Source organism: Zea mays, chromosome 1 (assembly GCF_902167145.1).
Source record: "Zea mays cultivar B73 chromosome 1, Zm-B73-REFERENCE-NAM-5.0, whole genome shotgun sequence".
Taxonomy (NCBI): domain Eukaryota; kingdom Viridiplantae; phylum Streptophyta; class Magnoliopsida; order Poales; family Poaceae; genus Zea; species Zea mays.
In genome coordinates this window covers 64,786,889-64,858,977 of record NC_050096.1, presented here as the reverse complement: position 1 = coordinate 64,858,977, position 72,089 = coordinate 64,786,889, and the positions used below count along the sequence as shown (strand labels likewise).

The 72,089-nt window shown below is 42.4% G+C and overlaps 1 protein-coding gene, 1 long non-coding RNA gene, 1 other non-coding gene and 2 pseudogenes across 4 annotated transcripts; 4 read left to right on the top strand and 1 right to left on the bottom strand.

The window, feature by feature from the left end:
• Positions 1–25,501: 25,501 nt before the first annotated feature.
• Positions 25,502–25,833, top strand: LOC109943635 (uncharacterized). The gene is made up of 2 exons (XR_002266681.1): positions 25,502–25,577; positions 25,670–25,833. It is a non-coding gene; the product is annotated as an uncharacterized lncRNA (long non-coding RNA).
• A 10-nt stretch (positions 25,834–25,843) lies between these two features.
• Positions 25,844–28,094, top strand: LOC109941205 (cellulose synthase-like protein E2; annotated as a pseudogene).
• A 10,002-nt stretch (positions 28,095–38,096) lies between these two features.
• LOC103635589 (uncharacterized) lies at positions 38,097–38,992 on the top strand (annotated as a pseudogene). Its single transcript, XR_002266680.2, has one exon. The product of XR_002266680.2 is annotated as an uncharacterized protein (transcript).
• A 3,513-nt stretch (positions 38,993–42,505) lies between these two features.
• Positions 42,506–51,803, top strand: LOC103635562 (serine/arginine-rich SC35-like splicing factor SCL33). The gene is made up of 5 exons (XM_020547137.3): positions 42,506–42,771; positions 50,396–50,473; positions 50,933–51,103; positions 51,209–51,328; positions 51,428–51,803. The coding sequence occupies exons 1-5, from the start codon at positions 42,626–42,628 to the stop codon at positions 51,543–51,545; spliced, it is 633 nt and encodes a 210-aa protein (XP_020402726.1). The 5' UTR covers positions 42,506–42,625; the 3' UTR covers positions 51,546–51,803.
• A 3,142-nt stretch (positions 51,804–54,945) lies between these two features.
• LOC111590674 (U5 spliceosomal RNA) lies at positions 54,946–55,064 on the bottom strand. Its single transcript, XR_004855716.1, has one exon. It is a non-coding gene; the product is annotated as a U5 spliceosomal RNA (small nuclear RNA).
• Between the last annotated feature and the right edge of the window lie 17,025 nt (positions 55,065–72,089).

Here is a 72,089-nt window from a genome sequence, read left to right as displayed (position 1 = left end):
TTGCGGGTGTCTTCATCTAAATCCTTCCATTTTTGAAGTGTGATTGGCACTATATCTCTAACAGTAGCCCCGCAGGAATTTCGAAACTTTGTAACCACGTCAAGTGGTTCTTCAGGAAACCCCTCTGCATTTAGTTTTGTTACATACATAACTGCACCTTCTTTCATCTGATTTGGACCTCGTCGCCCTCGTTTCCGCTTATGTGACATGGATGATTCAGGCATCGGAGCATCCTCCGTGTTTCGTGTAGAAGATGCATCCTCTTTCTTCTCTTCATTTGAAATCTATATAGTGAAAAAATTAATGGCCTTTCATATATGAACATTATTTTACAATATAGTCAGCATATTTCTATTTACCTCTTCATCGTTGGGAATATAGTCGGCATCAAGCTCATCTGATGTTTTTTTCTTCCTTGGAGGTATAGGAGTACAAGGATTGTCGTCACTAGAACTATCCTCCCCGCTCCCTTCACCGAAGCTGCTCGTTGTCTGCCATTCAAGTTTGGTCGCGTCTTCATCAACTTTGTTAGACGCACCAGTGCAGACCACATCCATACTAGGCTGCTCGTTGTCTGCCATTCAAGCTGGTTCCATCGATAAAGGGATATACTGTTAGTCTGATATACTGGTTCCATCAATAAGGGAACTTGGAGAAAAGGTGATTCAAAAGAAATCGAGCCCAAACCCCCCTACGGGGCAGGATCGGGTCGGGAAGCAAGCTCGCAGATAGAAGGGCACTTTCCAATGCAGTTAGATAGAGAAGGCATGGCTGTGATGTTATAATGCTGAAGGACCCCAAGAAGAGATTATGCCCTATAGTCTACCACCTCTCGTTATTTGTGGGCTTCACCGAGGGCGGGAAACATTTGGTGACATCAAACGACCTTCGGGCTGGGGACGTCTGCGAGCTTGTTAAGGGGCCAGACGATGGTGAGCCGGTGTACTCTGTCCGGATGTGTGGTCACAAAATTTAAAGCCGCCCCGGCTTCATCTGTGCGCTTCTCTTCTCTTATGTCGGCTACTAAGATCACTTAGCACCCCACCTAAGAGAAGAGAAGCACACACATGCAGCCGGGGCAGCTTTTAATTTTGTGACCACACATCCGGACATAGTACACCGGCTCAACATCGTCTGGCCTCTTAACAAGCTCGCAGACGTCTTCAACCCGAAGGTCGTTTGCTATCACCAAATGTTTCCAGCCATTGGTGAAGCCCACAAATAACGGGAGGTGGTAGACTACAGGGCTTAATCTCTTCTTGGGGTCCTTCAGCATTATAACATCACAGCCATGCTGAAGGACCCCAAGAAGAGAATAAGCCCTGTAGGACCCCAAGAAGAGATTAAGCCCTGTAGTCTACCACCTCCCGTTATTTGTGGGCTTCACCGAGGGCGAGAAACATTTGGTGACATCAAACAACCTTCGGGCTGGGGACGTCTGCGAGCTTGTTAAGGGGCCAGACGATGGTGAGCCGGTGTACTCTGTCCGGATGTGTGGTCACAAAATTTAAAGCCGCCCCGGCTTCATCTGTGCGCTTCTCTTCTCTTATGTCGGCTACTAAGATCACTTAGCACCCCACCTAAGAGAAGAGAAGCACACACATGCAGCCGGGGCAGCTTTAAATTTTGTGACCACAAATCCGGACATAGTACACCGGCTCACCATCGTCTGGCCCCTTAACAAGCTCGCAGACGTCTTCAACCCGAAGGTCGTTTGCTATCACCAAATGTTTCCAGCCATCGGTGAAGCCCACAAATAACGGGAGGTGGTAGACTACAGGACTTAATCTCTTCTTGGGGTCCGCCGATTCAGGCATTCCGCCGATGCCATTCTCCATATAAGTCCCAAACAGAGAATAGGGATGAGGTAGTCAAGATTGTAGGCGCTAGTGCTCAACTACTAGCATCTATAGATATGGACACAAGTCCAAATTTGGTGCTACTCGGCACCATCGATATCACTAGAAAAAAATACATCAAAGAGATCCACTTCCCAATAGTACTCGAAGATAGTTCATTGACTTGACACTCTCTAAGAGGTTCATACAAAATACATTCTCTCTAAGAGTGAAACCTACGATACTCATATCGTGTTGTTTAGGACTAAACATCAACAACCCCTTGACTGGTCGCTATCATACTCAATTCCAAAATATTTTTCCAATATGTCGGCTTGAGTAAGGAGATCTGGGCTTGGGAGTTCCTCCAAATCATCTGTAGCTTCATCATCTTCAGCATATTGCAGGGCTTCATCTTGAATAATTTTAGCCCTCTTGGAGTCAGCATACTTTTTGATGGACAGAGCACACTTCTCAAGCATGTCGCATACATCTCCAATTTGAAACAAAGTGGTCTTAAGTGTGTACACTGATTCCGGTTCACTAGTATCCACAACCCCATCAGTCACTAGACTGCGAATGATGTCAACATGTGTCTCGATGACTCGAACTGAGCTCTCAACCATGTCAAGTGGCTCTTTTTCCATCTCTAAAACTGAAAATGGCCAAGTATCACAATCAAAATTGAGATCGCAACAAAGGAAGGGATCAGAGGGAAAACAAGGATGTGGCTTATAGGGCAAAAAGAGGGGTCCAAATAACATTGTCATGGCTATGAACAAGTCAAAGATGGGAGATAAGAACAAGTCTTATAACATAGGGTTGGGAAGCAAAGATAGGTAGTCAAAAAACTAAGAAGGGAGATAAGAACAAGTCTTATAACATAGGGAGATAATAACATTGCCATGGCTATGTACTTCCATGATGTATGTGGCCATAAGCACTAAAAATAGACTTGTTGCCCCAATCACTATGGAGATTTTCTACCAAGAAGGGGTCCTAGTAGTGCACCATGATCAAGGAGTGCACTGATAATTAACAATATAAGCATGAATTTGTAGTGCACCAACAATATAAGCATAAAGACCACTGATGATCAAGGGGTACTAAAAATATGTAAGTGAAAACACCAACAATATAAGCATAATGACCAACATTAACAATATAAGATTAACAATAATTAATCTAAGCACTGATAATTAATCTAATGTACACTATCTGCAATGTAGTGCACCATGATCAAGGAGTGCACTGAGGAATCAAGGCATGACTAGCAGAAACAAGTAATCAAGTAATCAAGGCATGACTAGCAGAAACAAGTAATCAAGGCATGAATTTGTAACAAGTAATTAAGGCATGGTCAAGGAGTGCACCGAGGGCTCGGAGATGGGCACGGCGGCGCACTCGGCGCTCGGGCTCGGGGACGGGGACGGCGACGCTCGGAGATGGAGACGGCGACGCTCGGAGATGGAGACGGCGACGCTCGGGCTCGGAGATGGGGACGGGGAAGGCGGAGTTGGGCTCGGGGACGGCGGAGTTGGGCTCGGGGACGGCGCGGCCTGGCGGGCGCCCAGCTCGGAGACGGTGGCGCTTGGGCTCGGGCTCGGGCTCGGCGACGGCGTGGCGGGCGCTCACCGCTCGGAGACGGGGACGGGAACAGCGGCGCAGCAGCCTGGCGGCGTAGTATCAGCTCCGGGCGAAACCTAAACCCTAAGCCACCGTACCGAGGCTTTTATATAGTAAACACATCACAGGTGGATTTTTAGAACAACCGCTTGTGATGTATAACATCACAAGCGCTTTTCTATTTCGACCGCCTGTGATATGTAAACTTCACAGGCGGTCCAAATAGAAAACCGCTTGTGATGTTATACATCACAAGCGGTTTTTCTAAAAATCCGCCTGTGATGTGTATGTAGTATAAAAGGCTCGGTGGTTCCAGCGCAGGAACCCTAACTTCCGGAGCCCGACACGCCGCTAGGCTGCGCACTACTGTAGCGACGGCGGATTTTTTTGATCTACGGGGAGAAGGTTTTGTTTTTGATTTTCGGGCTTGATTTCAAGAGTTTATGCATATATATGATCTCCGTTTGTTTTCTTATTTTGATACGATTTTTTGCCTCAATTTTGTAATATAGACCGGAATTGAAGAAAAACTCAGGAATTCCAAGATTTGGACTTGTAGTTGATCTAATTTAAAGATTTTTTTTGAAGAGTTGTCTCACCTCAAGGTACCTATATTGCTGCAATCTTGTTTCATTTTCATGCACATTAATTCGTTCATGATTTAGGGATTAAATTCAATTAATTAGGGATATTTTAAAAATTTTTTGTCTCATGTGCTAGGTACATCTCGATATGATCTTGTTTCACTTCATGAACATTTATTTTTTCATGTTACATCTCGATATTGACGTTAATCCATCTCGATATGATCTTGTTTCACTTTCATGAACATTTATTTTTTCATGTTACATCTCGATATTGACGTTAATCAATATAGGGATAGGTAATGGACCGAGGTTGGATGTACAATGTGCCAAGACCACATCCGTCGTACATTCGAAATTTGAGAAGCTTTATTGAAGCGGCCAACAAGCACGCGAATTTGCGAAAGAGCAAGGAGATATTATGTCCGTGCATCGATTGTGATAATAAGATAGCTTGGAGAGATATAGGAGTAATCCAATCACATCTGCTAAAAAGAGGGTTTAAAAACAATTACACGATATGGTCAGAACATGGTGAGTTGGATCCGTGTGAAGTGCCTGGTAATGACGAGAGAGTTGTCGGAATTTTAGATCTTAAAGTTGATGGTAAAGTGGATAATGTGGATGCTAATCAAGATTTTGAAGAATTTGATTGTGAAGAGATGTTGCGCCATATGGAACCAGAAATGTTAAGTTCTGTGGGATCGCAGAAAGGGCTATCTAAAATGGAGGGACTGGAAAGTGCCTCAAAAGAACCTTTATATGATGAATCAAAGGGTTGTGAGAAAGAGTTTACTACACTGTGTACAGTTCTAGAACTTCTGAAGTTAAAGGCTAGCGCCGGATGGTCTGATACTAGCTTCACAGATCTTTTGAATTTTCTGTCTCAATTACTACCAAAACCCAACAAACTACCAACAAGCACTTATAAAGCGAAGAAGCTTATATCTCCCATAGCTCTGGGTGTGCAAAAAATTCATGCATGTCCGAACCATTGTATTCTGTATCGTGGCGATTTTGAGAACGCATCAAGATGCCCAGTTTGCAATGTCAGTCGATACAAGAAGAGCTACAATCAAGACTGTGTAAAAAAATTCCCGAAGAAAAATAAAAACAAGAAATCCACTATTGGACCTGAAAGTGACGATGACACTTTTGATGACATGGATGGGAAAAAGAAGTCAAAGAACCCAGCTTTGGTGATGTGGTATCTTCCAGTAATTGATCGCTTAAAACGTTTGTCCTCAAACCCTAGGGAGGCTGAGCTTATGCGTTGGCATGCTGAAAATCGCAAGCAGAATAACAAACAGATTCGACACCCTGCTGATGCATCACAATGGAAAAATTTCGATCGTATGTATCCTGAGTTTGCCAAAGAAACCAGAAATGTAAGATTTGCTTTGGGTACAGACGGAATGAATCCATTTGGTGAAAAAAGAAGTGTACATAGCACCTGGCCCGTGACTTTAACGATGTACAACCTTCCATCATGGCTGTGTCACAAAAGAAAGTATATTATGTTGACTATTCTTATTCAAGGTCCGAAATCAGCTGGTGTTGATATTGATGTGTTCCTAGAACCTCTTATGGAAGATATGACAAAGCTCTGGAATGAAGGAGTTAGAGTATGGGATGAGTATTGCCGTGAGTATTTCAACTTAAGAGCAATTATATTTGTTACCATCCATGATTCTCCCGGTGGCGCCACACTATCAGGGCAAAAGACTAAAGGAAAGAATGGTTGTGTAGTGTGCGTCGATGGAACTGCTTCCATGTACCTTAAATCATCCAAGAAGTTGGTGTTCATGGGACATAGACGGTTCTTGATGAAGCAGCATAAGTACCGAAAGATGAAAGAGGAATTTAACAATCAACTGGAAAGTGAAGGTGCACCAAAGCCTTATAGTGGGAAACTTGTTTTTGAAATTGTAAAGAACATTCATGTTGTATTCGGAAAGGGAAAAAACAAAGGAGAAAAGAGAAAGAGAACTGACCCTTCAACTTACACAACTTTCAAGAAGCAATCAATATTTTTCAAGTACCTCCCATACTGGAAGGATATGGAAATTTGCCACAGCATTGATTTGATGCATGTAACAAAAAATGTTTTTGACAGCATCATTGGAACCTTGCTGGGCATGCCGAGTAAGACAAAAGATGGACTTAAATCACGCAATGATCTAGTAGATCTTCAAATCAGACCGGAACTTCATCCAGTGGATAGTGGCAAAGGGAAGCCTTACCTCCCCCCAGCTAGCTACAACTTGTCAGTTGAGGAGAGAACAAAGATTTGCAAATGTTTGCGTGGGGTCAAAGTGCCCACAGGTTTCTCATCCAATATCAGCAGACTAGTCAGGATGAAGGACTTGTCTCTATTTGGCTACAACTCTCATGACTGCCATGTGATGATGACGGTGTTCCTCCCAATTGCGGTAAGAGCCCTCGAAACAGGGCATGTCAAAGTTGTCATCACACGCTTGTGTTACTTTTTCAATGCGGTTTCACAAAAAGTAATAGCTTTAGAAGACTTGGACTATCTAAAGGCATACATCATCGAGACTATGTGCAAGCTTGAAATGTGTTTTCCTCCATCATTTTTTGATATGCAAGTACACCTAATCATACATCTCGTGGATCAGATAAAAATATTAGGGCCACTATATTTACATCATATGTTTCAGTTGGAGCGATACCTGGGAGTATTAAAAGGTTATGTGCGAAATCGCGCTCACCCAGAGGGTTCAATCATGGAGGGATACACTACAGAAGAAGTGATTGAGAGCTGTATAGATTACATCAGTGACGGAACAATGATAGGTGTGCCTGTACCTAAACATGAGGGTAAACTATGTGGGAGAGAGAGAATGGGCAAGAAAACTTTTCGCGTTGAGGATTACAAGCTAGTACATTGTGCTCATGGTAGTGTACTACAACATCTCACGATAGCCGAGCCTTACATAGAGGAACACCTGAATGAGCTTCGTAAAGAAAATCAGAACCGCATAGAGGACTGGATCATGAGGGAGCACAAACATCGTTTCAGCGAATGGTTAATGGACAAAAACATCCCATTCGGAGACTCTTCGGATGAGAAAACAATGAAGAATTTGGCTTCTGGGCCATCGTGTTTTGTGACATCATGGCAAGCATATGACATCAATGGGTACACATTCTACACTAAATCAAAAGACATGAAAAGTGTTGCACAAAATAGCGGTGTTCGTATCGATGCTTTTGACCTACATGGACAGAAGACCACATATTTTGGATTCATAGAGGAAATATGGGAACTTGATTATGGCCCAAGCATGAAAATACCCTTATTTAAGTGCCAATGGGTACAACATCCCGTGGGGGTGATAGTGAATAACTACGGACTCACACTGGTAGACTTAAAGAAAGTAGGATATAAAGATGACCCGTGGGTTCTCGCCGAATGTGTTGCACAAGTGTTCTATGTACTCGATCCAGCAGATGAGAAGATGCATGTAGTTATTTCTGGAAAGCAAAAAATTGTTGGAGTTGAGAATGTGGGAGACCAAGATGAGGAATACAATAAGTATGAAGAGATGTTCGTCTTTAACGGTCCAGAGAGAATCAAGCATGTGGAAAAGAAAATTGATAAGAACTTAAAGCCATACATGCGGAAAAATGGTAGTTCATGAAAAATTGTATGAATCAAATTGTATTTGTTATCATGTATGATCGACTATGAATTGTGGTTGCCAATTAATTTAAAATCTCTCTAGTTATCTATGTGTGCTATTATAATTCATTTAAATTGTATTTGCATATTATTGTTAAAAATTAAATATTAATTCATTTAAATTGTATTTGCATATTTCTGTTAAAAATTAAAATTATTTTCATATTTAAATTGTATTTTCATATTTTTACAATCACAGGCGGTTTTTGTCTTAGGGTCCGCTTGTGAAAATGATAGAGCACCACAGGCGGTCCTAAACAAAAACCGTTTGTGATACTATTACATCACAGGCGTACTGAACCGCCAGGGACATCACAGGCGGTTTTCTAACCGAACCGCCTGTGATGTAAAAATCCTACCGCTTGTATAGAGCCAAATTGTACTAGTGCCCGCTCCTCCTCTCCAGTCTCCAGTGTCGCATCACAGCGCGCTCGCGGCCAGCCGCCAGGCCGCCACCGCGGCACCGCCAGGCGCCCAGCCAGGCGCGCTCGACCGCCGAGCAGCCGAGCAGGGGCGGGCGCGGATGGCGGATCGCTGGATCGGAGCACCGAGCACCTCGTGCTCGTGGGCGCTACGCGCCACTGCGCCAGGGGCGGATCTCCGAAGAGGTGAAGACGGCAGTCGCCGAGACGCCAGCCGCGTGCCTCTCGCGGTCTCGCCTCGCGTCGTCTCGCGCGCCCGGAGGCCAGAGCACCGCCTCGGCGCTCCCTCCTGGGCTCCTGGCCTCCTTCGCCTAACCGCCGTGACGCCCGGAGACCGAAGCAGGCGAGCAGGGGCGGGTGCGGACGGCGGATCGGAGCACCGAGCACCTCGTGCTCGTGGGCGCTACGCGCCACTGCGCCAGGGACGAATCTCCGAAGAGGTGAAGATCGAAGTCCCAAAGTGAATTGCTTTGATTTGATTATTTATTTGCTTAATTGCTTTGATTTGAAGTTTTGATTTGATTATTTGTTTGGTAGTAGTCCCATGTTTATAGTAGCCTCCCTCTTGGATCGATCCTGGATCCGCCACTGACGATAGGTGAGCTGCTGGTTACCGTCTAAGAATATTAATCAGCATGTTCGCTTAGCTACTGGTTGTACGGGTACATTTTTCTATTAAGGAAAAAAAATAAAGATATCTAGCATCTCGCGGAAAATCGACCGACCGAACTTTTGCAAAGTATTCTTAAGAGGCTAAACACTACATACGTGGTACGCATCCCCAGTCGCCCTCGATGGTATGGCGAAGACGCAAGAACATGGTCGTGCCAACTGCCAAACAGATCGAAAGGGCGCGCGGGTCCGGGACGCCGTCCGTCGTCGCTGCTGCAACGCATGTTCACCCCTGCCAGAGCCTTTTCGGATCGCGAGATGCTCGCTTGGTTGCTTGCCATCAAAGGAAACTTTGCGCATCCGAGTCCGAGAGGGGACGAGAGAACAATAAATAAATAAATTAATTAATTAATTAATAAATAGACCACGCATATGTACGAGTACCTGGACCGAATGGCGCGGAGAGGTGCTTCGCCGCCAATGGCCGGTGACAAATGGCAAACCTGACCATGGGTCTCTCTTTTGTCAGCAGGCTTCCTCTGGATTCTGGAAGGCTGCGCTTCTCTTTTGTCCAACACTCGAAACCCATTTATTACGAGTGAACATGTGTAAGCGACCTCGAGTTTTGTCTTCTTGCCAGGCAGACTGCTTTTCTTTCACCTTTTCACACAAAGACGGACTCGGCGATATATTCAACTTTACCGATATATATACCAAACTTAATAAGGGTTAGTTTGTCAACTTTATTTTTGTCAAGGGATTGTCAAACTAGTTCTAAAAGGAAAAAAAAGAAGCATAAAAAAGGAGAGAGAGGATCCGAAGTCCGGACCATGCCACGCTTCTTTTGTGGGGAAACTCTACTACTTATTAAGGCTCTAAGGGTAGCCTGCCGTTCTACCTTCGTTCAATCTGGATCGTCCATCGCTGTTGTTCAATCTGGATCGTCCATCCGCATCGCTGTTGTTCAATCTGGATCGTCCATCCGTGCGCACAAAAATTCAATACATGTTCACAATATACCACTAACTGATTACAAGAGCTGATTGCTTTCTCTATAGCAGCCACGTTTATAAGTTGCTACTGCACTCTTTTGCTAGTTGATATGGTACTATTTATTTGCGCCGCGGTAGAGAACATGGAATTTATTTGGCTGGCTGATATGAGGCCCATCTATCAATTCAATCGTAAACGGCCCATCTAGGAAAAACCCTAGAGATGCTCGCGCCCGCAGCCTCTCCGTCGGTCGCGCGGCCCTCGCGCGGTGGCTCCTCACCCGCCGTCGGTCGCTCCTCACCCGCCGTCGGTCGCTCCTCATCCCGCAGGCAGTCGCGCACCTCCTCTCCTCTACCACTGTCGCCTCCTCCTCGCCGCCATTACTGCTCGCCGCGTCCTTGCTGTGCGAGCTCCTCACTCGCTCGCCGGTGGGTTACTCCTCAGTGGACAGCCTCGCCTGGCCACACCAGTCGCGCGGCCTCCCTGTGCTGCACATCGCGCGACGCCCGCTGCTCTGCTCAGCGTGTGTCAGTAACCGCTCTCCCCACGACCTATTCCATCCCGAGTTAGCGGACTCCCCCCTACCCTACTCAGGCCCACGACCTCGACTCCCACACGCTTCCTTCTCTGCACGACCTCCACTTCACCTGGGTCAGCATGTATCCGACGAAGATAAATGGGGAGCCTGCGCGTACTCTGTTTTGTTCAAGCACGTGTGTGAGCTCTGTGTGCGAGCTCGAGCACGCATCCCCTCCTCGACGCATTGCCAGGTCCAGTAAGTCCTCCGATGTCCCTTTCTACCACCTGCGTTCATGTATCATCTATTTTGTTGAATTAGTAGTGCAACAGACCACTGGAGTGTTTAATTTCATTGTCACATGTTGTTTGTAAACAAACTTTGAGTGAAGCATGAGTCGAATTGGTGCATGCTCTGTTAGTTTGACATGAATTTTTGTTACTTATGGATGAGTGTCGGTTTGTGTGCCACTCATCCATAAGTTTTTGAAATCTGTATAGAGCCCAGAGTTTTTGAAATCTGTTACTAAGAGCTTGTTGAGCCAAAGTCAGAAGATGAATATACATATTGCTAATGATGAAGCAGAAGCGTGGGGGTTGATGTAGTAATAGTAGTTACAAATAACTTGAGAATGCAACTATTTTCCAAGCATATTTGTCAACATCTGAACCTTTGCACAGGCATTTAACAACGCACAGTTCAGTTACTTCCAGGGGAACATGGCTACATGAGATGTCCCTCCAGTGCTAAGTAATTCCAAAGCCACCATGTGGATTATACTGTTATATGCTACGAGTAGATGTTCATAACCTTGATTTCTGTGCTTGTGGTAGCATTTTATGGTGATTGGTACTTGGTACATCCTTTTCGGTAATTCAGTCCTACAAACACTATCATCTATCTGAAAAATGGCTATTCGTGTTAGACAACTTCAGGTGCTGACTAATCTGACATTTTCAGTGCCAGAGCCAAACAGATTACAAATATATTTTGCACATGCATTCATAGATTAGTCAAGTTCTAATCTGACATTTTCAATGCCATTGAAAAGGTAATTTTATGAATTTACTTATATGTGGTGTCCAATACCTTCACAAATATTCTACTAATGTTCAAACATCATTATGTGAGTCTAAGTTGACAATCTGCAATGTAAGGTACATGTTGCTGTGATTTCCTATATGGCTGGTTGATAAAATGTGTTGCTATCAAATTTATTTCCTGGTTGATCTATATTTCAGAGGGTACACTGTCAAGTATATTATTTTTAAGAACAATTCAAGTGGCGATATATCATGTATGACACATTCATACATGATTTGTTCTAAATGATTAACACTGCTACAAATGGGTAAAATCAGATTTGTGCTTTAAAACTCTCCAATAGTAAAATCCCTCTCTTTCTTTAATCTTATTCTCATACCTGTAAATAGTGTTCTGCTTCCTATCACTAACTGCAGCAGATATATAGATTAGAATGTGCCAATTCACAAGCAACTAAAAAGGATTTGTTTTTCAAGTATCTCTATTCAGTAGATTTGTTTTTCCACATAGGTCTACTGCAATGTTGTAACAATTGTGGCGTGTTTCTAGGAGGGGCTTACCATTGTGTTTTCTTAGAGTTAACCTTTGCTTCTCTACTTGCCATTTTATTTTCTCAGGGTTAACCCCAAGCAGTGCAGACTCTCAAGCATCAGGGTTGCCTTTGCTTCTTGTGCCCACAAGTATGGAGTATTTGTCTTTTACAACCTCGTGTTGCTTACAGTTTACTGTCTTTCCATGAATTATGTCTAGCTTTGAACTTGGGAAAATTACAGAGTAATATTTTATTGCTGATCCCAGACAAGTGTCATCATTGTATTTCAGTTCTGTCATTGTAGTTTGGCATTCCTATGAAACTTCTGGTAGCGAATACCAGTTTATTTTTACTGTGCAAAATCTTTTGCTATTTTATATCTTCGAATGTGAATACTTATGTTTTCTATAATAAACATGGGTTGTTTTGACTACCCAGGGAAATTTGGAGTTGTGTTCGCCTCAATTTCTGCACCCATCTTTGCAGCTCTGTATTGTCCAACACAACTTTGGTTAGTGCCCTGACTATTTCTTCTATATTGAATATTTGAATGACTTGTTCTACTATTACAGTTTGAACAGTTTCGGTTACATGACCAGTATTCATAATCTGTTTAGTTGTTCTGATTTATTCCTTTGCATATATAAGCCAAACTGTGTGAACTTAGTTTTTCATAAAGACCATGTTTATAGCGATTAATGGACATGACATACTTGTGTGTATTGGGGGTATTTATTGGGGGTATACAGTTTATATACACGCATGCTTCCGGTATATAGAGGTTGATGCTAAAATGATAGTTGAAAGGATTAGCTGGTAGTATGCTTTCTGTACGGTGCACTTGCACCTGCCCAAACTTTTCTCTCTCATCTGCTTTTCTTCATTCTTCTTCGCTTCTCTTCATTCTTCTTTCTCGGTCTACAGTTCAACACAAAGCGAAACACCCTTAAGTGAGAGTCCTTGTTCGTTCGGTAGCTTTTTCCTACGTTCCTTTTAGTGATTTCCTTTGAGTTTGATTCCTGCTTGTTCAATCACACAAGATGAGTAAATCGTGGAACATCTCATTTTCATGACAATGATCTCTACTAATACTTTCTGTATGCTTTTAAGTCACCATCTAGAATTGTAATATTTCAATCATTGCTTCATTTGCTTGTTACATCCAGCCATGATCTTGAATACAACTCCTTGACTTCACACAAAACAAATTAACATGGCAAATCAGCAAACTGATCGTTATTAAGCTAAAAGGAATCAGTACCTGTACTCTGTGGCAAGAACCATAAACCAAAGTTAAATACAATTGGACAAATTATGTTACATTTTATGATTTAACTTTAAATATTGTTATATGAAACATCTTCCATTTGCTGCTAGGTTTCTTAAAGAATAAAGACGTAGATAGCGTCTAAACTTTCTACAAAATAAACTCTTGTAATTTCATTATGATGTAAAATAAATCTATTTGTTTGACAGAGGGACTTTGTCATTTAATCCTTTTAATGATGTTTTCTTTGAAATATTGCCATGATTGGTCCTACAAGATCAATGGCGCGATCAGATAGACTAAACCAACATAGGATAGTTCCAGCCATTCGTCCCTTTCCTCCGTAAGTATATAGTTCACTTGTCACACTTATATATGAATGCAGAACTTAAGCTAAAGTTTGTGTTTTATATAGTTTCGTGTTATTTGATGATATTCAAGATGTCAATAACTTACCACAAGTAAAGAGTATCTTTGCGAGGGTAGTTGTTAAGTTCCCTAGGCGTCATGATAGTCAACACTTCATCCTACAGGATATCACAGTGAGTTACTTCAAGCTTTAACATAGAGTCAATATAGTCATGTTGTTATAATAAAATTCTTTGCCTCATACGACCTGTATTCACATATATCTAGGGATCCAAAATGGAAGCAATTTCAAGCCGCAATAATGTTCCACGGTTCGATGCCTTACTCACACAAGGATGCACATATACATTGTATAGAGTGGGGTTCTGTCTAAATAGGGAGGCGTTTCAATTTCGGAATATTGGACATGGGCTAGAGATCGGACTGATAACACATACTATTGTGGAGCCATTCATCAAGCCAATCCAATTTCCTCCATTTCCAAAGTTTCTTATGCCATTCCATGAGGTTTATGAACAACCGCATAAGTCGTTCGTAGGTAATGATCCTTGCTTCCATATGGTTTATATATATAATACTAATGGCTGATGTATAAGTTATTCAAAGATAACTAATCACATGTGAATTGCTCAGACATTATTGGCATAGTTCTTCATTTAGAGCCATTAAAGCATATCGGTGGAAGGCCGTATAGAGAGGCTGTACTAATGGATTCTAGGTGACACTCATTTATAGCTACATTATTGTTTTAAAGCATTAAGTAATTGTTAGGTCTTATTTAAACACAATTCATGTTTTTATAGGTGGGATCTAATCGTCGTGGGGATATGGACTGACCTCTTGCAAAGAAATGCTCTACGATGGTCGTTAGCTAGAGTTGACAATAACATAATTATTGGAACTATGCTGCGTCTTAACCATACACACGGTAATTTCTCTTGTACCTAAAATCTTTCAACATGAACTCAATTCTTATGCTTATTAATTATTGTAACAATAGGATGCTTGGAAACCTCGGATTATAGTACCGTTCATTTCAACCCAGATCATCACACTACATACCATTTGAAGAGTGAGTGGTTCTTATAATATAGTTATAACTATAGCTAAAATTAAAATGATAATAATTTAAAATAATCATGTTCTTACAAATTATGTTCTAAATTGCAGCTATTCGACGTTCGTTGATTCAAAATCCAAGGAGTCGTATCGTCGACAGATTACTTGAGAACAGACGGGCACATCTCCCAACTGTGATATCTGATTGAGACGTGTTCTAGCTTGTTATAGTAGATACTTTGTTAGTTATGTTTTAGATGAACCTTAGTAGTAATGATTTGTGCTCTATTTGTATTAGTCGCGTGTTCGGTCTCAATGGTGATCACTTTGTATAAACCTATGTGACCTTTCTATGAGCTAATAAATTAGTTCCCATCATCAGTCTTCATTCATCTTTCTTCATCACTGTTAGCATGGTTATTGATCTATACAAGCCTATGTCATTTGCATAATGATGATCGTGCCGTCGAGGAAATTGCGGTAGGAACGACATAATGATGCTCGTGTTGCTCAAGCAATGTATAATATATCAGTTTAAAAAGTAATAATGTTTCCAAATAATTGAATTTGGTTCTCTATATCTTCTTAGTCTCCAGCAACATCCTTTAAATTTGGTTCTCTATAGCTACAGTATTTTGGTAGTACTCACTGACTTCTTCCAAGTCATCACCATAAACAAAAATACAAAAGCAGATATGAGAAAACAAATAGATTAGTGATAGAAGCTCTGCTATAAAGCAGATACTACAAAAACTTATCAAGTATGTGCTCCTACTTGTATACCTGAATAATAATATTGAGACCACAAATTTGTGCAAAATAGAATTTCTCAATAAACAGGGTACTACAGAAAACATGTGAATTGTTAAATTTAACCTGGTAGATTCCCAAATTGAAATGATCTAGCCCAAAGTGTTTTTGCCTATTAAACACTTCAATGATAAGTAAATAAAAAAATGAAGTCACAAGATGAAGTACCTTGCCTGTAAACTGCACGGTTGTGTATTTGTTGTCTATTCCAGAAGTTCCTTCAAAGACCTGATGAATAACGCAGTTAATTAACAAACTACGTTTTCTGGTAATGGAACTAACATGACCATACTGTAGAATCAAAATCAAATTGGAACTACTGCTAAAACATAATCAGGGTAGGTGGAATCACTACTGGAGTACAATCTACTCTCTTACCCTCCATCACTGCATCGACTATTTTCTTGGGTTATACTACATCCAACAAAGTAGCCTTGGGTAGGTGGAATAACCGTGTTGTTGTTCGGTCTCTATAACAGTTGCATAGTGAAACGTCTTACAAGCTAACTTGCACATCTCGTTGTCAATTGGAAGCTGAAATCCACACTTGTCCATTATATACAGTACAAGCCATCCACATTGAGTGACTATGTAAAGGCAATGCATCGCCTTTGCAGGCTGTAGCGTTGGTTCTGGTAGGAACCTTCCAGCAATCAGGTACTAATGGGGTCCTTTCCCTTTCCTTCCTTAGAACACATTTGTTGCAAAGAAGTGTCTACCATAGACTTGTGGGATCTGATTGTTGATTCATTGAAAATAGAGGTGGACTCTGTGGGTTAAAACTTTGGGCAACTGAAGAAAAAATAGATGGTGCATTGGATGTTTGAAAACCGTTATTTGCACCAAACTAAAAAGGATTACTGCTGTCACCACTTGTCGTCTTCTTATCACCAAATATGCCCTTGTTTGCACCAAAATGGAAAGGTCTGTTGCTGTCACTGGGAGTATCCTTCTTGTCTCCAAATATGCCATTATTCGGACCAAACTGGAAAGGTTTACTACTGTCAACAGGTGCATCCTTCTTGCCACCGAATATGACATTATTTCCACCAAACTAGAAAGCTGGTTTACTGCTATCACTGGACGTGTTCTTCTTGTCAGCAAACATACCTGGATGTCATTGACATAATAGATATGAATATATAGTACATAAGTCTGCGAGACGACTCTGCAATAAATGTAAACAAAGTATATTATACAAACCAGTGAGTAGCCGTACCATTGTAATCTGGTGTTTTTTTGCTGAGAAGGCGATGAAAAAAGGTTCGGTAAGCTTGAGTTATGAAAAGATGAAGAACTAGAAGCCATAATTGGAGCCTTCTGTTTGTTATCTGAACTTGGTTGTACTAAGAGTTTGCTATCCTCTGCTGCTAGCAGATTGAACTTATCATCCTTCAGTGAGCTTGGGGATGAAACAACTATTGAACCTGCTTGATTTTGCCTTAGCCAGTTGACAACATCCTTGCATTTTACCTATAATGAACAACAAGTGTATATGCATACGCAATGAGTAATCTGACTAACAAACCACCTAAGCAATGAACAAAAAGAAAGTAAAGTATGAAAATACAAGATGACTGCACACACTAATCAAATCCACACCTTAAATCATCAATATAAGCACGTTTTAAAAAGATACAATGCAGATGGTTATGTAATCAGAATTAGGACGAAGTTGGTGTTTCTAATTCTCATAAGCAAACACTATCAATGAGGTAGAACATATCGACTATTTTGCAGATAGAAAACATACTAACACAGTTTTTGTTAGTTGGCATGTTACAATTCTGCCTTTGTTAATGATGGGACCCACATTTACTTGCTGGTGTTTTCAAGTTTCATAAACTGAACTATTTCTTCCTCGATTTCCCGTTGGTGGACCAGCCAGTGCTTAAAACTTTGGGTAGAACTGGCAAAGTTATCTTCTTCTACTTTCTGCTCGTTTCCTGTTTATCAGCTTATCTTCAGGACAGCTTTAGGAGGATGAGAAACGCTAAATATAGCGTATAGAACCATTTGCATTCCCTTGTTGGAGACAACCTAAAATGATTACATTCTCTATATTTCTTTCCTCTTCAACAACATTCTCTAAATCATATCCTCTATACTAAAATACTTATATTAGAGACATTTGTAATTTTTAATTTTTGTACATACATATATAGAGGATCCAGCAGCGTCTTCTAAATTTAGAGGACCGTTTAGAGGACACTGCTGGAGGGAGTAGAGGACGACCTCATCCTTTAAATTTAGGGTATAGGACCCTTTAGAGGTCCTTGTTGGAGTTAGTCTTATATGTTGACTTTGATTCTCAATGATTGTTTACCATTTAACTGAACGTACCAATTTGCTCATTAGGACTTTCCCTATCTTTACGAATCAATGTTATCCGATTGGAAATTGAGCGTATATTATCCTTTGTTGAAGTATGATAAGGTGACTCATCCTCTCATATAGGTTTTGTGGCTGCTTGAAATACGTAGATGGACCCGCTCCCAAATAATGATGCTCGTTCTCCATTAAAAGAACTGTCCAACATCACTGTTGAAGGTATATCTTCTAATAATATAAGATGCCTTATTTGCCATTTCAATAAGGTTTAAAAACTAAAACCTATAATGGTTAAGTAGGATGTGCGGATGCAAGACAACATAAACGGGAAATAGAACGAGCACAATACGTGGAGATGAGTGATGAAAAAAAATGAATTGAAGAAACATCGTGCGTCACGCAACAAAGAAAATGTTGTACACCATGAGTATTCAAAAGTGTTAGAGGCAAAGGAACGTAAGAGAATCCGAGAAAGAGCTCGATGTGCAACTCAAACTAGGGAACAAAGGACGTTGCGTAATATGACACCATGTCAAAAGAGTGCAAGGCAAAACTATAGAATAAGACAACAAGAGATGCTAAGTCAGGACTCAATCGCCATTGAGAACCCTAATTTTACCCCTGGAGCTTGTGTGGAGTTCCGCAGATGCTCAAGCACCTGCTGGGTCTCTATTTAGCTTCGAGCACATGGCTATTCCTAAATTGGTCCCAACACCATTTGTTCCTACTCCATTGGTGACTGAGGATGTTGAGACAAACAACCTGACAACGTCTCCTAGACGAAAAGGACATAAATGTCATGTGTCGTATGGCGAAAGACAGATTTGGGTATCCCGTCAAAACCAAGAATTTCAATCAACCATTGGAAGAAAGTTTTCTACTGCAACCATGGATCGTGAAATGGAGAGTGATGGGGACAATGAAATTGATCACCTGACTACTTTTGAGATCAACAACAATGGTAACTACTAATACATCTTTAATTGATCTAACACATGAATTATAGTGGCCAACTGACTTAACACAATTTTCCATTATATTAATAGAAAGTATCGGTCCGTGTACAGTCCCTGCCACAAATAGTGACAAAATGACTGAAGGAGTAGACGTTGGGAAGCAGCACCAGACAAACTCGACTATTACTACCAATGGTAATTACAAGCTCATTCCATGATTAGTTCCCTAATTATTCTTAGTGGTTAATATGATTAAGGTGTGTTCTTTATAGGGGATGATGATGAGACTGTACTTTTTAAAGATGATGATGAAGAAGAAGGATACCTATTCGCTGGGCAAGGTATTTACGTACTATTTTAATATAGGAATATAGGATATATGATTTAAAAGTTTCTCAAGTTGTATGTCTTATCCGTTGTTCTTTCAAAACAAATTTAGATGGTGACTCTGGTGAGGATATTGAGATTGATGAAACCCAAGATGCCTTTACTGTCAACCCTGACGTACCTGACTTGTACGACAAGGTGTATAGTAACATACCTGAAGAAACACATTTGCTGAGCACTGTTCCTGACTGCGATTACTGCAAAGCGAAGAAGTTTCTGTATGAACCACCTGGATTTTGTTGTCGTAATGGACAGATTAATCTAGCCGCATTGGAGACCCCGCCCCAGCTTAGGAGGCTGTGGGAGTGTGCAGATGCTGATGCGAGGCATTTTCATGATAACATTCGGTTTTTTAACGGCCATTTCTCGTTCACTTCTCTATATTGTTGCCTTGACAGTACGACTACAAACATGGATTGTGGTATCTACACGTTTCGTGCACATGGCATGATGTACCACAATGTAAGGTCATTCGGTAGGGAAGATGGGGCGGAACATAAACACCTTGAACTTTACTTCTATGATGATGATCCCAGTCTCGAGCATAGATATCGTAAATGTCGTCAAGAGCAACTTGAGAAAGACAAGGCCGTTATTAAACAGTTGGTTGAAATATTTAAGGGAAACCCATACTCTGAGCACCTTAGGAGTATGGGGCACGTTGATAACGTTGAAAACTACCATATCGCCTTGAACCTTGACCAAATGCTGAACCAGAAGTTATATAATGTACCCATCACTTCGGAGGTCGCTGCAGTTTGGATTGAGGGGAGTGAACGTCGAGGTCAATTCAGTAATAGTGTTATGTTGCATGGGAAAGATAGGTCAAGCCACGGGATCCGTTCATACCATGGATGTTATGATGCACTATCATACCCATTGTTTTTTCCTAAAGGTGAACTTGGATGGCATGCAAATATTCCTAAGTCCAATGTTTCCATGGATGAAGTAGACGCATATCGCGATCAACATAGGACAAGGGATGCAAACGATGATGATACTGGTTAGTTGTTTCTTTGTGATTCTAATATAATCCTTGTTAAGTATGTTTTTATCAACACTAATTACTAAACCATGTGGCTGCAGAACGACCCAGCCATCTATGTGTGTCTGTACGTGATTATTATTGCTACAGATTCCAAAGTCGCCCAGGTATATTCAATCCAATACTTTATGGGAAGCGACTTTTCCAACAGTTCGCGGTTGACACCTACATCAAGATTGAGAGCTCTCGTTTGGATTTCATACGTAAAAACCAAGACAGATTAAGGGCGGATCTATACAAGGGTTTGGTAGATAGCTTGCATGAAGGAGAGAACAGAGCAGACAAAATTGGAAAGCGAACTGTGTTGTCTACATCATTTATCGGTGGTCCTCGTGACATGAGACGCCGGTATATGGATGCTATGGCCCTTGTGCGGAAGTTTGGGAAGCCAGACATATTCCTCACTATGACGTGCAACCCCAATTGGGATGAAATAACCACAGAGCTTCTGCCTATGCAGTCACCACAGGATCGTCCGGACCTTGTTGTTCGCATATTCCATGCAAAACTAGAGGAACTGAAGAAGCGATTGACTAAGCATCATATTCTTGGAAAAATCCGGTCATATGTCTATGTCGTGGAGTTCCAGAAGCGAGGTTTGCCTCATGCCCATTTCCTACTCATCATGCAGAGAAAGTACAAGCTAACTTGCCCCGATCAGTATGATCTCCTTATCTCTGCTGAGATCCCTGACAAGAAGAAGTACCCCCAACTGTACAAGATGGTTATAAAGCATATGATGCATGGACCGTGCGGGTTGCTAAATCCTAAATTCCCATGCACTAAGGGTCGTGCTTCATGCAAAAACCATTATCCTAGAGCTTTTAGCAATGCAACGTCTCAAGGAAAGGATTCATATCCTATTTATAGGCGTCGTGATGATGGGCGTAAGGAAACGGTTCGAGGTTGTGAATTGGATAACAGATGGGTCGTCCCTTACAACCCTTACCTCCTCCGACTCTTCAACTGTCACATCAATGTTGAGGCATGTGGGAGCATCAAGGCTGTCAAATACTTGTTCAAATACATATACAAAGGCCACGATCGTGCGTCTGTGGCTGTGACAGATGCAAACAAGGCTGATGGTGACGTTGATGAGATCAAGCAATATAGAGATGCTAGGTGGGTGACCCCTCCAGAAGCCCTCTGGAGGATATTCAGCTTTGATCTAAGTCAAAACTCTCCACCAGTGATGCAATTGCAGCTCCATCTTGAAAACATGCACATGGTGTCATTTCACGAGCGTGCTAAAGTAAATCATGTTGTCCAACGTCCAGGTGTCGATAGGTCAATGCTTATGGCATATTTTGAGGCAAATAGGCTATACGAGGAGGCTCGGGGCATCCTTTACCGTGATTTTCCTGAGTGGTACACTTTGTAGCAGGGTAAAGTGTGGCAAAGGAGGAAACGAAACACGGGTGGACAAGTTGGTAGAATCGTCTCTGCTCATCCAGCTGAGGGGGAGCGCTTTTATCTTCGACTTCTCTTAAACCATGTGACGGGTGCTACCTCCTATGCGGATCTAAGGACAGTAGACGGTGACACACTACCATCTTTTCGTGAGGCAACACAAATGAGGGGACTGCTTGAAGCCGACGACACAATAGATGAGTGTCTCAACGAAGCCGCTATTTACCAAATGTCGTCAGCACTACGAAGGTTGTTTGCAACAATACTGGTATACTGCGAGCCGAACGATGTGGCAGAATTATGGCAGAGACACCTTGACTCAATGTCATAGGACTATCACCGTAGTACTCAAAGCAAAACCCATGTGCAGCAGATGGTATTGATTGACAATAGAAACATTTTGCAGTCAATGGGTAAAGACATAAAGACATTCCCTCTCCCTGCTATCATTGACATATATGATGATTCACATGGTACTGATAGAGAGATTTACGAGGAGGAAAGTATCGAGCCGACGACAGAAGACGTTGCTATGAAAGAAACCCTAAACGAGGAGCAGAGGTCTGCCTATGATAAGATCCTATCTGTCGTCGACACCAATAACGGTGGAGTGTTCTTTATGGATGGGCCTGGTGGGACTGGAAAGACCTATCTGTATAAGGCACTGCTTGCGGCCCTACGCAGTCAGGACAAGATTGCAGTTGCAACAGCTACATCTGGTGTTGCGACTTCCATATTGCCTGGGGGGAGGACTGTCCATTCGCGCTTCAAGATACCACTTACTATTGATGATGGTGTTGTATGTAGTTTCACGAAACAAAGCGGGACAGCGAAGTTGCTACAAAAAGCATCGCTCATTATCTGGGACGAGGCATCAATGACTAAGAGACAAGCAATTGAGGCGCTAGACAATAGCATGCGTGATATAATGGGACGACCTAGGCTGCCCTTTGGTGGGAAGACTGTTGTGTTCGGGGGTGATTTCAGACAAGTTCTCCCTGTTGTGCGCAAGGGGTCAAGGGCTCAGATAGTTGCTGCATCTCTACGGAGTTCTTACCTCTGGGAATCCATGTGCCACCTAAAGCTTGTTCAAAACATGAGAGCACAGAGTGACCCATGGTTTGCAGAATATTTGTTGCGCGTCGGTGGTGGAACTGAGGAAGCAAACCACGATGGTGATGTTCGTCTTCCAGATGAGGTATGTGTGCCATATACTGGTAGTGACCGCGACCTTGATAGACTGATAGATGACATTTACCCCAATCTAAATGAAAATATGTCTAACACAAGCTACATCACTTCAAGAGCAATATTGTCTACACGGAATGACTGGGTGGATATGATAAATATGAGGATGATCGATCGTTTCCAAGGGGAGCAGATGATGTACCATAGCTTTGACACCGCGGTGGATGATCCTAATAACTATTACCCCTCAGAATTTCTAAACACGCTGACTCCTAATGGACTACCCCCGCATGTTCTGAAGCTCAAAGTTGGATGCCCAATCATGTTGCTTAGGAATATAGACCCTGCTAATGAACTTTGCAATGGCACGAGGTTGGTGGTTCGTGGTTTCCAAAAAAATAGTATTGATGCTAAAATTGTCCTGGGCCAGCATGCTGGAATGCAAATTTTCTTGCCTCGTATACCCCTATGCCCCTCTGATGATGAGATGTTCCCATTCCGATTTAAAAGGAAGCAGTTTCCGATAAGACTAAGTTTTGCCATGACGGTTAACAAGGCCCAGGGCCAGACGATTCCTAATGTTGGTGTGTACTTGCCGGAACCAGTGTTTTCTCATGGCCAGCTTTATGTTGCTCTATCAAGGGCCACTGCTCGATCGAAAGTGAAGATACTTGTCATTCCATTCCATGATGAGAAGAAGACGAAGAAGGGGGTTAAAAGGAACTCAACGATAAATGACACAACATACACAAAGAATATCGTTTAAAAGGAGGTCCTTACGCCGTAGCTGACATTGAAGAATGCATGGCAACTAATAACTTGTAATGCACGTGATTATTTTGGTTTTTAGGTGAATATGTATTTGTTGCATTTTATTTATCTATTTTCGCTCCTTTTTAGCTTCCTATTGTTTAGTGGTCATTTGGTTGATACAACAAAGAAAGCAGATGAGCATTGAATAGATGTTATTGGTCTCTTTTCATTATGTTTCATGTATTGTTTAGTAAATAGTCTTTGGTCTTTGTACCTAACTTAACTAGCTATATATAACTGCACCTCACTTAAATAGAGGAACAATGTTCAGTATCTTCACCAAAATCAAGTTGGGTGCTTTCTTCATGTAAATATAATATGGCAGAGACTGTAGCAGTCACACAATGCTGCCAAGATGTTGTAGCAATTGACAATGGAAGATTGAGTGATGTTAGTCGGAGTTTATAAAAGGAACCATGTTCAGGAGCTGCCTGCGATGGCACCATATGTTGGTTGTGATGTGCTCCCTAGAGGCCTTGAAGGTAAGCCTATTCTAAGGAATTATCCCTAGCATATGGAACATATCAAGTTACCATTCCTTCTTACTAATTTGTTTGTTAGTAATATGCTTGGTTGGCTACACAACTCAGTTGAAGCTATAAAAGGAGCGACATACTTGTGTATTTCTAAAAAAAGAATCTTTACGCATGTCTCTTGTACCAACATCAATCTAAAGGTGTCTATTAACGAGTATATATTCAGGAGATGGTCTTGTTCATACTATTTGTTGTCAGCATTTCTTTCATTCACTCTACTCTTCATCAGAGTAAAGGTATGTGGTCACTAACATACTTGTGTGTTCTTCATTTGAACCTATAATCATGTACTCATTGACTACATTTTCATGCATCCTCTATTGAAATGAAATTAATTGCAGCAGTCCAGTGATTAGATTTTATGAATTTAGAATTTGTGCCTTTAACTCTCGTGGCAACTGTTCAGCTTCTATGAATATTTGCTCAAGGTCTGGATCCAGGGGAATAAAACTGAGCATGTAAAACACTACAGGTTTGGGACTATTGTCAACCTGGTTTCACAATGTTAAGTAGGCATTGCAATTTATTTGATTCAACATCTCGAGGGAAGGCGGGAGCACTGCCACGGTCCATGGAGGACCTTGCCCGAGCCACCAGGTCGGTCACTGCCTCCCCCTCCGGCTCTACCTCCTCCACGTCGTTAACTGGGATTTCTAGAGTATGTCAGTGCGATTTGAGCAACATCCTATGCAGTTAACTGGGACTTGACTGCATTCCACCTCCTATACTTATCCCCTGCATGAGCTGTGGGATGGTATTTTGATTAAGTGGCCACCTAATCGGCTTTTTAAATGGCTGGTTGTTTTCGATAGCTGTTGGGTAAAAACAATGTTTCCCTATACCTGCATTGTTGATTCCTATAGATACTATAAATATTGGTGCTAGATAACTGATCTCGTTTTTTACCGAAGAAATGATATGAAGTTGTGTTTGTATGGTTAGGTATTAAATGATGTACGGGTAACTTATAAGTGGTTCTTGTAGTCTAGATTAAATGTTGATAATCCACAGATGTTGATAATCTAGGGGGTTAGTTGATTTTTCATTCATGTACTCTCTTTTCAGTGCATACTTTTCTATATTCAATCTCATGCAGTGTAAATCTATGGAAATCCATAGATGCCAAACCTCTAACTTGCATGAAATGAAGTATATCTCTGGTAAATCTGTTTAATCATTTATGTAAGTTGAGAATCTTTTTACTGGAGCATAAGAAACTTTCATACATTTGTTATTCATTTGATTGGATTCTGCCGTTGTTTGTGTAGGCTGTCAAGTGTAATGCTATCCATTTCATATGCTGTCAACTGTAGTAAGTCATGTTTCCCAAACTGTTCACTTCAAAATAGCATGTTTCCCAAACTGAATGACTATTGTTGTGATGTTACTAAATACTGATGTAGATGTTTCCCCGATTGTGTATGCTTTCAAGAATTGTTTTGATAATGCACTAAATGCTACAGTGAGTGAGTTGAACTTCAAGACAATAGTTGATGGCCTAGGTGTTGTTCTCTATCAGTACCCATTCAATGGTAAGCTTGCCATTGTACAAATATTAGCTCCTTGTTTTGTATTATTTTTCTCATAGTGTGATATAAAGTCTAAAGCCTTTATTCAATTCCAGTACCAGCATACTATGCATTGATACTGCGATCGCTCACCATACTAGAAGATTTAGCACTCTATGCTGACCCTGATTTTAAGGTGCTTGCTGCATCATATCCTTACTTTGCGAAAAGGCTACTGACTGATCCCAACCCATATCTCAGAGATGCTTTAATTGAGCTTGTATTCAAGGATGGAAAATTCAGGCAAGTACTTGCTCATCTCTGTTCACCATCATTAGTTTAGTGCTATGTATTTTGTCTTTTTTTCTTTTCACCATTTTGTTATGTTTATTCTGATCAAGGAGTTCTCAATTGCTAGATTTTAATTGATGGAAACAAAAGGAAAGCAACTGATGTCGATGGAAAAGTGTTGCCCACACTGGTTTATATGGCTCGTGAGAAGAGACCTCAAGAACATCATCACTTCAAACCTAGTGTGATGTGTTTTGTTTTGTACAAATTTTAGTTTTGCATAAAGTAATAGGAACTTTTGGTGTAAGTATGTAATATAGAAATTAGAATTTTTCTTTCATTATCGTAGTATGCATCTCTTCTGGCATGGTAGCATTCCATGTGACAAAAAAAATGTAGCAAGATTTGAAATTATCACCATGCATTTAAGACAAATCTCATATCAGCTGCTGTATATTTTTTGCCCATGCATATTCCTCTATTATCTGGGGATTTTTGTTTTTCCTTGTGGATGACAATTGGTCTTTTATTTTTACATTTGTGATCATGATCTCATATTGACTTGCAGGCTACCAAGAAGATTGCTGATGCAAAGCTAGCTAAAGATTTCCAAGCAGTCCTAAAAGAATTCCAGAAAGCCCAACGATTAGCAACAGAGAGAGAAGCTGCATATGCACCTTTTATTTCTCAAGCGGTCTTGCCACAGAGGTAATTTGCTGTCATATATATTTTTTATTCCATATGTTTTTCTGTTGCATTTCTACGCGGATTTTCTTTTTCCAAAGAGAAGTTGTTGTTTTAAGTTCCACTCAAGCTGTTAAGGTGTCCCCTCTCCCCATGCCTTAGATTCTTAAGCGTAAGGCGGTAGTCAGTCGCCATGCCTCGCCTTACTATGCGTTACGACATTATATTTCTGCATCATTATAATTTGCAGCAATGAAGTTATCAACTTTTGAAAGCTAACCTTACTCTGCCATGAGGCTAAATAGCAGAAATTTATTACTTTCTGAGATAAGCCCACAAACTGAACCATTTTTGCTTGATATATTCTGTTTGTGTATTGTGGCCTCTTACTGAGTTACTGAAATAAGTTTGGTTCACTACCACATTTTTCCATAACAAAGTTAAGCATGTCGGACCAAGTGCTAGCATTTGGTTCATGACTGCTGTTTTAGCTTGCTAGCTCCTATCCAAGTTGTCAGATCCATGTTCTATTTTCGAACACTTTTGTTGCAAGGAGGGAAAGTGGTCTTCATTTCACATGATAAAATGTTAAATCTGTCATAGTCTATTTTAGTGACATTTGCTCTCAATAGAAATAGTAAATATGATCTTTGGAGAATTTTTGCTTTCATATTTTAGGCATGGCCCCTACCTCACTAGGACAGATTCTGGTTCAGCACAAGAGATGGACAGAAGGCTTTCTCCAGATCTCCCTCTAAAAGTACAACCTGTTTCTGCTAGGTCACAGGAAGATCAGCCTGGGCCTTCAAATGGGTTACTCCATCTGCGGGTGCTGGGCTGCTAACAGCTTCCCCACCCTTTACTATGTCACTATCCCTTCACTTTGCTTCCTCAATGGCATCTCGTTGTTCCCTGAGGTGAGTTGATATATACATTTCGATTGTTGCTTCTTTCTATATGAACTTTAGTCACATTCTAAAAGAGAACATGCATCTGCAAATGTACTCAACCCAGATAACCAATCCCTGGTTTGTACCGTTTGCATATGTTGTTGTGGCTGCATACTCCTGCAGCTTGGTGGAATCCCTGCAATGTGGCGACACTGCTGTCGAGTGGTGGAACACGCAAAGGATGTGGCTTTTCAGAAGAATCACCTCATACCTCTTGGCAACCATCGACACAATCTGCAGAATGCTTGGCGTCACCGAGTCGGGATTCACCCTGACGGCGAAGGTGACCGATCCGCAGGCCCTAGAGAGGTACAAGAAGGGGATTATGTTGTTTGGGTCCTTCTCCACGATGTTTGTGATCATTACAACTGTTGCACTGCTTAACCTGGCGTGCATGATGCTCGGGGTGGCAAAGGTTTTGTTGTGTAAAGGAGCGGTGAGTCTGGGAGCTATGTTTGTGCAGACCGTTCTATGTGCTCTGATAGTAGCGATCAATTTCCCAGTGTATGAAGCAATGTTTGTCCGCAAGGACAGTGGCAGATTACCAGCTTCTGTCAGTGTAGTTTCGCTCTGCATTGTATTACCATTTTGTATACTACTTCCAACCAAGTTGTAGATGTGGAGCTGCTGAAAGATGATATATATATTTGAAACTCGATGGTGACCGGGCATAAAATCTAGGTGTACAAAGTACAATCTGGAATGATAATAGTTACAATCGAGTTAAATAAGTTGTGATTTGTACTTGACCGATCAGAGTGTGCATTCAGCTATGATTCTTCTGTCTCAATTAACAATAATCATTTTTTTTCAACAACATTACCGGTCAGCACTCAGCAGCGACTGTCAACCTGTCACTGGCTAATTGAGAGAAAATTTATCTTGAGAGAAAATTTATCTCAAGCTAAACGAAAAATTCCATCTCTAAACGTTATCACAATCACAATAAATAGTTTCCAAGCATAGACTATCCGGCTACCAAACTACACCTGGCCTGACTAAATCAGAGCGAACTAGAACTATATATGGTGCACAACTTATATTTCATTCCAAGTTGATTCTTCCACAAAACTGTGCAAGCTTACAATAAATGTATGCGCCCAACATAAGGATACTTGTTGAGTGGCTCCCCACAGCCGACAAAGCAGCCAGTATTTCCACGGGTGGTGAAGAATGGGGATTCAAAGAGGTTTAGAAGCTTTTGAATCGATTGCCTAACCAGCGAAGATGCAGTTACCCTGCTTCTCCTGCCCCAACCAGTGACAATGTCAATTGTTTCAGGTCCAGTGCCCAATGTCAAAACCTGCCTATGGAACCAGGCAAGTGTCGTGGAGAGTGCAGTCACTGTTGTGCCTTCATGCATCAGGTGAAGGTTGATTAGCCAATTAGACGAGCTCTTCTCCCTTACAGAATCTGAGGCCCAACCCAAACTCCTCCCCCGTCGGCCCAGCTACCTGCGCGACCACTCCCGTACTCCCGCCGCGCTCAGATCGAAAATTCTCTTCCCCCGCCGGCCCAGCGACCTGCACGACCCACTCCCGGGTGCCGCACTCGGATCGTAACTGTCCTGCGCAGGCTGCACTCAAGTTCCTGCCGTTCTGCGCGGCCTCCTAAACTCAAGTTCGCCACGCCACGCTCGGATCGTAACCGTCCTGCGCTCGCTCCTGCTGTTCTGCGCGGCCTCCTACGCTCAAGTTCGCCAAGGTGAGAAGCCAGCTCATGCGCTCGGATCGGTAACCGTCTGCGGCTCCTGCGCTCAAGCTCGTCCACGGCTCCTGCGCTCAAGCTTGCCAAGGTGAGAAGCTAGCGCATCGCGCTCGGATTTGTAACAGTTCGCGGCCTCATGCGCTCAAGTTCGCATAGGTGAGAAGCGTCCTCCGGTGAGTCTTCCTCTCTGTTCCTTTCATATCCCATTGCGCACTTGTTGCCCTATATGGTGACCGGGTGTCATCCAACGCTGCGTCATCCATGGGCGAGCAGCCTTAGCCATGGTGGTCGGGCTCTCCTCTACGCGCTCTATAGCCCTGCCCCAGCCGACCTCGAACCTCCGGCGGCCGTCTTCCTCCACTGTGTAGCCCGACCGCGCTGCCTCTTGCCAGCCTTGCGCGCAGAACGGATCCGAGTAAAAAACCATCGCCGAGCGTCATTCTTCTTCCTCGGCGAGCCGCCCTCCCTGCCCCTTGCCAGCTCTGCGCGCGGCCACGGACAGCGCCGCCGGCGTGCCCACCTGGTCGGCCGAATGTTGCTCCTATAAGGTAGCTGGGTCATTGCTGTGGAAACCAACAGTCGTCATTTGGTGTATGTATCAATTCGAACTGAGTAAAACAGTGAATACACAAAAACTACCTATGAGGAAAATGCTTGGAGAAGGTGGTCTTCAGGGAGAATAATTTAGACCAGAGCCCTCTCATTCTCAATACAATATCAATCGATGGTCGGAAGTGATTTCACAGATGTGCTCCATATGCTTTAGTTTATGGTTTCCATAATGGTGACATAGAAGTTATCCGATTTCTGAACTTGTCACCTGCTGCTGCAAAATTTGGTGGTCGAGGGATTTACCCACATATTTTCCGAGAGAAGACATTGTGTGTGTATTCATACACGTATATGGATTTGTACACATAGTTCTATATAAAATCTGCCATACCTTAATTTTTGTGCGTCCTCCACCACATGCTCATTGGAATATATTTCCTTCTATCTCGGTCGTGCCATTGGATCAGTATATTTAGATATATTGTATTTGCAATATTTGTAGGACTGTTTCACCTTGATGGATTCTTCAGACGAGACAAATGAATTACCCGTTGATGAAAGCCAATTGGACAAGCATTCAACAGTTGATAATGAATCACCTCTCGATGGAAAAATAGATGAGCATACCAGACTTCCTATACTTCCTATTGAAGAAGATATATTTGGAACACAGATAAATTATCTAGCGCCAATAGATGAATGCAAATTTGCATTGCATCATAATAAACCAAAAAAGGACATGGCGACTGTAATTGTTCAAGAAGGTATTACAATCATGTATTAGTTACCTCTACTATTATTATTTGATCCGTTCGTAGTACTAATTAACTTCGACCATTCTCTATATATATGATTGGGTTTCTAGATTATATGTGTAATCAAGGAGATATGACCCTTATCGAATCAATTAAAAACATTCCTTATGCGACAATGGATGTTGAACTTGTATGCATTGGCTCTCAAGTAATTTCCAAAAAATTTATGGAATGTCTATTTCAACCGGATTCTTATTTGGGGGATGAGGTAATATATTTTTTGGTACGCGTGCACACACAAATTTATGTATTTTAACTAAATATAGTTTTTGTACATGTATTTGCAGATCATAAATTCTTACATATACTTTTTGATAGCACAAGAACATATGAAGCAGCGTCCTGGTGGTACAGTCCACATAGAGATTACATTTGTTAGTGAATTTTTTAAACGAGATGCTGATGATGATCTAAAATTTGATGATATATACTGTGAAACTAGCGAAAGATCTCAAGTTGAGCGAAGGGTATTATTATATCTTCAACATGACATGGTAACAAAATAATTTACTATATATATATATATGAGTTTAGTTATAAAATCATCGTACGATACTTATGAAACTAATATATATATATATATATATATATTGCAGGTGTTCATACCTATAAACATTCGTGAACTTCACTGGTATCTTGTTGTGCTTAACGCCAAAAGACGAGAGATACAAATACTCGATTCACTGGGTTCTTCATTGGGTCATAAAGATCTCGATTGTGTTGTGAGTAAATGAAACTCGTTACTAATTTTGTTTGTGGTTATGAGTAATTTGTTGATGTGATTTACTAATTTTGTTGTAGCTAAAGGGTTTGCAAAAGCAAATAGATGGTGTGTCGCATTACATGAAACTTAAAGACCATAATTGGTCAGACCTTCAAGTTGCCTATTGGCCTTGGAAACTTATAGAGTTTAAAGATGCCAAGCAGACAGATAGGTATATAATTGATCTTTCTAAAACTGTTTCATTTAAATTGGAAACATATTTGATTTGATTTTTTAATGTAGTTCTTCGTGTGGACTTTTCCTACTTAATTATATGGAGTACTGGACAGGAGTCGAACTATCAGACAATTTTACACAGGTATATCAAAAAAGCTATCATATACATATCTACAGCGGTATGATAAATAACACCATATATTTTCTTACTTTTCAGGCCGATATAAAAAACTTTAGGCCAAAATTGACCGCTATTTTATTGTCTTCGGATTTGAACAAGAGAAAGGGATATCCATTATATAAAAATAAGACAAATAAAAGTATAGAAGATAATGAGACTGACTCCAGTGGTGTTGAGATTTTAGAACCCTCCCCAAATCCTAACAAGAGGAAACGAAGTCCTCCGATTAGCCCCGAAGATGATCCTATATCATTATATTTTGAAGAAATATGTGCCAAAGAAAAGAATGATGTCATCCCTACTCCAACCTCTGTTAATGAGTGTGGCAAGGAATCTTTAATTAGTGGTCTTTCCACGAAGGATATGCCAGTGAAAAAAGCAGATATGATAGAGTTTCCATGCGATTATATCATGACAATTCAAGGTACCACAATTTTAGAGTAAGTTCCCCGTATTTTATTTATTTATATATATTTAATAATCACGTTATGTGTATTGCTCAGATATAATTGAATATTTGTTATACAACATTGCTATACAGGGCTAAATGGGTCCGAAGCTTCAAACCATACCGGATAGATTTGACTGTCAAGACACTACAGGAATTATTAAATGTGAATAAAGATATGCCTATAGATTGTTTTAACATGGCTGTTCGGATTCTTGCCCATAATGAACCAAATATGTTGTCTCTCGCAAAACGAAGGATTACAAAACACTATATGGACCTGCGTTTTTGTGTAAGTTTGTTATTTAAAAATATTGTTATAACATGTATGATATTATCTTAGTTATTATATTATTATGTTTTCTCTAGGAAATGTGTGGTTTTGACGAAGAATCGAAGTCATATAAGGATCCTAGCGCGATAGAGTTGGCAGAAACATTAACAAATTGGCCTCAAATGAATTATTATATCACATTTTGCAAATTTGTAAGTCATAATTCCTTTGATATCTATATGGTTAAATAAATTGTGCAAACATATAATTCTAATGTCTTATGGTTTGCAGGTTCTTATGCCATGGAGATACTCTACAGGCTATGTACTTTTCATCATTAATCATGCAAACAAATCTGTGTCTGTGTTTAATTTCACACCTATTCCAGAATGGTGCAAAGATATACCACTAAATTTTTTTTGGGAAGTTATTCTTCTTATTTCGAAGAAATATAAGGCTGCATACGGTGTCAAACGTATTGGATGGTCACATGACATTTATATGTGGCAACATTCAATTCGACCTAATGCTCCACTCGACTTAAAAGGGTAATTACTTAAAATTATTATGTCATATATATATATATGTTATGTTTATAATTTTATAATATAACAAGGTTGGTAACTTTTTTAGTGTTAATACTGGTCATTTTGCTCTGCTTTATGGAGTGGTGGGAAAGTGGGTTTGCGCAATTTAGTATGGTGAGAATAATATCATATATGTAATTTGTAGTTAATGAATGATAATATTACTTATAACATTTTTTGCAGGATGGTGCGACTCTGCGTAGGAATTTACTTATTGATCTATTGACATACGAGGGGAACACATATCGATTTAACATTCCTGTAGATATACGAGAGTACCTTGATCGTATTATGGTCAAAGATTAGATGAAATAGATAGTTATGCTTATGTTTATTTTATATTTATTGATTTTGAATTTTTGCCATTAAATCTTCTTGTTAAATTTTATATAATACACTATTAGATAAGCGCCCGTGTGTTGCAGTCCTGAGTTTCTCTTCATCACAATCTTAGGTTGCTCTTCGAGGTTCTGAATGTTCTAGATTGTAGGTTTTAGGTAACGTTCTCCAATTTTCATCAGTCATAGGAAAATATATTTTGGTATCTAGCAAACTTGTGTTGTATAAATTCTTTCATGTGATTTCTGCGAGTTTTGGTATGGACTGACATAGCATTGTTTCGATAGGTAAACAGACTAATTTTACATTTATACTCACAACAATAGATGATGTTTAATCATAGATTCTGCCGTCACTATTGTACTCACACCGCCCGTCGCTAGGGCCTTGGAGGGTCGCAATTTGTGTTCCGTGGCATCGCACGGGCACGTTCCTACACAACCGTGCATTCTTGCCCAATTTTTCAAAGAAAAGAAAACAATAAGAACAGGTATCCTACTGTCTCCATTCACTTATTATGATTTATGATGTTAGGAACAACTAGATAGTGTTGCCGGCAAAGCACCAATACTATCACCAAATATTATTGCCCAATTTACTATAAGAACACAGAATCTTATTCTTGTAATTTCCTAAATCCTAACGAATAGGAAAAGAGGGCCACCCAACTTACAAAGTCTTTTTTGTTTTGCATAGGATTATCTGTAATTTTGAATGAAAATTTGTGTGGCACCGTTGAACAGCTAAAGCTAAGCAGGGAGTGCCTTGCCTGCTCCTTCTCTGTTACAAGCCTACAAGACTGATCAATTATACCATTCAGGTGGTTTAACTCTATTATGTGTTGTGTTCTTTTGTCAAGCCATCTAAACCTGTACCTGCTTCTGTTAAGTCTTCTGTATTTTGTAATTACTTTTCTTTATTTCAGTTCATGGCAGTTTGTTGCTGATAAAGTTGCATATGCACTCACTCAAGGTCTCAAGGTAATCGCTTGCATTGGTGAGACCCTTGAGTAGAGAGAGGCAGGAACAACAATGGATGTTGTTGCTGCACAAACAAAGGCTATTGCTGGTAACTTTTACAGTTTTATTTTCTGTTATATTCTGATCATCTTATGTTTTTAACTTATTCCTGCTTCTGTTCAGTATAGGGTTCAGGATGCATATGCTCTCTTAGTCCTGTTTTTACTTTATTAAATAATAAAAATCATGGTGGTGGGGTTGATGTATTTGTGTGTGAATTGGACACAGAAATAATTCTGAAACTATTGTCATTTTAATAAAGAACTACGCTATACATGATACATATATTTGTACCTGACACCATTTTTTAACACTTCAATTTTTTTAGCTTCATGTGCTCATTCTAGCTGTTGCTTTGAATTTTATTCCTTCACATAGAAATGAAGGACTTCTGAATTTCTCTAATTCACTGTTTACTGCCTCTCCTTTTGTTTTGCAGAAAAAATATCAGATTGGACAAATATTGTGTTGGCATATGAACCAGTTTGGGCTATTGGTACCGGCAAGGTTGCAACTCCTGCTTAGGCTCAGGAGGTATAGCTTCTTATGCACGAGCAATAACTGCATGATTTTTTTCCACACGGTAGATAGTTGCTTCCATTTGTGTCTCTCGGTATTCTTGATTTACATAGCGATATCAATGTTATTAATTCTGCTTTGTGTATCATTTGAGATGTGCATGGTATTGTAGGTTCATGATGGTCTGAGAAAGTGGCTCCACTCCAATGTTAGCCCTGCAGTTGCTGAATTGACAAGGATAATTTATGGAGGTAGCACCACTACAATATTTTTAATTGTGTTGCATCTCATTTCTTTACAATATGTTGAAAACCCTGCCACAAATAACTAAATGTCTTATTCAAATGTCACTCGAAGGGGTTACAACCCCTGGGAAATGAGGGGAATCCCAAGAGGATTTATGTTTCCAAACTAGCCCTTAGGACTGGTTGTGGAACCAGGAAACTAAGCATAACCTATTTTTGTAGAATGTCGAATTCTTGCATACAGTTCACAGTTAGCTTATCATTGCTCTGAACTAGGGTTTGCTACTGTGTATCACAATCTCTTGTGTTCCCTCTCCAGGGTCTGTAAATGGAGCTAACTGCAAAGAACTTGCAGTGCAACCAGATGTTGATGGATTCCTTGTTGGTGGAGGCTCATTGAAGGTATGATCTTTGTGGTCATCCTTGTGAAAATATATATAAGGGCCTTAGGCAGTGTAACCTTGATTCTAATGTTAATATAATACTTTGAGAATTAAACTGGTTTACAATATCATCATATTCCTGTTTGGTACACTTGGTAATTTCAGATTGTTCTCCCAAAGTTGCTTGTAGCCTCCAAACCTGTTGCATCAAAAGCATTGTAGCTCGTTCAGAGTAGGTGTACTTCAATTGCTAATGATACATTTGATTAAAAGGAACTGAAAATACAACAATATGCAATGAAAGCAGATGTACATCTAATGCTTGTATGGCCCTTATAGTGTGAGCATGGGTACAACTATTTGATGGTGTTCAATATGATTTATGACAATGACCATTTATGCAAAATTTTCAGGTGAACAGAGATAGATATAATGATGGTAGCATCAAACATTCACTCTTGAAGCAGTCATCATTGGATCTATTGACGATTGAGACTCTTGGTTTGAAGAAAAATGACAGCTTTTCAAGATGGATGAGTAAAGAACTTGAAGAGGTTGTTGATTTGGGTATTAAATCCACTTCTGATGCTTTCTGGAGTAGCATTGAGACAGTGGAGGTGCCTGATGGTTCTAATGTTCTGACTAATGAACAGCTGGATGCTTATGTAGTGAACCCTTCATTTTCTCAAGACCAACTATTCAGCATTCTCGATGTTTCACCAAGTTGTGCATATATTGGTACAAATACAAAGGTATGTAAGCTGTTTTGTGCTCTTATAAACAGGTGTGTGCACAGTTTAGTCAAGGAAACCTGTGTAAACGATTTGTAACAGGTGAAACCTTTCTGTTGCATTTTTATGTTTAGTTGTCATGTAATTTGGTGCTTTATCAGGTGCAGGAATAGCTGAAGCAGACTCTTGCGCCTCAGGTGCAGGAATATCCTTAGGTAATTGAGTTGATGTTGCCCTTGAGCACTGATCTCAATTGTTATTCCATAAGCGAAGTGAATGCATTGATGTCACTGAACTTCCCTGATTGACTGTGGCTGACTTCCTTTATGATTCGAATTTCAGAGCCTAGATCTTCCTAGAATTGATCGGACTGTCCGATGCTCGCTTAGATCACAAGGTGAGCTTTCTCTTAGCGTGCTTCAATATGCAGTATAAGTTTCAGTGAGTGCTCAAATATTTGATGGTGTTTTAATGCAAGTACAGGTGCTCATATACCAACCTTTGAGCCTGTTCCTGAGTCAAGTGTCTCGATAGTGGACGACAGAACTCCTGAGGACAAAGAAAGGTGGTGGAGGAGGGGCTTGAGAGCCATTTCAGAGGGGAAGTTGGCTATTGTTTTATTGGCTGGTGGCCAGGTATTCTAGGACTCACTTAGATTGCTATATGGTTCAGTGGTTGTCCATATTATGTTTTATGGTATGATGGAAAACACTCATATACTTTGCTATTTGTTTTTATCAACTGGGGACAGGGGACTAGGCTTGGCAGTTCTGACCCTAAGGGATGTTTCAGTAAGTCTTCCCACCTAAGCCATTGAATTTTAGTTTAACTTATGTTACATGAAATAGGGTGAATGAAATAAATAAAAAGACAAGCTGTTTTGTTGTAGTATGAGTGTGATCCTTGGCTCCTAATGTTGGTAATTGAGTTGATGTTACCCTTGAGCACTGATCTCAATTATTATTCCATAAGCGAATTGAATGCATTGATGTCACTGATCTTCCCTGATTGACTGTGGCTGACTTCCTTTACGATTCAAATTTCAGAGCCTAGATGTACCTAGAATTGATTGGACTGTCCGATGCTCGCTTAGAAGGAGACTATCGTCAACTTCACTCGCGGTTAAGAACACATGCTGAGAGTGTGGCATTTTATGGCGGTGAGAACAGAGAAGCATCTCATATTATGCAGTGGTTTGAGGCTCTTGTTGAGCACCTGAATCTTGTGCGTCATGAAAACTGGTGGTTCGGCATGATTCAAGATTTCTTTCTGAAGTATTTTGGTGCTACTGTGGCAGTTGTCCTTATTATAGAACCTTTCTTCTCTGGCAACCTTAGACCTGATTCATCTACACTTGGAAGGGCTGAAATGTTGAGCAATCTTCGATATCACACAAGTGTGATCATATCACTGTTTCAGTCTCTTGGGATCCTTTCTATCAGCACAAGACGTTTAAATATTCTAAGGTGCAGTTCTCCACCTATTTTAGAAGTTGCTACCTGGTAGATCTGAATCGTGGAAGGTGGCACCTTGCTTCAAAAAGTTGCTGGATTATGGTGCACGTCATCCAATTAAGTCTGGTTTCATTTTTTGAAAGCATTTGCATTGTTGAAAGTTGAAAACTGAACATTCCTGTATCTTCAATTTATTATGGACTGAACATTTTTTACTATATAAATTTTGTGCTACAATAAGCGAGTGATGAGGAATCAGTGGTAGTGGTACCTCTCACCATGAGCATTTGCTTGACCTCAGTATCTAGCATAGCAATCTCTGTACTATCTTCCCATTACTAATGTAATTTCTTTTTTGCCTTTCTTTGACAAAGTATCTCATGTATACCATCTTTTCAGATCATTGAACTGAATAAGCTGATCCGATTTGCTGACTGCTCCTCTCACCACTCAAAATTTGTGATGGAACAGGACCATCAAGCCTATGAAGAGGTTGATCACTATGCTAAGAGGAAAGCAGCCAATATCTGTGCTTCCACCGGTGCTAGAGTTGTCAAGAGAAAAATAGAAGCAAGCAGGATCCCACCTAATGGTTTAGTCAGAAGAACAGGCAAGGAACAGAAAGTATCTACACATGAATTTCGCCAGTTAACCAAGAACGAGTTGCCCCCAAAGGTGTCTGCTAGGAATGCCATCAACGGAGATCATTTTCATAGGCCTTTAAGTAGCAGATACAACGATCTGCCTGAGAAACCTCTGCGCACCAGAGAAGAGGATGAGTGCTCGGTGGCTAGCTGCAACGCTAATTACTCAGAGCACAGTACCAGTGATGATGACCATGAATCAGTCAGAACGGGCAGTTGTTTCCTGATGATGTTATGTCTGCATGTGAGTATGGGCAGGAGACTGAGGACGCCTATGGCTCTGGTTTGTTTCTGAACATCCATGAGCTAGAGCTGCGAGCATATCGATCAACCGTCAGAGCTCTCCATGCTGCAGGACCTCTGACGTGGGAGCAAGAGTCGCTCCTGACGAACCTCCGCCTCTCGCTCAACATCTCGAACGAGGAACACTTGCTTCAGTTGAGGCATCTCCTATCTTTTTGAAAATTTTAAAAAATCAATATTTTTTTGAACACCTGTAGATTACCTCCAACTCGCAGAGAATCTCCGCAGGCTTGTAGCGTGCGTAACTCGAGGGTGTTGTATATAGAGAAGAGTCCAGAGAAATTAACATGTAGCTGTTGTACTTCATCAGAACTTTGTTGCTAGGAGTACATGAGTCTTGCAATTTTTTTAAAACTTTAGTGCTCATTTTATATTGTTGTTCCCACAATGATCAACCGTCCGAAGCTTCCATGGATCGTCTGTTTGCTCAGGCGTCCAAACAGTGGCAGCGTGGGCAAAGCTTGACCCTGGAGAGCCGACGTGCGCGCATGGTGAGGTGGCTTCAGTACCGAGGGTTCAACTGGGCTGTGACCAATGCCGTTATCAGGAAGCTGGAGGCTCAGCACCCTCCACCCTGACTCTTCTGACTATATGAATGGCAACAAACATATCAAGTTCAAACTGAGAAGTTCAGGCGGATGCTGCCTCGCCTTCTGTTCTTGTGCTCTGTTTTTTTAGGGAAACTGTGAAACGAAGTGTGGACGACCATGTTGATGGGCAGGTAACACAGGGAGGAACAACTAAACAAGTTCATACACGCCGAGGCTTTGGCTAACGGTGAGAAACATAAACAAATTAAATAAAAAAACATGTACTACATTGGTATGCTAACATTTCAAAACTGGATTTGACAAGTTGAGTGTTAAGAACCAATTAGATTAGAGTTAGTAGTCTCAGCTGACAGATTAGGAACTAGGCATTAGAACTAACTGTCTGTTTAATCATATATGCATAAATGTGCAAGATCGATCAATGGAACATCGTTCATTCATTTCTTGTTGTGAGTCCTCTTTCCGTTCAAACACCGATATCGGCATGCAGCCCCCGCGAGTTAAGACGGCAATGTGGCAACAACAGTGACAATTTTGCATTCGAAACCATTCCAGCGTTGCACAACATAAATAAATAAGCTAAAAGCCTGATCACTGCTCAGGTTAGTGAACCTGAAACCTCTACTAAACTGATTAGGAGAAATTACTCTGAAAACTTATCTCTTAACTGAAGTACAATAGTTTCTCCAATAAAGGGGACCAGAGGGGAAAAGCTAACCTCAAAGTATAGAACATACATCACTATATTATAGATCTACTATCAGTGAAGAGGCACCCAGCTGCTGCTTGATGCTTCGGTTCATCTTTACATCATGTCTGAAGTTCCTAGATAGAACACAAAAAATCAGGAGTTCTCTTCAATCACCTTCAGCAATTGCAGCGTTAAACTTATATGGCTATACCTGTACAATTCGACCGGTATACATGCCAGTGTGCATGTTGATATTCACTGGAGTGTTTATGGCCTCCAGCCATGCATAATTATCTGGGTTACCAGCTACCTTCGTGCGTCCAGCTGCTGCTGTCGAGGAGCATCAAATGACCATGACAAAACAAATAGCATGAGAAAACAAATAGCCTCTTTGGTTGTATACCTAAAGTGCCAAACATTGCCACATTTTTTCTACCACACTTGCCTAAGATTTAGCGCTCAAATTCTTCGCCAGATTTTGACATATCTATGGGAATCTTGCACACTTTTATAAGTCACTAGGTAGGTGCCCGTGCGATGCCACGGAACATAAATTGCGAACCTCCAATGGACTTCATTTGAGACAAGTGATGCCTAAGAAAATGGGGGTAAACTGACACAGCTATCACTTGCATTACTTGCCCTATGCGCGGAAGAATCTGACACAGCTATCACCCATGAAGATTTCCGGTTAACTTGTGGAACCGGACTTCATTTGAGACAAGACAACAATACCAGTGTTGAGCTTGCCACTCGGCCATGGCACACACAAGAACACGGGATGATCAAGTAAGAACTGAACAGAATGCACTAATATAAAAGGTTGGCTTGCGTTCGCTTCCTTGCTCCACAGGAAGCATAGCTGATATACAAATCGAGATTTATGTTCCGTGGCATCGCACGAGCACCTACCTAGTATAATATGAAAAAGCTTACTGCCAGTGCGAAAAAAATGTTGTAAACTTGTCTTAGCCTTTTTTTGTTTCGATTTCGATGATTCGTAGCCGACTGTTTTGGGCCTAATCCCGTGATCTACAGGCCCACGCCAAGACCAAACGACCGTGGCTCGGCCTTCCACGTACGTCGGCCAACTATAAAATACAAAAATCGCACGGCCTCGCGCCCTCGCCTCGCCTACCCCGCGCTCCTACTCGTCTTCCACATACCCGTCGTCGCGGTCGCGTTCGGACCTCGGAAGCTTCCGGAGACTACCCGTCGCTCCCCGTGCCCTTGACAAAAATAGGTACGCCTCCGACTCCAGAAGGGAGGGTATATTACGCCGCTCTGATTGCTGGTAGTCTGCAGCCAGGGCCCTCGTCTGATTTGCTCCGCGGAGGTGAGCGTTGCGGCGTGCACTCCCCGTGGTCTGCCCCGCTTCGAGTCCGATGCGGTTGGATGATGTTCAACTTGCGTTTTGTATAGTCGATTCGGTCGTTTTCCTTGTAGAGGAACCTTAGTTCGTTATCGCGTCGTGGATGGTGGGGCGTCGTCGTGTTGCCTTGGACTTATGCCGTGTTCGGCACACCAGCATTTCGAAACTGGCTACCAGATTGAGTGGTTTCATTGCGCAGAAGAGGAGGACAGTGTGCGTGTTGAAGCTGTTAAACCCCGACGGTGGGATGGACGGCGGTTCATGCGTGTTGCTGTGTTGGTAGAATCTCCCAGTATAGTTGTGAGAAGAGAAGATATGAAACCTTTGTTTTCTTGGGCACGCTGACTGTTTGCTTCAAACAAAACATGCACAACAGTTAAAAGAAAGCCCAGTAATGAATGTCCCAATTCAATTGATTGCCTCACATACCACCATCTTGACATGTCCCCGTCTCCTCGACCTCGAGAGAGATCTTCACCGGCTGACAGCAGATCAAAGAGTGCAAGCCCCGTCGAGGTGAGTGCTGCAGTGCACTCCCATGGTCTGTCCCGCTTTGAATCTGACGCGGTTGGATGATGTTCGTCGTGCCGTTTGTCTAGTCGTTTTCCCTGTAGAGGAACCCTAGTTCGTCATCGCGTTGCGGATGGTGGAGCGTCATCCTGCTACCTTGGACTTATGCCTTGTTCTGCACACAAATTTGAAACAGGCGAACGGATTGAGTTGTTTAATTGTGTGTGTGTGTTTGTTTGGGGTGGGCCGTGTACGTGTTGAAACTGTTATCCTGCCCCAGGTTGGGATGGACGGTGGTACATTCGTGTTGGTAGAACTGTGAGAAGAAAAGATGGGAAAACTTTGCTTTCTTGGCTGCGATGATTATCTGCTCAAACAAGATATGCAAATTGCAAAACCATTAAAGGATAGTATTAGTTCTATTTGTTCATACAGTTCTACAGCTAGTTGTTCTTGCTATGTTCATGGATTGCAATACTGGATAAGATCATGATGGATGTCGTGTGTGTTTTAATCACCATTTCTAAAATTTATTCTATTGGTAAGACGATTCTAAGATACAGGTTGGAGTTGGATTCCTTGCATATACATAAACAGATAAAGAAGCAACCGGTTTATAACAAAAATATGTCTTCTGTTTTGCCTGTTGCCCAATTCTCTTTTAGTGTAGCCTACTTACAATAATTAAAAGAAGAGTTGGTGTCTGTTTGAGTAGACAGCTAAGTGCATATATAAGTGCATGATTTTGATTACTAATTGTGATCTTGATGATCTTTATTTTGAAGACGGTCTAACATATAAGCGCATGATTTAGATGAACGGGATTGCTATTGTGCCATTTCTGAAGAATCTTACTATTTTCTCTTGCCTTCTTAGAACAACATGGGAAGAAGTGATGATGACAGTCCATCGCCGCCAAGAGGTCACAGGAGAAGAACTCGCAGCCCAAGTCCTCGTGGTAGTTATGGAGGCCATGGCAAGCGCCCCACAACTAATCTTATGGTGACGAATCTTGGTCCGGATTGTAGGTAAGATTCTCTCTGCTCCTCCTAGATCAGAAGTAGAATGGATTTTATTTGGTGCTGTGTAATACCCACTTTGTAAGGAAGAATAAAAGGAGATATTGTTTCCTTTATATATGTATGTGTACCTCTAGTTATCATTACATGTGACCACTCATGTAAAAAAATAGATCCTTAATAAGACACAAATAAATCATTGCATCATATTGGATTTATGTTTGTGCATTAAATAAAATAATAATGTTAATAGTAATAAGGTAATAATTACTAGAAGTTGGGTTAAACCCTAAAATTGGAATTAGGGTTTTGAAAATAAGAGGAAGAGAAATGATATAAAAATATAATTATATTTATAAAATTGGTATTTTTCATTTCAAAATATTATTTGAGAATAAATTTGCACAAGGTTTGATGTTAAATTCGAATTCAAACTAAACTTAGAAATGAAGAAAATAAAAAGAAAATAGAAAGAAAAGATAAAAGGGAAAGAATAAAGCTTCATGGGCTGGCTGACTCCACTTCTGGCCCATCTATTTTCCCAGACCGGCAGACCGCGCAGCCCAGCCTCCACCGCGGCTCTGACAGGCGGGACCGTCTTGTCAGCCGCACGATCCATGCCCGTTCCGGGAACCCGGCGCTGGCACATGGGGCCCATCGGGCGGTCTCTCTCTCGCGCGCTCGCGTTCTTTTCCATTCACTGATAGACGGGCCTTACACTTCACTCGTTGTGTGGACGACTCACTGTACCGCAGGCCCTGGGTGTCAGAAACTGAACCATCTCGCCAATAATGGTGGGCGTGCCTGAAGACTGTCACACCCGGTTTTAGAAGGCAAACCGAATGCGAACCATGTACGTGCCAGGATCAGTAATTCACGTACACAGCGATTACATAAATGACTCATCATAGGGATCTATTGTGGATGTTCCTGCGGGAAAGGCCATGTTAGGCCGTGTGGTCGACGCCTTGGGAGTACCTATTGATGGAAAAGGGGCTCTAAGCGATCACGAACGAAGACGTGTCACAATGCTTCGAATTACAATAAAGAGTAAGGAATAATATTACAGACTAGAGCCATTTACATAATATAAATCAAAGTACATAGAATCGAAACGTAGCCAACGTAAACAACCCACCACAGGCAACTGACTGGGGGAGGTCTCTAGCCTAATCCTCGAACTCGTCGAAGTCCTGGAACTCCCGGAGATCCGCCTCGACACCGTTCTCTTTCTTTACCTGAGCATAGATTGCACCAAAGGCAACCTGGTGTTTTGTGAAAGCAAGGGTGAGTACACATCAACGTACTCAGCAAATGTCCCATTTGGCTGTAGTGGACTAGCTTTATGTGGGGTTAAGTCAAGCAGTTGCTTTTAGTTGTTCAGGTTATTATTACTAGTAGAAAGCCAGGTTTTAGCATTAACCCAAGTTCTTAACCCAAAGCACCCTTTCCAAACGAAAAGAATACCACTTACCATTACCAAAGTCAATACCAAGAACCATCAATCTCATTGCCACCTGCAATTCGAACATCTCTGATCAAGTACCACTAATCACTGGAGCTCCCTTGGCCGCTCATAACCGCGAGCACGGCTGATATATCAGTTTTCAAACACTCTGTGATTCCATAAGCCGTGATTCCCTCTTGCCTCGGGCCGATCAAACCCTTAAACACTACCAAGGTGAATAGGCAGGGTTTCACTACGTAGCCTTTACAAAGATTCCCCGGGGCTGTAGCCGCCCGTTAGGTTTCCTAAATGTACCTCACTCCTCCCCAAGGGGCGAACCAAACTTGGCAGAGCGAGCTGCATACACCGAGCCCCATTGACGACACGACGGCTAAGCAAACTACACCACGGTTCCTCTAATTATTCAGCTAAGGGCATCCCATTCCACCCTCATGGTTGCACTGTTTTCCCGGGCGGTCATCTAATGAACAGGTCCTTACGGAGAGGCACTCGAGAAACCGCTCGAGCCCCCTTGAATACCACAAGTACCACATCATAATAAAGGAGAGAAACGGTGTATCATTGATAATTCTCATCATGTTCATTGATTAGAGTTGAGCAATAGCATAAAGCTAAACAATAATAATCCGACCCAAATAGGTAAACAAGGACATGGATAACAAAAGCTAGTCAATCCTTAGGCATAAATGTGAAATGCGGGAGGTGAATTAAAGAATGTATAGGACAAATATGGGTCAAGGGACACTTGCCTTCACCAAACGAATGCTTAGGGTCTTCATTCTCGTAGAACTCGAAGAGTTCGATCTCTTGGTCGCCAAATCTTGACCGTCGATTCCTCGAAGCTCGAAAACAGATCGCAATCTAATCGCAACGCGAAGCGAAGACGAACAGGCACAAGCAAACAAACATATACATATGCATAAGAACATTGCACCATACAAGATAAAAGGTTATAAAAACATGCAGCGTAAAATAGAGCTCGATTCTACGGTCACGCGAGGGAAAGAAACGTCGAACTCGAAGCTACGGTCGACAAGTTATCACATTTATGCTAAATATATATTAACTATAACATTTAATTCAGTGTTATCAAATATAAACAATATCTACTACTTAGTTTTGATTAAATCTGCTACACTGACAATTGTCTATTAAGTAAGCAATTTAATTAAAATGAGAGAGTCTAAGCGAGAAAAATTTACGACGCGCGCAACAGCACGACAGCGTGCGAACGACGCACGGACACGCGTGACATAGCGCGCGGACGACATATAAAATAGAGCGCGCGTCCAGCGAGAACGATGCGCGAACCAGCACGCCACCACGTGCGGAACAGCACGCGTGACACGCGCGAACGATGCGTGACAACGCGTACGAACAACACGCGGACAACGTGACGAAGCGCGCGACACGCGATAATCGCTAACAAATAACCTGTTTATAATAAACAAGTATGAGTTCAGAAACATTTGAGCTAATATTAATCACGCTAACATTTATTTATAAAAGTATAAATTAAAGCTATGGGTTAGTTTTTAATTAAACTACCATTTTAATAACCATCAGACTAATAAATAATTAGTTAATTAATTAAAACATGCTTACGACAAAACTATTGACACGCGGGGGTAGATGAACGTCGTCTAGGGGTAAACGGACGTCATCTAAACCCCGACGACATGTTGTGCACATACGGAAGTGGGTACGTCCGCGACACGAGCACGACAACAAGCGCGGAGCTACGATGACGCGGTTTGGGACTGGGTTCGGCGACTTGCGCATGAAGTAGACGGAGAGTAAACCGGGGTAGATGAAGCTCACCTCGGCGACGACGAGAGCGACGTAGACCCTGCTTTGCAGCGACGACAATAGCGGCACGATGAATCTCGCGGCGAGACGCTTCTCTGGCAAACGACGGTGACGGCGAGCGCGGGGATGGGACAGGGCGCTCGACGCCGCAAGCGAGCTAGCTACGCAGGCGGGCTAGCCACGCGCCAGGACCGCGCCGGGGGCGCTGGCCACGCGCCAGGGCCGCGCCGGGCACCACGCCACGGCCACGCGAGGGGACCGGGCCGAGGACGCGCGCCATGGCCGCGAGCGAGCACGGCGAGCCTCGTCGGGGGCGCCGTGCGCAGGACGGGCCACACCGGGGCCCGCGCGCACCGCGCCGCGCCACGGGGAGAGGAGGGGAGGGCTGTGCGGGACGCGCGCCGGCCGAGCTCCGGCCGCGCGCCGTAGGCGCTGGACCGAGCCCCAGGCCGCGCCGAGGGCCACGCGCCGGGCAGCCGAGCCGGGGCCGCACCGCACTGCCGAGCCAAGGTCGCGCTGCGCTACCTAGCCGAGGCCGCGCGCGCACCGTCGAGCCAGGGCCGCGCGCCCGCCGGCTATGAGGGATGGGGGAGGCACACGTGAGGTCTTCGACAGGAGGAGAGGGAGGTTGGAGTATACTTGGAACCGCCATCTCCATGAGTAAGGGAAGGATCGTAGTGGAGGTAGTCACGGCGCCGTGGGGGAATAGGGGGAGAGAGGGAGAGAGAGTGGTGGGCGGGACGTGGGCGCGGCTGGGCGCACGCCTGTGGGCCCACCAATCCGGGGTGGCGTCGAGACGGAGCAGGTGCGTGAGCCTGCGCATGGCAGCGGTGGCGCTGGGAGTGGCAGCACGCACTAGGGTTGGGGGAGAATGGGGCGCGCTGCGCCTGGTGGGCTCGCTGGGCCGCGCGAAATGGGTCGGGGACGGGCGTGCGCGCAGGCCATGGGAGCTAGGCTGGGGGCAGTGCAGGGATGGGCCGCAAGGCCGAGTTGGTGGGCTGAGAGGAGGAGGGGCTGGTTTCGTTTTCCCTTTTTCTATTCAAGTTTAGTTATAGTTTTTGAATCGAAAATTCAAATACACTTCTTGAGTTTGAATGGATGCACCACCACAACAATTCAACATACCATAAAATATCTCGGCATGTTATGCAAAAATCAAGGACCCTTTTAGGGTCCTATTTTACTACACACAATATATATATATACACTCACACACAAAATAACTCTCTACTATTTAGGTAAAGAAAAGAAAATTAAGGAAAGGAGAGAGAGTAACACCCGAATTTGGTGGATATAAGAAAATAAATTTTATATCCCCAAATTCAGGGTGTTACAAAGACCCGGGCGGATTTTCCGTTGGCGCAAACATCGGGGTCCGTTGCGCCCACCCTCATCCCGACCTGGCCGCGCTTATAGGGAGTAGCTACGCGGGCTCCGTCTTCCTTTTCCATCGCCGCCACAACGCGCCAACGCGCTCAGCCGTGAGGGAGGAGTTTTGGTCGTCGCCGTCGTGCCTTCCCATCCATTCACCGCCGCCTGGAGCTATTGGAGGGGTCATGGGTCTGCACCGAGCTTGTGCGAAGCCGTCCGTGGCGTTTGCGGGCGGAATCGTTCAACGAGCGCCCCTTAATTGCTCACCGGAGCTCTTGGCCGTCGCGGGTATCGCACTGCACCGCGGCCAGAACCGTCCACGCTCCAATACCGGTGAGTAAACCCTACATCATGTCCACCAGTTCCCTGCGATTGTGTAGCACTCCGTGGAATCGAGTTTGATGCGCGTGTTCGCGGAATCGGGAAGTCCGGCGATGGCACGCCGTCGTACTGAGTCCCGGTCCACCGTGGTTGTGCGTGGTGAGAGGAAGAGACGACCATCGTCGATCTGTTGATGGAGGGCGGAGATTAGATGATAGCATACCTATTCGCACGATTAAATCTTGACCGTTGATCGGATCCGAGGGCTACGATCGTATATCACATAATTAAATCCAGACCGCTCGCTGTTGATCGGATGTTCGGGAACACGTACTGCCTCGCGATCTAATCCCGCACGCTAAAACTAGATCCAACGGCCAGTTTCTGGCCATACCCCTTCGACCTCGGCTTTTTATTAAAGAATCCCTAGGTTTATTGAGATTCAACCCGCAGTCCATATAGCAGTAATCTGAGTCTCAGGAAATCTTATAATTAAGCCCCTGACCTCTCTGGTTTTTTATGCGCCCAGTCCCGAACTCATTTAAAATGAATAAATGAATTAGTAAATGCAATTTTAACACAAAAACAATTGCTAGAACTTGGAAAATTCATATCTAATTCATTTTAAATCCAAATTGACCTATTCCAATTTCTAAAATTTTGTAATATTAATATCTATCACCTAAAGTCTCTGTTTTGACATGAAAACAGAAAGAAAATTTATTTCTCATGTAATTCCATTCAAGCACATTAAACATTTGAAATTTCATAATTCAAAATCTATAACTCCAAAATTAGCGATTCATGTTCCTAGGTTCTTATTTTAATGTATAGATTTTTATTGTGTATTTTATCTATATGTTTGGTGCAATGTTAATTTTTGCTATACTATGTATGTATTGTGTTGATGCGAGTAGACGAGCAAGCCACTGTGGATTTTGGGGTTCAGCAAGTAGAAGTAGCTGAGCAGGAGCTCATTGAAGGCAAGTTGTGTCCTTGATCACTTACTTTTTCCCAGCCATGTTCTTGTTAATTATAATGATCTGCATAGGTTAATTTTGATGGGATCCAATAGGTTACCCTAATTTTGGTTATCTTTATACCTTGTTTACCACTGAAATATTTTTGGGTAGTACTTGCTATTGCTTTATGTGGATTTGGGTATGGAGATACACTATTTCAGGATTACACTTTTATTATATTTTTATTATTATTGTTCATGTTAAGATCATTAGGTTAATGGGAACATGGAGCGACCACCTAGAAAACAGTGCTACCACAAGGGTTTAATGGGACGCCCTTGGCTGATTAACTAGGAAAGCTAGTGGATGTCTTCCTTACCCGAAAGGGGCAAGGGCAGTAGGGGAGTGGTCAGTGTAGGGAGGTCCTTGGGTTGATTTTGCTGCGATGGCGGTCAGGCGAGGGATTCCTGCACTGGAGCTTCCTATAAACTGTAGCGGGATTTCTGAAGCTAGTGGAACTTTGTAAAGGCCTCGTAGTGTTACCCTGCCTCGCCTCCTCGGTAGAGGTGTATGGGATTGGTCATCTCTTGGCAGATGGGTAACATGACTTGTGGGTAAAGATGCGCAACCTCTGCAGAGTATAAAACTGGTATACTAGCCGTGCTCACGGTCATGAGCAGCTCGGACCCTCACATGATTAATCTATGGAATTAAAACTCAATTTGACATTTGCATCGCATTTGAGATTATTTTACTATTACTTTATTTATTATTAAGGTTTGGTATTTACTTACACTTAGTAATTGCTAATAAAATTTTGACCAACTTATAAAAGCAATATTCAGCCTCAGCCTCTATTTTGTTGATCAGCCTTACACTTCACATGAACTCCCATCTTTGGTGAGTTCATGCACATTATTCCCCACAACTTGTTGAGCTATGATCATGTGTGAGCTCACCCTTGCTGTTTCACACCCCCCACAGGAGAAGAACAGGTGGTCGAAGAGGAGCCGTCTAGCACTGAGGCATTCGACTTGATCTAGGTGGCGTCTCCTAGTCAGCTTTCTGGCGCCAAGGATAGATTTTAGATCATGTTATATTTATCTTATATTTTGTAAGACTTCCGCTATGTAATAAATACTCTGATTATATTGTGACATTTATCTCTATACACTCTATTATTATATATGTTGTCTTCTTTGGCGTATGTATGATATGCACCCAGCTTAGTCCCTTAAAGCCCGGGTGTGACATGCTGCTGTCAATAGTTATTGAAGTGGTCAAGATAAAATATGTACTAATATTGGAATTCATCAAAGGGAATACAATCAGCAGGCTTATTAGGATTGAGTTTTTAATTTTGCTTGACTTCTAGTATCTTTTTTCTTGCAAATAAAAAAGCATGTTGATCTTGTTTAGTTTTCAAATTATTCCCCTGGAATGTAGCTCATGTACGAACAGATAGAATTTGTAAATATATTTACAGTTCTATCTAGCTATTCTGAGGGATTTGTAATGCATTGTGCTTTGTAAGTTATGTCTTAATGAAGCATACCCCTCCCTTCCCTGATTTACTTTGTTTTTCGTTGAAAAGTTCTTTTCATTTTCCAAGTTTATGATGTGCTTCATATTGCATATAACGATGAGAATGGATATTCATTGACACTACACAACTGTAACTTTGCTGTTATCACAACTGCAGGAGTTATCACCTTCGTGAACCATTTGGAAGATTTGGCCGCGTTAAAGACATATATCTGCCAAAGGATTACTACACTCAGTAAGTATATTTGCTCCAGAAACATGTTTATGATTGGTGTTGCTTGTTTTTAACATATTAAGCTTGTTCTTTACATTTTTTAAAAAAATATATATTATGCTCTGTTTCCTATGGTTCACGCTGGATTGCTTTACCCAACCCCTGAGATTAACAGTGAAAGTAACCTTTTTGAAGACGCAATGCTTAAGAGTACTATTGGAGAAAAGGAAGAAATACAAGTTTAAAGAGATATGCAATGTCTCTCTAAACACTGATGAGTGCAAGGTCAGCAGCTTAGTACCTGCTTTACCTTTGAGATTAGTTCGTGTATCAATTGAAATTGATTTGTGTGTATCACCATTCTTGGAAGGAAGAGTTTGCGGCATGGATCTTGATTTGGTTGTCTCTACAGGGGTTTTCTCCTTGGTTCTGAATCATTGCTACTTCTAGTAAAATACTAAATTTTGCTTTCTGTTTCAGGCAATTTAGAGGATTTGGGTTCGTCGAATATGTTGATCTTGAGGACGCTTCTAATGCAAAGCACTATATGGATGGGCAGATAGTTCTTGGAAGGAAACTTCGTGTTGTTTATGCACAGGACGTCAGGAAGTCACCTTCTGCCATGAGGTTGAGGGCCATAGAAAGAAGGTAGTAATTTTCCCCTTCATGATGCCCATCCTAGAACCATGAATCTGTGCGGACCATAGCATGTTAGGAGGCAAAAGCTGATTTACTTGTGCTTTCTTTTTCCTGTAGCGGCGGAGGTCCTTCTTGTGTCCGGAGGTCGCGCTCAAGGTCACCTGGGTACCATGATTCTCCTAGGGGTAGATCACGGTCCCGAAGTCGAAGCTACTCGGCAGCACAACACTATTCAAGGTACGACTTGTTGCCATCCTATTGTATGTTGATGGAAACTCCATGGGCTTGTAACGAATGTGCCAATTCAATTGATTGGCTCACATATCATCTTGACAGGTCCTCGTCTCCTCGACCTCGAGAGAGATCGTCACCAGCTGACAGCGGATCAAAGAGTGCAAGCCCCGGTGCTAGCAGGTCTCCTCCCAGGCAGAGATCTCCTTCTGATGGCGAGTGAGGTACCTTAGAACTACTTTTGTCAGCAACCTCGACCCTCGTGCACTATACGATTTCTGAACAAGCTAGTAGGATGTATTGGGTATTCCGAAATCTCTGGTGAGCGAAGTGGATTTTGAACCAACGAACCTTGATGCAAATTCACAGATACTTAGAACCAATCACTGAGACCCGAGGGCCACTTCACATATACTACTGCTACTGTACTGCTAGTGTTTTTTGTGAACTATTACTAGTAGTAAGGAAGAAGTGCAATTCCAGGGAATATCTGGAGTTCCTCTCATTCTTGCTATTTACTCAGTTGCAACTGTTTCTTTGAAAACATTTTGCTATTTACTAGTGACAAAACAGGATAGGAAAATCATGTACCAACAGATGCTTTTTATTGTATTCACTTAACGTTTACCTTAATTAACAGGAAAGAACCAAAATTAAAAAAAAAAATGCAGAAAAACTAAACAGATATAGGAATGGAAACGGTTATAGGTGAGGTGTTCTCTAAACGTATTTATGGTTACTGTATACAGGAAAATACCGGCTGTATTCCTTATTTATGGGTTACTCGCTTATTGCTAGCATTAGAAGGCACTTATTTTTGTAAACCTCTTGGTTCACTCATCTCTCTTGTGGACACGTAAGACGGTGTTAAACCGACACAGGTACTGCAGTTTACAGCAATAGGTCAACATTATGTATGTGTAGGTCTATTTTATGTTTTCTTTTATTGTGTGATGTGACGCGTTTTTATAAAATTTGTTAAGGTTTAAGTACGGACTTAGGATTTTTGTAGAGTCATCATTTTACGGTATCATGGTAATATATTTGTATTTTGTTCAATACTATGTTGTATCCATTGCATCTTGAGTAGAATATTTGCAGTGGATATATGTATACACGGATTAGAGAAGAATAGTTAGTCTAGTGATGTAATCATGTAAGTATTATGTCTTAATCTTATCAGCCATAGTTCTTGCCTTGCTAAACCCTTGTATATTATTTATTTTTTCTGGCATACTTTAAGCATAACAACTGTGTCCGCCACTAATATGTAAGATATTTCTGATTTGGATTATCCGTTCCTAACCGTTATTGCTGTGTTCTTGAATGAATTGATCTGTTCTTGATTTGGATATAGCCGTTTTAGTTTCCTCGACACGTGTTTTCAATTTTGTTTCTGCTTTTAGATAGAAAATACGGAATAAAAATGATTAGAAAATACGAGACGCAGCTCCAAGAGTTATCATATCTAACGTTCTATACGGAAGAGCCTTAAGTGCTTTTTATACGCTACTCTAAAAGATCCCTTCTACGTATCTTTTTTTCATAGTGTTCTCTATATCTTGTCCTTTATATGTTGTAGATCTATACTAAAAATATGTTTTGTTTCAATTTTTTACATGCATATCTGTTATATTCTTAAATGTTATATACTATCCTATGTATGTTTATGTTTTAAAACTTGATGTCTAAAATATAAAATAGATATATGAGAGGAGAAAGACTCTATCTAGATAATACTCTAGAAAACATCTATAAATGTTATAGATGTGAGAATGGAGAATTTTCTATATATTATGGTAGAGTATCTTGTAGAGTCTCGCATTGAAGAAGACTGTGTTGTAGGCATGGAGGCGTTGGCCGAGGCAGGACCAGAAAGTTTGGGCTAGGTCATTTAGAGTTATCTAAAAATAGGAACCTAAAACATGGCTCGGCATAAAAAAATTGATTGGATCGGCACGTCATGACTATGACTATGGATCGTGTTTGAACTGGCATGCTACGAAATGAGACATGAATTATAAAACTAACATTTAAAGGGTTATTTTATGCTCCAAATTTTTTTTTATCTACTCACAAAAGTTGTAGCAAACATTGATATTTATTGATATCTTAGTAAAATATATGTATAATTTTGAGTCATGTTGTTCGTCATAGCAATCTATTTTTAAATGCTTTCTCTTTCTTGTATAATTTTTAAAATCTATAACAAAGTTTTGAATAATTTCAAGATATATTTTTTAGATATATACCAATTTTTCTTCGAGTTGTGCTTGAGCCATCATGGCACGACCATCGACCCGCAGTGCTTTTGAGCCATGTCGTGCCTAGGTTTTGGTATTTGCACACGGTTAGGCTGAGTCTAAGGGTCTGTTTGGTTGGGTTGAGGCTGTGAAAAAAGCCGCTATGGGCTATGAAAAAATTGTTGTAAGTTGTGAGCTTTTATAAACTCTTAAATTGTTTGGTAGAACCTGCTAAAAGTACGTTAAAAGTTCTTCCATGTATATTTTTACAGTTCCATCTAAAAGCCGCTAAAAGAATGTCTAGAGGTACTTTCTACTTTGCACTGTGAGAAAATCGGCTTTTATAAAAAATTGATTCTTGTATTTAGTCCTTTAGTTTGGCCTTTTTTTAGAGAGCAAAAGCCAAATCAAACACCTCCTAAAATTATTTTGTGGCGTGTCTGCGTAATAGGCTGGCAAGTGCATATAGTCTCGGACCCCAAGTCACGTACTAAACAGTCCCAAGAGTCTAGGACTATAAGCGAAGAGCGGATGGAGAGAAAATAGCACGGCAATGGCCGGGTTAATTGCTTCAACATTTGACGCGTTGTTGCCCCGCAACCATGTAGAGGGAGCTAAACTAATTATTCGGACCGTTTCAGCTGTAATCTATAGAGACAAAAATATTTTAGAAGTACTAGAAATCGATTAGAGATAGCAATGGAGATCCGATCCTTGATTCTCCACTGAGAATTCCTTTATTAGAGCTAGTTTGGAAACTTCATTTTTCTATGGGATTTATATTTTCCCAAGGGAAAATGAACTAATTTCTCTTGGAAAAATTGAAATCCCTTGGAAAAAATATGTTTCCCAAACTAGCTCTTAGGTGATGAGGTTAGGGGAGTTTCTCTCCCACGGGTTGTAAAAGGGGGGAATTCTTCTCCGACGTGTAAACGAAGACGGGTGAGGAAGCATCTCTATTACCAAGGGTACCGTTAAAATTACATGTGACGATATTTGCATATAATAGTTAATAATAAAAACAAATAATTATTTTGTCTCTTACCTATGATAATGTGTATAAGGATCTAGGAATTTATCCCCGTGGGGAACTTTGCATTAATGGCATATAAACTACATGGATGGGGATCTTAGGAATTTATCCCCCACGGGATGGGGGAAGCCCTTGGCTCAGTAACATCAAAAAAAAATATGTTGGATTAAACTGATTAAAGCCAAAACACTTTAATGTTAACCTTTAAACAAACCATATGAAAATCTTTCTGATCAACGTTTGATTTAAACATAACTCAAATTTAATTCAAACAACACTTTTATGTTAACCTTTAAACAAACCATATGAAAATATTTCTGATCAACGTTTGATTTAAACGTAACACAAATTTAATTCAAACAAAACCTAAATTGACTTGTTGGCGTATGCTGCTTATTGCAGCGGACACACGGTATTCTTTAGTAAAAGGCGAAAGAATAGTTCGCTTTGTGCCCACTGCGCAGCTGCGTGATTCATACCAGCCGCTACCCTCACTGCTAAAATAGCAGCAGTCCCTGGTGCCGTAACCTTCAGCGAACAGTTTGGCACTAAAACGGCAGAGCGAGCGCCAGCCGCCCAAGTGCCCAACGCCCGACGGCTGAAATGCAGATCAAGGCCTACGCGGCCGTGGGCTTCCATTTCCAGCAGCCCAGCCCAGACGCGATGGTGCCCGCTTCCACTGGCCGAGCGGACGGCGCGACGACCTGGCAGCCGCTTGCTGCGGGCTCGCCCGCTGCTGTTGCCGTGTTAGCGCTGATTTGGTCATCGGGGATCCCGAAGAGATCTATAGAGAGAAATCCCCTCATAATTCGGGCTAGTTTGGCAGCAACGTGGGAAAAATCCTAGGAAAGATGTCCACCAACGGGATTTTAGATGCCACTAAATTTCCTGGGAGTATTTTCCCTCTTGGGTGTATTTTCCTTGCCACTGTTTGGGAACCAAGGGTCAAAATATCCATCTTGAGCAAAAATACTTCAAACAATTAGGAAAAAACAAAAAATCTAATAAAAATAGAAACAAAAACAAAAAGAAAGATCACTAAAAATCCAAAAAAGTAATCTAAATACCATTCATTATGCAACGAAAAACATAATCAACATATGATTTGTTCAAAAAATTGCACCAGATATGATTCACACATAGTTTAATTTGAATACCATCTTGTGAGGACTTTAGCAAGTTGGCAAGCACATCAAGAGTTATCAGATGAGCAATTGTTTGTCAACTACGCAACTGTATCAAGAGTTCGAGAGGAAAAGCCACAGTGAATTTCTGGAACTTGGAGCTGCAACAGAAGCTACTTAATTGCAGCAAACAGTAAGGTAACATCAGTCGAATTTGACTATGATATACAAACGAATCTATGATTCCAGAAATGGTGAACACACCTGCACATCAAGAAAAAACATATCCCAGGTAATAGGACGTCTTTCAAAAGCCCTTACAAAAACAGTTGAAAACTCTATGTACCATTAAAAACTGCTTGACAAGAAGTGGCAACATAGTCTTTGAGAAAAACAAAGGAGCACGATTCTTGAAAAGTGGTGGGGTAACGAAGCACTATTGTATTGCAAAAGTTGCCAATACTTAATCTTGATGCAGTAGTTGCAACTTGCAGAGTGAAACAGAATCATTCCTTCCAGAGAAAATAATCTTGAGTGTAGCGATGTGAAGGAGACATACTGGTCCAACTACCCCCCGCTCCCTCCCCTCCCTGTCATATTGCCATGATGACGGACGCTGCTACCGCGCGCTGGTGGCGAGGCAGCAGAGGCAAGGAAGCCGCAGGCACCTGAGGAGCTTGGGCGCCCTGGCGCTCGCGCTGTGGCGGAGGGCGACGGCGGCCGAGGCCCGGGTGCGTGTGTTGGTCGCCAGGGTGGCATGGTGGCTTAGAGAGGTGTAGATCTACAGGAGCTGACCTTGTGAGGGGAAGGAGATGGCGTCGGAGACGACGATGGTGCCGCGATGGAGGTGCTCACGGGGATGGCGTCGGCGAGGCTAGGCCTAGCGTCGCGGGGAGCCGGGGCGATGGGGGAGATGCTCCCAAGACCAGGTTGGCGGCGTCGTGGAATCGCCTGGCCTCCCGATGCCAGGGTTTTTCCCGACCGGAAAAGATGCTCCCCTAGACGAAAGTCCGTCGAGTGTTTGGGCTTCCAAACACGCAGAAGTAAAAACTCCAGGGAAATGTCCGTGTGGGTTTTCTTCCTGGAGAAAATGCCGGGAAACCTATGGGTTTTTAGGTTACCAAACTGGCCCTTCAATTTTGAATAGCAAGGGGATTTCTTCCCATGGATCCACTCGGGATCCCCGATCACCAATCAGCCCTTAGGGTTAGGTTGGCAGCCACAAAACCGGATAAGATGGAAGGAACTAAAATTCACTCTTTATCTAAAATTAAATGAGAAGGAGATTTTATCTAATTTTTTCTGTCGCGGGAAGTTTTTATGCGGTACCAGAGCTTCCTGTTCAAAATTAGACCACCTGCTAACCATAGTACCATACCACGATTGAAAAAAGAAATGCTACCTACATTAGCGGTTACTATTATATATTAATACTAGTAACTGGCGCGCGCCCTCCACGCGTAGGGGAAAATCGATATATAAGTTATAACAATATCATATCGTCTGGACAAGATATGCATACATATAAGTGATTAGTGTTCTGTGGTGTGATATGTTTGAATATGATGTTGTGTTTCATAGTGATCGAACAGTTTGTGCAGAATCAATCTAAGAGAGGAATTGTAAGCAAAGGACACAGTGTTACTCAAGGAAAACGAGTATTGTGTGCATGATCTGGGAAATCATACCGGTTATTCTTGAAGTTATAGCCTCAGTAGATTTTTTTGATGTTTCCAAACGATGAGTGAACCTGCGAAATGAAGAAGGTGTAAATCAGATTTGTTATACTTACTTTCAATGGAGAATATAATATTTTGAAAAAAATGAAAACGTGTATGCACAGAAACATGTGTGCAGGGGTATTATCCCAAGTTGTGTAATATCGTAAGGTCGGCATGGTCAAAGTTGGTAGTTCTTTTATGTATATGAGGTTAACTTATTCTTACTGTTAGCATTGCGATGTTTTAAAATGATGAGTGAACATGTGAAATTAAGAGGGTGCAATTAGGATTCGCTATGTTTATTTTCAGCGGAGTATGATTTTTTTCCTAAAGAAAGTAAAAATGTGTATGCGGGAACAACATGTGAAATTCCAGGTATATAATCCCAAGGAAAACATGAGTGAAGTTGTGTTCTTTCATGCATAATAAATATATTTGAGGTTAACTTACTTTTTTCTGATAATTGATAGATGAGAAAAGTGTCAAGAACATGTTAGTTGTGTACTTGTGGAATCATGAAGTGAATAATCTATTGTCATGTCAAGTAGTTGCATAGCGAATATGAAAATCGTGCAAGCAAATAAGGTAATATATGCAGGAATTGATGGGCTGTAATTGAAATTGGGGAGGTTGCGCATACTAATTAAATGTACCTAATTAGACGTACTTGTTGTGCTCGGAGTCGAAACTTTTGGGAATTAGAGATGTTTTCGCTCAGCGTGAAGAGCCGACCTGCAAGCTAATAAACATTAATTAAACTATGTAAATAAATCCACAAAGGAAAAAATATAGTGTGGATTGGCATCTCAACACCGTTTGAGAGCTGGTTGGGCAGGGGAGGCGTCGTCCCCGTTGCTGCGTTGCTGTGCTCGCACGCTGACGTGATGATGGTCGTGGTGGCTATGACCGTGGGCAGAGGCTCGCGTTGGGCGTCGACGGACACACCGTTGTTTATTGTGTATCATAAAAGCCAATTTATTATAATCAGTTTCATGTATCATAAAAGCCATTTCGGTATTGAGAAAGGTTCGGGAAAACTATAGCGAGATTACTAATCAGAAATGGCAGCTAGGCAAGGCGTAATGCCTAAAATCAAGTATTATCTTTAGGCACACCGACAAGGTGAGAACAAACATCACTTTCTTCATAGTGAAGCCGAAACACTACATCTTGTGTTTGCTCAAATAAAACGGAAGTGATGACCAGAAAAATAAAACAATGACGGCTAAAGAAACATCCTCCATAAAGTAAATTCTCAATCTAGAATACATGTTCACAGATGTTGAATGCTAGTTTGATCAGCAATGATGTGTGTAACTTAGCACCAAATGATTCTATCTCCATAAGACAATATTTTCCTTTTCAGAAACCAAAATCATATTGTAAATCAACTAAGCAAGAGAGTTTGAAGTATTTGAAAATATCACAGGACTTCAAAGGCTACACACTTAATGGACAATGAAAGATGAACAAATAGGGAGGATCAAGGGAAACTTTGGCTCGCCCACAGTAACTAAGATAATTGATAAGGATTACGACAGCACATGGAATGGTAGCATGGGGCTACAATGATTCTTTTCGAAAACTTTCCTAAGTATCCTTAGCAGATAAAAAGTATCACTCTTCTCAGAGAAGAGCAGAACACCGTCTAAACTTGTGCTTCCAAAGTAGCATCATGATTTTTTCCTCAAAGGTAGAGTTTGCAACGTGGTCATTGTGATTACTAAGGAGACAGTACAATACTACCTAAATGAATATGTAAATCTCTGCATACTCAAACTTTACTGTAGAACACGAACGAAGTGTTTTGCTCCCCGCTCTATATTGTAAAAAATTTCTCTGGACTCTATTGTGCAGTCAAGAAAGATAGAGAACATATCTTGCGACAGGAATATTGAAAGGGAATTAGGCTTACACCTATTTCCTAATTAATTTTGGTGGTTGAATTGCCCAACACAAATAAATTGGACTAACTAGTTTGCTCTAGTCTATAAGTTATACAGGTGCCAAAGGTTCACAATAAGTCAATAAAAAGATCAAGAATGGGTTCGAACAAAGAGAGCAAGGGACAACCGAAGTGTGCCCTGGTCTGGCGCACCGGACTGTCCGGTGCACCACCGGACAGTGTCCGGTGCACCAGGGGACTCCAAGCTGAACTCTTCACCTTCGGGAATTCTCAGAGGCGCTTCGCTATAATTCACCGGACTGTCTGGTGCACCACCGGACAGTGTCCGGTGCCCCAGGGGAGAGCGACTCCGAACTCGCCAACTTTAGGAATCCGCTCCGCTAAAATTCACCGGACATGTCCGGTGCACACCGGACTGTCCGGTGAGCCAGCGGAGCAACGACTACTTCACGCGCAACGGTCGACTGCAACGCAATAAATGCGCGCCTGCGCGTAGAGGACAGAGCACGCGCGGGTGGCACACCGGACAGTCTACAAGACTTGTCTAGTGCGCCACCGGACAGCTAGGCGGGCCCACAAGACAGAGCTCCAACGGTCGGAACCCAACGACCAGGTGACGTGGCTGGCGCACCGGACTGTCCGGTGCGCCATGCGACAGCAGCCTCCACCAAACGGCTAGTTTGGTAGTTGGGGCTATAAATACCCACAACCACCCCACCTTCAAGTCATCCAAGTTTTCCATCTTCCAACTACTTACAAGAGCTCTAGCATTCAATTCTAGACACACCAAAGTGATCAAATCCTCTCCCAATTCCACACAAAGCTTAAGTGATTAGTGAGAGAGATTTGCTTGTGTTCTTTCGAGCTCTTGCGCTTGGATTGCTTCGTTCTTTCACTCTTTCTTGTGAACAACTCAATTGTAACCAAGGCAAGAGACACCAATTGTGTGGTGGTCCTTGCGGGGAAGTTTGTTCCTGTTTGATTGAGAAGAAGAAGCTCACTCGGTCTGAGGGACCGTTTGAGAGAGGGAAAGGGTTGAAAGAGACCCGGTCTTTGTGACCACCTCAACGGGGAGTAGGTTTGCGAGAACTGAACCTCGGTAAAACAAATCCTTGTGTCACACTCTTTACTCGCTTGCGATTTGTTTTGCGCCCTCTCTCGGACTCGTTTATATTTCTAACGCTAACCCGGCTTGTAGTTGTGATTACGTTTGTAAATTTCAGATTCGCCCTATTCACCCCCCCTCTAGGCGACTTTCAATTGGTATCGGAGCCCGGTGCTTCATTAGAGCCTAACCGCTCGAAGTGATGTCGGGAGATCACGCTAAGAAAGAGACGGGGACCGGCGAGAAGCCCGCTACAAGCCACGGGAAGGCTCCATCGAGAGAGTCCTACAACAAAGGGAAGGGGAAGGAAAAGGAATCCCCTTCACACAAGTCACGTCGGAGCGATGATAAGAAGAAGAAGATGAGGAAGGTGGTCTACTACGAGACCGACACCTCATCGCCATCCACCTCCGGCTCCGACACGCCATCTGTCACTTCTAAGCGTCATGAGCGCAAGAAGTTTAGTAAGATCCCCCTACACTATCCTCGCATTCCTAAACATGCGCCTTTACTTTCCGTCCCATTAGGCAAACCACCAACGTTTGATGGTGAAGATTATGCTAGGTGGAGTGATTTGATGCGATTTCATCTAACCTCACTCCACAAAAGTATATGGGATGTTGTTGAGTTTGGTGTACAGGTACCATTCGTAGGGGATGAAGATTATGATGAGGACGAAGTGGCCCAAATCCAACACTTCAACTCCCAAGCCTCAACTATACTCCTCGCCTCTCTAAGTCGAGAGGAGTATAATAAGGTGCAAAGGTTGAAAAATGCTAAGGAGATTTGGGACATGCTAAAGACTGCGCACGAAGGAGACGAAGTGACCAAAATCACCAAGCGGGAAACGATCGAGGGGGAGCTCGGTCGCTTCCGACTTCGCCAAGGGGAGGAGCCACAAGACATGTACAACCCGCTTAAAACCTTGGTGAACCAAGTGCGCAACCTCGGGAGCAAGAAATGGGATGAACACGAAATGGTTAAGGTTATTCTTAGATCACTTGTTTTTTCTTAACCCTACACAAGTGCAATTAATTTGTGGTAATCCTAGATACACACTAATGTCTCCCGAGGAAGTGATAGGACACTTTGTGAGCTTTGAGTTGATGATCAAAGGCTCAAAGAAAATCAACGAGCTTGATGGCCCCTCCATGTCCGAAGCACAACCGGTCGCATTCAAAGCGACGGAGGAGAAGAAGGAGGAGTCTACATCAAGTAGACAACCAATCGACGCCTCAAAGCTCGACAATTAGGAGATGGCGCTCGTCATCAAGAGCTTCCGCCAAATCCTCAAGCAAAGGAGGGGAAAGGACTACAAATCCCGCTCCAAGAAAGTTTGCTACAAGTGTGGTAAGCCCGATCACTTTATAGCAAAATGTCCTATTTCTAGTGACAGTGACAGGGGCGACGACAAGAAGGGGAGAAGAAAGGAGAATAAGAAGTACTACAAGAAGAAGGGCGGTGATGCCCATGTTTGCCGGGAGTGGGACTCCGACGAGAGCTCCACTGACTCCTCCTCCGACGAGGACGCCGCAAACATCACCGTCACCAAGGGTCTCCTCTTCCCCAACATCGGCCACAAGTGCCTCATGGCAAAGGACGACAAAAAGAAGAAGGTTAAATCCAAATCCTCCACTAAATATGAGTCCTCTAGTGATGATAATGCTAGTGATGAGGAGGATAATTTGTGTACCCTTTTTGCCAACCTAAACATGCAACAAAAAGAAAAGTTAAATGAATTAATTAGTGCCATCCATGAAAAGGATGACCTCTTGGATACCCAAGAGGACTTCCTAATCAAGGAAAACAAAAAACATGTTAAGGTTAAAAATGCTTACGCTCTAGAAGTTGAAAATGTGAGAAATTGACTAGTGAGCTAAGCACATGCCATGATGTTATCAACAACCTTAGAAATGAAAATGCTAGTTTAATTGCTAAGGTTGATTCAAATGCTTGTAATATTTCAATTCCCAATCTTAAAGATGATAATGTTGATTTACTTGCTAAGATTGAAGAATTAAATGTTACTCTTGCTAGCCTTAGGATTGAAAATGAGAAATTAATTGCTAAGGCTAAAGAACTAGATGTTTGCAATGTTACAATTTCCGATCTTAGAGATAAAAATGATATATTGTGTGCTAAGATTGTTGAACTTAATTCTTGCAAACCCTCTACATCTACCACTGAGCATGTCAGTATTTGCACTAGATGTAGAGATGTTGATGTTAATGCTATACATGATCACATTTCCATGATTAAACAACAAAATGATCATATAGCCAAATTAGATGCTAAAATTGCCGAGCATGAACTAGAAAATGAAAAATTTAAGTTTGCTCGTAGTATGCTTTATAATGGGAGACGCCCTGGCATTAAGGATGGCATTGGCTTCCAACAGGGAGGCAATGTCAAACTTAATGCCCCTCCTAAGAAATTGTCCAACTTTGTTAAGGGCAATGCTCCCATGCCTCAGGATAACGAAGGTTACATTTTGTACCCTGTCGGTTATCCCGAGGACAAAATTAGGAGAATTCTTTCTAGGAAGTCTCACCCTGGCCCAAATCATGCTTTTATATATAAGGATGAGACATCTAGCTCTAGGCAACCAACCCGTGCTAAGTTGCCTAAGAAGAAAACTCCTAGTGCATCAAATGACCATAGCATTTCATTTAAAACTTTTGATGCCTCTTATGTCTTAACTAACAAATCCGGCAAGGTAGTTGCCAAGTTTGTTGAGGGCAAACACAAGGGTTCAAAAACTTGTGTTTGGGTACCCAAAGTTCTTGTTTCTAATGCCAAAGGACCCAAAACAGTTTGGGTACCTAAAACCAAGAACTAAACTTGTTTTGTAGGTTTATGCATCCGGGGGCTCAAGTTGGATAATCGACACCGGGTGCACAAACCACATGACAGGGGAGAAGGAGATGTTCTCCTCCTACGGGAAAAACCAAGATCCCCAAAGAGCGATCACATTCGGGGATGGAAATCAAGGTTTGGTCAAAGGACTGGGTAAAATTGCTATTTCACCTGACCATTCTATTTCCAATGTTTTTCTTGTAGACTCTTTAGATTACAATTTGCTTTCCGTCTCTCAATTATGCAAAATGGGCTACAACTGTCTATTTACTGATATAGGTGTCACTGTCTTTGGAAGAAGTGATGATTCAGTAGCATTTAAGGGAGTGTTAGAGGGTCAGCTATACTTGGTAGATTTTGATAAAGCTGAACTTGACACTTGCTTAATTGCTAAGACTAACATGGGTTGGCTCTGGCACCGCCGACTAGCCCATGTTGGGATGAAGAATCTTCATAAGCTTCTAAAGGGAGAGCACATTTTAGGATTAACAAATGTTCATTTTGAGAAAGACAGGATTTGTAGCGCATGCCAAGCAGGGAAGCAAGTTGGTGCTCATCATCCACACAAGAATATCATGACAACTGACAGGCCGCTGGAGCTCCTACACATGGATCTATTCGGCCCGATAGCTTACATAAGCATCGGCGGGAGTAAGTACTGTCTAGTTATTGTGGGTGATTATTCTTGCTTCACTTGGTGTTCTTTTTGCAGGAAAAATCTCATACCCAAGAGACCTTAAAGGGATTCTTGAGACAGGCTCAAAACGAGTTCGGCTTAAGGATCAAGAAAATAAGAAGCGACAACGGGACGGAGTTCAAGAACTCACAAATCGAAGGCTTTCTTGAGGAGGAGGGCATCAAGCATGAGTTCTCTTCTCCCTACACGCCACAACAAAATGGTGTAGTGGAGAGGGAGAATAGAACTCTTTTGGACATGGCAAGAACCATGCTTGATGAGTATCTACACCGAATCCTCAAGAAGACATTCTACGAACTCCTAACCGGTAAAAAGCCCAATATTTCATATTTTAGAGTCTTTGGTAGCAAATGCTTTATTCTTGTTAAAAAGGCAGAAAATCTAAATTTGCTCCTAAGACTGTAGAAGGCTTTTTACTAGGATATGATTCAAACACGAGGGCATATAGAGTCTTTAACAAGTCCTCTGGACAAGTTGAAGTTTCTTGTGACGTTGTGTTTGATGAGACTAACGGCTCTCAAGTAGAGCAAGTTGATCTTGATGAGATAGGTGATGAAGAGGCTCCGTGCATCGCGCTAAGGAACATGTCCATTAGGGATGTGTGTCCTAAGGAATCCGAAGAGCCTCCAAATGCACAAGATCAACCATCCTCCTCCAAGCAAGCATCTCCACCAACTCAAAATGAGAATGAGGCTCAAGTTGATGAAGGAGAAGATCAAGAAGATGAGGCACCTCAAGATGACAGAAATGATCAAGGGGGAGATGCAAATGATCAAGACAAGGAGGATGAAGAACCAAGGCCGTCACACCCAAGAGTCCACCAAGCAATCCAACGAGATCACCCCGTCGACACCATCCTCGGCGACATTCATAAGGGGGTAACTACTAGATCTCGCGTTGCACATTTTTGTGAGCATTACTCTTTTGTTTCCTCTATTGAGCCACACAGGGTAGAGGAAGCACTGCAAGATTCAGATTGGGTGGTGGCGATGCAAGAAGAGCTCAACAACTTCACTAGGAATGAGGTATGGCATTTGGTTCCACGTCCTAATCAAAATGTTGTAAGAACCAAGTGGGTGTTCCGCAACAAGCAAGACGAGCATGGTGTGGTGACAAGGAACAAAGCCCGACTTGTGGCCAAGGGATATTCACAAGTCGAAGGTTTGGATTTCGGTGAAACCTATGTACCCATAGCTAGGCTTGAGTCAATTCGTATATTATTAGCCTATGCTACTTACCATGGCTTTAAGCTTTACCAAATGGACGTGAAAAGTGCCTTCCTCAATGGACCAATCAAGGAAGAGGTCTATGTTGAGCAACCTCCCGGCTTTGAAGATAGTAAGTACCCTAACCATGTTTATAAACTCTCTAAGGCGCTTTATGGGCTCAAGCAAGCCCCAAGAGCATGGTATGAATGCCTTAGAGATTTCCTTATCACTAATGGATTCAAAATCGGAAAGGCCGATCCTACTTTATTTACTAAAACTCTTGAAAATGATTTGTTTGTATGCCAGATTTATGTTGATGATATCATATTTGGGTCTACTAACGACTCTACATGTGAGGAATTTAGTAGGATCATGACACAGAAATTCGAGATGTCTATGATGGGAGAGTTGAAGTATTTCTTGGGATTTCAAGTAAAGCAACTCCAAGAGGGCACCTTCATTAGCCAAACAAAGTATACTCAAGATATTCCAAGCAAGTTTGAGATGAAGGATGCCAAACCCATCAAGACACCCATGGGAACCAATGGGCATCTCGACCTCGACACGGAAGGTAAATCCGTCGATCAAAAGGTATACCGGTCGATGATAGGCTCTTTACTCTATTTATGTGCATCTCGACCGGATATTATGCTTTCCGTATGCATGTGTGCAAGATTCCAAGCCGACCCTAAGGAAGCTCACCTTACGGCCGTAAAACGAATCTTGAGATATTTAGTTTATACTCCTAAGTTTGGGCTTTGGTACCCTCGGGGATCCACTTTTGATTTAATTGGTTATTCGGATGTCGATTGGGCGGGGTGTAAGATTAATAGAAAGAGCACATCGGGGACTTGCCAGTTCTTGGGAAGATCCTTGGTGTCTTGGGCTTCAAAGGAGCAAAATTCCGTAACTCTTTCTACCGCCGAAGCCAAGTATATTGCCGCAGGACATTGTTGCGCGCAATTACTTTGGATGAGGCAAACCCTTAGGGACTACAATTACAAATTAACCAAAGTTCCTCTTCTATATGATAATGAGAGTGCAATCCGCATGGCGGATAATCCCGTTGAGCATAGCCGCACTAAACACATAGCCATTCGATATCATTTCTTAAGGGATCACCAACAAAAGGGAGATATCGAGATTGCATATATTAACACTAAGGAACAATTAGTCGATATCTTTACCAAGCCACTAGATGAACAAACTTTTAACAAACTTAGGCATGAGCTAAATATTCTTGATTCTAGGAATTTCTTTTGATGTCCTGCACACATAGCTCATAAGTATACCTTTGATCATGTCTCTTTTATATATGCTATGACTAATGTGTTTTCAAGAGGATTTCAAACCAAGTCATAGGTGTGTTGAAAGGGAATTGGAGTCTTCGGCGAAGACAAAGGCTTCCACTCCACTCCATAACTCATCCTTCGCCGTCACTCCGAGCAACTCTCCATCTTTGGTATAATCTTCACTCATATTTTTATTTGCCAAAGGGGAGAAAGTAGTTTTACAAAAGGGCTTATATCTCACTCAAAGTATCCGTTTTTGGCGATTCATGCCAAAGGGGGAGAAAGTATTAGCCCAAAGCAAAAGGACTGCACCACCACCTAATTTTAAAACTAATGATTTTCAAATTGGTATCTCATTGTGTTCAAAAGGGGGAGAAAGTAGTATTTTTCAAAATCGATATCTTAAAACCCTCTTGAACACTAAGAGGAGAATTTCATTGAGGGGGAGTCTTGTTTAGTCAAAGGAAAAGCATTTGAAACAGGGGGAGAAAATTTCAAATCTTGAAAATGCTTCTCAAAATCTTATTCATTTACCTTTGACTATTTGCAAAAGGACTTTTAAAAGAATTTACAAAAGAATTTGCAAAAACAAAACATGTGGTGCAAGCTTGGTCCAAAATGTTAAAAATAAAGAAACAATCCATGTGTATCCTATAAGTATTTATATTGGCTTAATTCCAAGTAACCTTTGCACTTACAATTATGCAAACTAGTTTAATTATGCACTTCTATACTTGCTTTGGTTTGTGTTGGCATCAATCACCAAAAAGGGGGAGATTGAAAGGGAATTAGGCTTACACCTATTTCCTAATTAATTTTGGTGGTTGAATTGTCCAACACAAATAAATTGGACTAACTAGTTTGCTCTAGTCTATAAGTTATATAGGTGCCAAAGGTTCACAATAAGTCAATAAAAAGATCAAGAATGGGTTCGAACAAAGAGAGCAAGGGACAACCGAAGTGTGCCCTGGTATGGCGCACCGGACTGTCCGGTGTGCCACCGGACAATGTCCGGTGCACCAGGGGACTCCAAGCTGAACTCTTCACCTTCGGGAATTCTCAGAGGCGCTTCACTATAATTCACCGGACTGTCCGGTGCACCACCGGACAGTGTCCGGTGCCCCAGGGGAGAGCGACTCTGAACTCGCCAGCTTCGGGAATCCGCTCCGCTAAAATTCACCGGACATGTCCGGTGCACACCGGACTGTCCGGTGAGCCAGCGGAGCAATGGCTACTTCGCTCGCAACGGTCGACTGCAACGCATTAAATGCGCGCCTGCGCGCGCAGAGGACAGAGCACGCGCGGGTGGCACACCGGACAGTCTACAGGACTTGTCCGGTGCGCCACCGGACAGCGAGACGGGCCCACAAGACAGAGCTCCAACGGTCGGAACCCAACAGCCAGGTGACGTGGCTGGCGCACCGGACAGTGTCCGCAGCCTCCACCAAACGGCTAGTTTGATAGTTGGGGCTATAAATACCCCCAACCACCCCACCTTCAAGTCATCCAAGTTTTCCATCTTCCAACTACTTACAAGAGCTCTAGCATTCAATTCTAGACACACCAAAGTGATCAAATCCTCTTCCAATTCCACACAAAGCTTAAGTGATTAGTGAGAGAGATTTGCTTGTGTTCTTTCGAGCTCTTGCGCTTGGATTGCTTCGTTCTTTCACTCTTTCTTGCGAACAACTCAATTGTAACCAAGGCAAGAGACACCAATTGTGTGGTGGTCCTTGCGGGGAAGTTTGTTCCCGTTTGATTGAGAAGAAGAAGCTCACTCGGCCCGAGGGACCGTTTGAGAGAGGGAAAGGGTTGAAAGAGACCCGGTCTTTGTGACCACCTCAACGGGGAGTAGGTTTGCGAGAACCGAACCTCGGTAAAACAAATCCTTGTGTCACACTCTTTACTCGCTTGCGATTTGTTTTGCGCCCTCTCTCGGACTCGTTTATATTTCTAACGCTAACCCGGCTTGTAGTTGTGATTACGTTTGTAAATTTCAGATTCGCCCTATTCACCCCCCCTCTAGGCAACTTTCAAATATAATGTTGTAATATCCTCTCTAATCTTTTTTATTCCGCGTAAAATTAAGGGAGAAGTAATCTTGGTGCACCTTGTTGCAGCAGTATAGGTTTTTAGCTAAACGATTAAGTCATTCCTAGACCTGACGAATTCAATTAACCGCTACCTCAGATCAGGTAGTAGCTGGGATATGATGTTCCCAATCGAATGGATTGATCCATGCATATAGCTCTAGGATACACAGTCCTCGCTTCTATAAAAACAATCAGTATATACTGCGAGGTGAGTAACTAAGGTTCAGACGGAGAACTATGCAATATAGCTCTAGGATAGAGAAAGTGGGAGCAGAAGCCAGCAACATAGCGCGTGCAAAACGAAGCGAGGGAAGAGGGGAGGCGCACGGACGCACCATAACATGTACTCCCGGAGCGGCACGAGCGCGAGCCCATGGCGACGACCGCGACTGCAGCGATAGCCACCTCCATCCTGGCGCTCTTCTCGACGGTCGCGCTGCTGCTCCCAGCGACCTGCCTAGCCACTGCGCACCCCATGGCCCTTCCATAGCTCGTTCAATCGCACGTCGGCGCCCGTAGGTCTGCCGAGATACACCACGCGTGCGGCCATGCCAGTTCTCGTCCAGTCGTGCTATGTTATGACCGCCTTAGCATTCAGGTAAGTAGGCTCTTCCACCATGGTCCATGGGGGCAAGCCCCAGTGACGATGGCGTCGGATGGCCCAAGCGGTGATGCTCCGAGCAGTGGTGGTCGGCATCACGCCCTCACCTGTGGCAGGCCTTCCAACCGTGTTGTGGCTGCCTGTGCCCCGAGGCCTCTAGGCTCCTCCATCATGGTGGCAAGCCCCAACGACAGGGAATGTCCTGAGCAGAGGTGCCTGGAGAGGTGGTGGTCGACCATCGCGCCCTTGCCCATGGTGGGCCTTCAGCGAGGCAGAAAGCGAAGGCAGTTCATCGTGAGGGAGGCGGTGAAGGGGGACCCGTAGTCACGGCAACAACGAATTGCCCCTTTCTTCCTTTCCATCCATTCCTTCGTGTGGCATTTAGAATACTACGAAGACGTGTGGCCTCTAGAATACTCGATTGATGGAGTCGATAACGTCCATCACTCCGTCTGCAGAGATCGACCGTTTTTTACCTCACATGCGTTCATGAATCGTGCCCCTATACGCACGATCGTGCGGCTGTAATATAAAGGGATGACGTGGCTACACGAGAGAGCATATTTGTGCCCAGCTTTAATATATAGAAATGTACAAATATGAACTACTCTAACGTAAGCTTCAAATCAAGGGGTGGGTTTCGACGATACGATTCGAACTGTGCTAGCCTGTTAGCTCATTGACGGAGGCACCTGCACACTACGTTATTCTCGGGATCGTCAAAACTTTTGTGCTTAAGAATAGTTCATATTTAGACAAGTTATAACGTGCAACGAACTAAATAGGCCATCAACGAACTAACCAACAACGTCGTAAATCGTAATGGCTGCAGAAAACATCACTGACGACAGCATCCTTCGGTAAGTGGCCCTGCATCTTATCGGACAAAGTACCGTCGTGCAGACAAAGCCAACTTTTTGATTTAAACAAAGAAACAGATATAAACGAAGTGAATACTGAAATTTGGTAATAGGAAAACATTTATTGATCAACGATTGACTTAGACGTGGCTCAAATTGATTTAGATTCATATCAAACTTGACTTGAATTGATGGGTTCCTCTCAAAGAGAACCCTAAAATAAACTACGCAACTACGGTGAATCTTACAGGTTGCTGAGAGCACCTAGAGGGGAGGGGGGTGAATAGGTGATCCTGTAAAACTTCAAAACTTAAGCCACAAAAACTTGTTAAGTGTTAGCACAAGTATGGCCAAGTGGCTAGGGAGGAGTCAAAACACAATAACCACAAGAAATCAATCACAGAGATGACACGGTGGTTATCCCGTGGTTCGGCCAAGTACAAAACTTGCCTACTCCACGTTGTGGCGTCCCAACGGACGAGAGTTGCACTCAACTCCTCTCAAGTGATCCAATGATCAACTTGAATACCACGGTGTTCTTGCTTTTCTTTCTTCAATCCTGTTTGCGAGGAATCTCCACAACTTGGAGCCTCTCGCCCTTACAAAAGATGTTCACAGAGAATCACGGAGCAAGGGAGGGATTAGCAACTCACTCACGACACAAAGATCACAGTGAATACGCACACACAAGACCCAGACTTGAGCTCAAGAGACTAGCACACTAGAACGAAGCTCAAATCACTAGAATGTCAAACAAGTGCGCAAGATTGATGTGTGAGTGATCAAGAGTGCTCAAGGAATGCTTGGTCTTCTCCTCCATGCGCCTAGGGGTCCCTTTTATAGCCCCAAGGCAGTTAGGAGCCGTTGAGAACAAATCTGGAAGGCCATCCTTGCCTTCTGTCGTCGGGCGCACCGGACAGTCCGGTGCACACCGGACACTGTCCGGTGCCCGATTTCTTTCCTTAAACAGTCCAGTCGACCGTTGCCGACCGTTGCAGATCTGGCGCACCGGACAGTCCGGTGCACACCGGACAGTCCGGTGCCTCCTTCCGACCGTTGGCCAGACCACGTGTCGCGCGCAGATTCCGTGGCCAACCGTTGGCTCGGCCGACCGTTGGCTCACCGGACAGTCCGGTGCACACCGGACAGTCCGGTGAATTTTAGCCGTACGCCGTCGGCAAATTCCCGAGAGTGGGCAGTTCACGCCGAGTCAGCCTGGCGCACCGGACACTGTCCGGTGCACCACCGGACAGTCCGGTGCTCCAGACCGAACTGCAACTTGGCTGTACACAGCCAAGCTTTCTGCACCTCTTCTCTTTTCTTCTACTTTCTGTTTCCAACACTTAGACAAGTATATTAGTACACAAAACCAATGTACTAGGATTTAGAAACATACCTTTTCTCTTGATTTGCACTTTGTTAATCCATGAGCAGAAATTCACACTTAAGCACTTGTGTTGGCACCCAATCACCAAAATACATAGAAATGGCCCAAGGGCTCATTTCCCTTTCAATCTCCCCCTTTTTGGTGATTTATGCCAACACAACATAAAGCAACAAGAACAAGTGCAAAATCACTTCAAATAGAATAAATTTGAGTTCTATTCAATTTTGGCATATATGGATCATCCTTTGCCACCACTTGGTTTGTTTTTGCAAATCAGACTCAAATCACTATCTCTAATTCAAACACACATGTTGAAGCATAAAGAGAGTCACTCTAAAAGAGATTGATCAAAGATTTCAAAAACTCCCCCTATTTCCCATAATCTTTACTTCTCCCCACAAGAAACCAACTTTTGATAAAAGAGACAATACAAGAGTTTTGACAAACCAAAAGCTCTATTCTACCATTTTCAAAATTTCTCAAGTGGTAGCTGATCCATTTATTGCTTTGGCCTTTATTTTCTCCCCCTTTGGCATCAAGCACCAAAACGGGATCAATCTTGGCCCTTTAACCCCATTGCCTCACCAAAATCTCCAATTAAGAGCAAATGGCAATAAGAGTTCATTAGATGGACTTGGAAT

Coding starts and splice junctions, on each gene's coding strand:
- LOC103635562 (XM_020547137.3), top strand. CDS start 42,626: ATGGGAAGAAGTGATGATGACAGTCCATCGCCGCCAAGAGGTCACAGG. Junction 50,474..50,932: donor CCAAAGGATTACTACACTCA/GTAAGTATATTT, acceptor TTTCTGTTTCAG/GCAATTTAGAGGATTTGGGT. Junction 51,104..51,208: donor AGGGCCATAGAAAGAAGGTA/GTAATTTTCCCC, acceptor TTTTTCCTGTAG/CGGCGGAGGTCCTTCTTGTG.